At 36.3% G+C, this 72,089-nt stretch overlaps 1 protein-coding gene and 1 non-coding gene across 5 annotated transcripts; both read right to left on the bottom strand.

Moving 5' to 3' along the window:
• Positions 1-47,338: 47,338 nt before the first annotated feature.
• LOC114299449 (uncharacterized) lies at positions 47,339-51,950 on the bottom strand. 4 transcript variants are annotated; one of them, XR_014344460.1, is made up of 6 exons: positions 51,679-51,950; positions 51,363-51,565; positions 50,334-50,414; positions 50,189-50,259; positions 48,672-48,701; positions 47,489-47,605 (listed from the first exon to the last, which is right to left on the bottom strand). It is a non-coding gene; the product is annotated as an uncharacterized LOC114299449 (transcript). The 4 variants fall into 4 exon arrangements; XR_014344458.1 differs by lacking the exon at positions 48,672-48,701 and having other exon boundaries at positions 47,339-47,605; XR_014344461.1 differs by lacking the exons at positions 47,489-47,605; positions 48,672-48,701 and adding an exon at positions 48,186-48,330.
• An 11,447-nt stretch (positions 51,951-63,397) lies between these two features.
• On the bottom strand, positions 63,398-66,768 carry LOC114275774 (uncharacterized). Its single transcript, XM_082895362.1, has 7 exons — positions 66,643-66,768; positions 66,427-66,533; positions 66,041-66,302; positions 65,483-65,629; positions 64,403-64,493; positions 63,806-63,858; positions 63,398-63,702 (listed from the first exon to the last, which is right to left on the bottom strand). The coding sequence occupies exons 1-7, from the start codon at positions 66,766-66,768 to the stop codon at positions 63,667-63,669; spliced, it is 822 nt and encodes a 273-aa protein (XP_082751488.1). The 3' UTR covers positions 63,398-63,666.
• Between the last annotated feature and the right edge of the window lie 5,321 nt (positions 66,769-72,089).

Below are 72,089 nucleotides of genomic sequence, written 5' to 3'. Positions count from 1 at the left end.
TTAAGAGTATTGAATATATCTTAGGTTGTAAAACATGGTTTATGTTTTGATTTAATGGAAGTATTTTGAAACTTGCCTCACAATGGAAGTTTAATGTAACATTGCATATGTTGGATGTATTGTAGAAATGGAAATATATCATGAATACTGAATATGATATAGAATTGTGGAATGTAGTATTGAAACTTGTGGAATTTCAGGGAATGCATAACTATAATGCATGTTGTGGAAAATGTTGTAAACTGCCTCTTGAAAAGAGATAAGATGACCGGTAATGGGTCGAGTTGTTAAAATTCGCATTGTGATAATGTTGGGAATTGAGAAAATCTTGTTTTTGAAAAAAAAAAACTTGTATTTAATTTCGGGGACGAAATTCTTTAAGGGGGGGGAGGTTATAGCAATCTCGGTTGTCCCTTTACTGTTCTGTTGTATTCCGGACTCGGTTCCGTGGAGTTGGTAGTTGTATCTATCTTGTTGTCGTCCTTTAATTCCATTTGTTTGAGTTTTAGGATGTGTTGGGCATGTTTCGAATAGGTGGGTTGAACCTTGGTCTAAAATCTTGTTGCCAAGTTTTTGGTCGTTCCGCTTGAGCGGGCCTTGTTGCGCTCGAGCGGAGATTGCACACTCCCAGTATTTCATGTCCCTGCAAAACTTCTGCAGGTATGATTTTTGCGCTCGAGCGGGTTTTTTTACGCTCGAGCGGTTGCGCTCGAGCGGGTACTCTGGCGCTCGAGCGGGTAGTACTTTTTGGTATAAATTATGGGAGGGGGAAATCCATGCTCGAGCGGACTGGTTTTCGCGCTCGAGTGGATGTACTTTATTCTTCTGTGTTGGCGCTCGAGCGGGCCTTCTTACGCTCGAGCATACCTAGTTTTTTTGTTCTTGACGCTCGAGCGTTGTGTTCTCCGCTCGAGCGGGAATGTCATATATCAGTTGGCAGCTGGGCATTTTAAAATCACTTTTTACATTCTCTCTCTCTCTCTCTTACTTTCTAAAAAGATATTTTGAGAGCTCCTCTCTCTAGAAACTCCCTTCTCTCTAGGGTTTGATCTAGTTAGAGTGTCTCACTATCCTCCGGCCTTTGTAAAAAGTGTGTGGATCGTCGAGGGCTCCATTTTGATCCCTGGATCTTTGAGTTTGGAGCATTTTAGTTTTCTTCAACTTTCCCGTTTGAGCTCTAACTTCGAGGTAGGGATATCCTACTCTTTCTCATGAGTTTTGTCTTTAAATTTTAGCATTTTGATGAGTTGGGGGTTGTTGCGAAATTTTGAGAAAGTTTGGGTCTTTGTGTAATTTTACAAAAGTTGGGGTTTTGTTTATATAAATGTATATGCATGTTTGGCATAGAGAAATGAGATTAATATTGGATTATTGGTGAAAATGGAACCTTAGGGTTGTGATGTTAATTATCAGAAATGCTCTAATTACATTGATAAATTAATTGGTATAATTAATTTGAAGAAAAGAGGAATTAAGTTGAGAATGTTGGAATTGGATGTGTATGGGATTAAAGGGTGTAGTAGATTCGTTCATCGCTCACCTAGTTGAAATGTTGATTATATATCCATTTGGTGCATTTATTTTCAGTATAGAAATAACTTTTTTGGGCTATCGGTGGAGGATAGTCTTGATTGTTGTAGACACTGCATGATGATTAGGCAAACTAAAACTAATCGATTGAGTATGCTATTGAATATAGCGACTGGAATAATACGATAATTCTATGTATTGAGTGATTGTATATGATCTATGTTTATATACATGTGTAGTGTGGTAGGAGATAGGGGATATACTCCACGGTTTAGGGGAAGATAGGGGATGGATCTCTAAATCAGATTTTGTGTGACATTGATACAATGCTACAATGTGTATCAAGTGTTGATTATGGAAGTGTTTGAATTGATTTGATATAGCACTAAAATGTATATCGTTATCAATTGTAAAGTATAGAAGTGATTCTATGTTATGTTGATACAGCACCGAAATGTGTATCTTTCGCAAAGTGTGGGAATGATTTATGTGTTATTGATACAGCATTAAAATGTGTATCCCTCATGAATTTTGAAAGTGTTTTAAAGATGAATCTAAACCTCATTAAGTTATTTGGCTAGGTGTTGAGCCTTGTTTTCAAACTCAAAGTTGGAAAGGACATGGGAAATGAAATGTAACATGGACTTAATGTCACGGAATCGAAATGTGATATAAGTGGATGTATCTGTGTTGACCATCTATCAATTGCTAATCTTTTAGTCATTGTTCATGGCTGGTTTAGTGTATTTCTACTGGGCTGTGGCTCACCCTTTATGGGACATCATTTTCAGGTACAGGTAGCATGCCACCTCTAAGGACATAGCTTGGGAGGCTAGAGGCAGACAGATTGCTTTGTTATTTGCTTTCTTTTGATGTATTACATGTAAATTCAAGCCAATGGCTTAATATGTATTGAGTTAGCACTCTTCTTTTTGTAACCAAGTGTTAACTTGGAAAGCTGTAAGCTCGTAGGGCATTTGCTTTTGTTGTTAACATGTAATACTTTTGTAAGGAACTACTCTGATGAATAGAAGAATATTTATCTTTTATACCAATACATGTCTAAGTTGATGGGTTTTAATGTTATTATTTTGAGGGCGTTACGGATATGAATATGGAAATGATGGACCTAAGGTTGTTTAGTATAAATATGCACATAGATATGAACATGGAAATGATGGACCTAAGGTTGTTCTGTATTATGATTGGGCCCGAGGCCGTTCTGTAATATCATTGGACAAGTATTTTGGACCCGAGGTCGTTCTGTATGAATGAGAACTTGGACCTGAGGTCGTTTTGCCCCTTTAATACACCTTGAACATGATGGATTTAACTTGAAGTTGTTCTGACTTGGATTGGTATGTATTATGCATAAATATGAATTCCTTAATTAAGAATCTCATTCATATAACCTCTTTACTTTGGTATTATTCACTGGACGTTAGCTCACTCTTTATTTGTATATATGTAGGTTTAGGTGAGTAATTGGAGGATCAACATTATAGTTTGCCTAGGAGTCTGCCTCTTTGTCAAATCACCCAAGAGTGCCTCTATGTAGAGGCTTTGTTCTGGTTTGTTTTGTCAAGCTTGGGATAATCTTTGTACATGGTTAGAAGTCCTTCATGTAGTGTGTGAGGTATGATATAAAGTATGTCTTCGTACATGTATATATGAAAGTGTGTTAAGAATGTTTTAATTACTACAGTTGATCATGTACGCACAGCTCGATGGACATCATCATTTTTGTTTTGCTTCCGCTTCAGGGCCTGATAAAATTAAATATTTTGAAATTTTGTCTTTGAGGCCATAGGTAATCTACGGATTACTGGCCGGTTACGATGCTAAACCTATAGGGGCAGGTTTGGGTCGTGACACTTTCAGTGCGAGTGGGTCCCATAAGATCCATATGAACCAATTCAAGAGGACGTTTGGTTATGAAGCTATTCACCTTTTTATGAGGGGCACGTGTTTGCTTTCCAAGTTGACATGTTCCACACACATGGTTTATATTCTGACCCAGTTTAGGGACTCCTCTCACAAGCTCTTTGTTGGCTATCTTAGTTAGGTCTTTGAAATTCATGTGACCTAATCTTTGAGGCCACAGATCAATATTACTTATAATGGCTAAGTGGCAAGTGGGATCATTAGTGGTAACAATCTCATAGCAGTTATCAGATGTGCGAACCCCATGCATGACAGTATTTTCCTTTTTATCTAAAATTTTTTATTTATTTTTTGAAAAAAATACTTCATGATGGGAATCACACATTTGACTGATGCTTAAAAGATTTGCTTTAAGGCCATCAACAAGTAAGTCATTTTTGAGCTTGGGAAGACCAGCCACACTTATAGAGCTCTTACCAATGACTCTAGAAGTGCCACCATCTCCAAAGATAACGATTCCTCCTTCATATTTTTCAAGGGAGGTGAAGTAGGATTTGTCACCTGATATGTGACGAGAGCACCCACTATCAAAGTACCATATGTGTGAGTCACGTGCTTTTAGAGCAGTGTGAATAGCAAAACAAGTCAAGTCACCCTTTTTCACCCATATCTTTTTGGTCTTAACAAAATCAGGACTGACAGTCTTGGTAAGTGTCTTAGCGTTGTGAACATCCTTATGAATCTTGGTGTTCCTTCTAGACATGTAAGGTTGTCTCCTAACCCAAAAAGTATTAGAATTTCTACCCTTTTGAGACACCTTACCAAACAACTCAAAGCAATAAGGACAAATGTGGCCATACCTACCACAATGATGGCAAACAAAAATAGGTTTTACCTCCATTTTGTTGATCTTACCCCTGTTCGGCAGATAAAGGGAGAGATCACCCTGTTACACCTTCAGCTTTCCCTTTGTTTGAGTCTTCAGGTCATGTGATGTAGAGGCCTGTCCCTTGTGAACTGTCACATTACCATAGCCTAAACCACTTTTGTCACAACCCATATGTTGAGAGCCAAGGATGTCTTCTAACGTCTTGGAACCTTTGTTTGACATGGCAATTGTGGCTCTAGCATCTCTGAGTTCTTCATCTTTTTGACTAACCATCTCTTCCAGTGTGGCTTGTGACATCTCAAGGTTTTCAATCTTCTCTTCATATGTGGTATATATTTTCAGAAATTCATTCCTTTTGGTCTCACAAGATAGAAGTTTTCCCACATAGGTCTTGCCTGTCATTAGAGATCTTGATGACATTCTGCTTTGCTGTTGCAATTCCTCTTTTTAGCTTGACATTCTCGCTTTCACATGCTTTGAGCTTGAGAGTGAGTTTGTCATTGATCTTGGACAAATTCAGAGATTCATCGTAAATCTTTTCTTAAGCTTGTTGTAGATCATCACCATCAATCTCATCATTGTCTTTTGATGTTTCATCATCTTCTTTTTGCTCCTGTTTCTCCTGGACCTCATCCAATCGAACAACTAAGGTAGGAAAGGTGATAGATGGTGGTGAAGATGACTCTCCTCTTTCATGAAATTGACTCAGAATGTCCCATGCATCTTTGGCCTTTATGCAGTGAGCAACCTGTTGTTGTTCATCGTCATAAATTGTTTCACGTATGGTAGTCAGAACTCTCTGATTGCTCGGATTGTCAGGGCTTGTAACATCCTCTTCAATGGCTTGCCAACCCTCAGGATCGTTAGCTCTTAGAAATGTCTTCATTTTGATCTTCCAGAACAAGTAATTACTCCCATCAAAGGTAGGAACACGATGTAGATTCTGACCACGAGCAAATTCCACTGGCTTTGGAAGAGGTTGAGTGATAGTAGACCAGAATGCCATGTAAGTACTACCTCTGTCTTCACCGGATTTGGTTTCTTCGGGTCTTGCTCTGACCCACTTTCATCATTCCAAGTCACTGTATGGACTTTCTTCCGGTTCTTTTTCAATGGACATTCAAGAGAAATATGTCCAAACCCTTGACATTCGTAACACTTTACGCCTTGCCCCTTCACAGTCATCTTTTCAGTTTTTGGAGCAATTTTTGGTGAAAATGTTTTGGGTTTTTCATTACTCTTATCTTTTGAACTAGGGTCCTTGAAATTAGGCTTCTTTTTCTTTAAATTTTTTTTGAACTGTTTAGTAAACATAGCCGTCATCTCAGACTCTAGATCAAACTCAACCTCAGGGGTTTTTGCAGTCTCATTAGCACTAGTGAAAGCCACACTATCCTTTTGTTTTTTCTTAGAAATCTGGTGGGCTTCATAAGTCTGCAAGTTTCCAACCACTGATCATGCTTGAGGGTATCAACATCTTGAGCCTCTTCAATAGCTGTAGCTTTTGATTGGAACCTCTCGGGTAAAGACATCAAAAATTTTCCAACAACCTTTAGCTTCAGGGATTTTTTCACTGAGTGTGAAACAGGAATTCACGATGTTACTTAGTTTGGCATAAAAATGATCAAATGTCTCATCATCACGCATAAAAAGAGTTTCAAAAGCGGAGGTGAGATGTTAAAGTTTTGATCTTTTAATAGAAGTAAAACCCTCGTGAATAGTTTCAAGAATATCCCAAGCTTCTTTTGCTACCTCACAAGTACAAATACGATGAAACTCTTTTGGTGTGACGAAGCAAAAGAAGGAGTTGAGAGCCTTACTATTCCAACTCGAATTTTGATAACCAAAGGCATCCCATTTATCAAGAGCTTTAGGAATATCAACACCATCAATGGTGACAATAGGTTCACTCCACCCATAGATTACACAGTACTAAACTTTCTCATCGATTGATTTTAAAAACGTTCTCATACGAGCTTTCCAAAAAGAATAGTTTGTACCATCAAGTAATGGAGGTCTATGGCTCGAGTTACCTTCATGAATTGAATCCATATCACCAATCACACAAAATCACACTCCTATAGTTTTGATAAAAACAAAGAGTAACCCGCTCTGATAACAATTGAAAAACCTAAGTGATTTGTGATTAGATCAAGATTTAATTGTACTAATTCCCAATCAATCAAAACAAACAATCTAAATCATCAAACACGTACGAAAGTGATTTAGATTGTTGTTTTAGAAACAATAAATTGACACAAACGATTTTAACGTGGAAAAAATCACAATTGGAGCACCTCCAATTGTGATACAAAAACCATGGGCCAAATGCCACAAATCAATCCACTACTGAAGAAACAAAGATTATAAATATACCGAACAAATTACCAAAACGCTGTCAGTTTGTCTTCCACAATCTGTATATCTTTCACCGCAACCTTTCTCTCGAAATTGATCAGATTGATGTTGAATCCACAACATCCATTACCGAATCAACAACTGCGCACAGCATCAAACTCATTCGACTCCTCTGCGCTTGATTCTTCGGATTCCACCGAAAAAGAACACTCTTAAAGAAGAACAACCAAACTCCTTGATGTATGCTTATCAAAACATGAGTTCAATACTCAATCAAACATCAAGGAAACCAGCAAAACAGCCCTAAAAGAAAACCCTAAAACCCTTAAAGAAGATCTAAAAAATGTACCCTAGATTTGGAGCAACTTGCACTTTTATAGCTGCTGAAATCGCGAAGTCCGCTCGAGCGTAGGAATGGACGCTCGAGTGGGGAAGATAAAACATGTGTTCCAAACTAAGGTTCACGATCGAGCGAAAGTTCTTACGCTCGAGCATACAATCACACCATGCAATATTTTTTCAGTCAAGCCAAAGTACTGCGATGGTGGAAACTCTGCTCGAGCGCCACGTTCCCTGCTCGAGCGAGAAGACCAAAAACAAAAGAAAATTACAACTCAATGAAATCCAAGTTTGTTCACGGAATTGACAATAAGTAAGGTCCTAACAACGCGTATGGGTAACCCCCCCAGGCAATGTTACAGGTGTGAGCCCTTTGGGATATCTAAATTTTCCAAAGGAAGAGAGTTACAGATGTTTCAATGATGGTTTTGGGCCAAAACTATGGACTAAGTTGGTTATGAAAAATTACCATGCGCACCGCCTGCTCAGACCATCCAAATTTTCCAAAGGAAAGGAGTTATGGATGTTTCAAGGATGGGCTTGGACCAAGACCATGGACCAAGTTGGTTATGCCAAAATTGCCACGTGTGCACCGCCTGCCCGGGCCAGGTCTGTGGATCTTGGTGCTTCACTAGTTTGAGCTTGGACTGAGTTGGTTGCCCACCAATCTTGTTTTTTTTCTAACCTAGGTTAAATTATGGTGGTTGTTGCTTATTCAACACGTGTGCTATAATATTTGAGATTTATGGTGGTTTAATCCACTAGTTGCGCAAAATTGAATTTTGTATTCATGCCTAGCCTTGAAGGTTGGGGCTCCTCCCTTGTGTATAAATAGAGGCCATCTTCACTTGTTTCAATACTAAAAATATTCCAAATTATTCTTGTCTTTCGCTGTCTCCAAAATTCTTCCAGTGTGAGAGAGTACTGCCTATGTTTTTGTTCGTCGGACTGCTTAGAAGGTGCCCCTGCAGTAGTTATCAATCGTTGTTGTATCCTAGGAAACAAACGTCGACGATCTTCTAACACCCACTGGCGAGGTGGCGAATCTATTATAAAAAAAATTGTGCGATACAAATTTTCCTGTTTATTTTTATTCATTTGTTTAAATTTCATAATTGTTTTCTAGTTTCATAATCTTGTTCTTAAGGCTACAATTTCCAGTTTCTATAATTTTATTTCTTAAATCCGAATATGATTTCCATTGTTTAATTCTTATTTTATAGAACATAAAGCGGTCATGCCCTCAACGTCTCACAAATTCATCATTTTCTTTGCGTTACGAGAAGACGATTTCACCATTTGATTTGGGAAAAAATTATCAAATTTGTCATCTTCTTTGCACTACTTAGAGGACATTCCACTATTCAATTTAGAACGAGAATGTCAAGCCCTTGAATCAACTCATTGAAGAGTAGAACCAGATGATCATTCTTTTGTACAAGAATATCTAATGTAGGCAAGCGCATCGAAAAGAAGAGAAAATAACAAAATCAAATCACCAACAAATCCGAACTAGGGATACCCTCTCTACGAATGAATAATATTGAGAAAACTCTCTATTTTTATTAATCAAACATCAACAATATTGCACTAAGGCTTACATCTTTATTTATACTAAAATAATTTTTGCTAATCAAGAAATCTAAAAAACAACTTGTTAACATTTTATTTGGCTCTCCATCAAAGTTGTCAACGGTTGATGTGTTTTGGACCCATGTTAGTAATGGTGATATTATTTCTTCAATCTTTGAAAATTCTTTTTCGGAATTCATGTTTGAGAAAGTTAATTTGAAGTACAAGATTGATGCGGACAGGTTTAGATGTACAAACTTACTTGAAGCAATGGAAATTCGAGGCCTAATGTTTTCAAGTGAGGGAGAATGATGCAGATTGAAATTTAAAAATTATATATTTTATTTTATTATCTTAGTAAATGATTAGGATTATTATTTAAGACTAGGATCTTTTAATTGCTTTTTATTTATTTAAGTTTCCTACTTCGTTTATTTTTTTATTATACAAGAATAGGATTGTTTGATCACAAGAATTATTTTCATTTCTTGAAAGAAACATCATGACTGTGGTACTCATTGAGTAAAATGAATTCAAAGTCATATGTACCCTTGGTGACATTGGTATCAATTCGAGACTCTAAATTTAGACTACTAAAGTCTATCGTGTTCTGAATTTCAACCATTTCGTTTTGAACAATTTGAACCAGGTCTTCATCATTACTATCCTCTCTAATTAGTAGAAAATCATCTACTTCTTTTGGATACTCGTCAAACTTTGGAGGCAAATCCCAATTAATTTGTGATTCCAAAAACGAAGTATTTATGTCCGATAATATCTCATCGAACTCTTCCTCAATCATGCTAGATATTTTATGGATCACAATACCTTCTAGATCAATTTCAATTTCATCTTTAATATCATTGATAAAATCTCCCACGTCTCCCTCAACTAAAATTTCTTCTATGGCTTCTTCATTCTCCTGATCATTATCATGATCCCAATTACTAGTTACAAATTTGGAACTTGACAAAAAATTAGTCGGTACGTAATTTCTTTCCCTCAAAGTTGAAAAGAAACCGTATCTTGAAGAGATTGTGGAAACTCAATTTTTTCTAATTCATGATATAAATATATTTGTAAGGCAAAAAGTAAATCAACATCTTGGCCTTTAATTTTTCCATGTCACAATCTTTGGCTTACCTTGTCTACTTCTAGTCAACTTGACTTACTGTCACGAAACCTGGTAGCCATTAAAGGGACCCATTTAGAGTCGAGAACCTCCTTATTCTCCAAGACTTCATCGACTGTAGCCACCTAGTCCAAGAATTCCTTTGGTGCCAGACCTCCTTGAAACTCAAGCATGTTGATATTAAGCCCGGACTCCCACCAACAACAATCATGGTTAGGTAACATGACTCCTCGTCCTCTAACCCTTCCTGGATAATCCATGAATGGGCTGTTGGAAATACCGTCTTCCAAACTAGTATCCTATTCTGCAGCACGTTGATTTGGTTGACAGCTGTGAGGGGGGTTTCCAACAGTCATGGCATCAAAACTATCACGACTCGAACCCACCCCTATGGGTTAAGGCCATAACCGACCATTAATCACGAGATTACCTACGACCTCAAACCAATTAAGACAAAATTCATCAGAGTAAAGGGGCCAAACAGAAGCAAATTTAAAACTTTGTCCATAGAGCCGTGCTTATATGCACACCATAACATTCCATACATACATATGTTAATAACTCACAGCAAAAAGTATAGTAACATAAAGTTCTATACAGACAGGATCATTCGAGTCTAAGTCAACCCATCAAAACTATATACACAAAGTCCTCGCCAACATGACAAGATAAAACGGAATGACAAAAAGGCGAAGATGAGTCTCGTGCGTGAGACACAAGGGCTGACTCTCCAAAACTTTGGTTGTTCCACACAGGCTTCACTGAGGCTGGGTCTGGACCTCTCTTGGCTCACCTACAAATACATGAATGAGCGTGAGTGAAAGCCTAGTGAATAATATCAATTAAAGAGTTACATTGGAACAATATACATCAGACGGCCTTGGGCCCAATTCGTATTTCTATCTAGTATATACAGATATATGTATCAAGTGACTGCGATTCCAAACACATTATACGGCCTCGGGCCCAATTTATTCTACCATTCATGTCAAACTGGCCTCTGGCCCATTCACACTTTCGTGTCAAATTGGCCTTTGGCCCATTCATTCTTTCGTGTCAAACTGGCCTTTGGCCCATTCACACTTTCGTGTCAAACTGGCCTTCGGCCCATTTATACTTTCGTAACAAATTGGCCTTTGGCCCATTCAGATTTTCATTCATGGCAAAACGGCCTTTGGCCCATTCATTCATGTCAAAACGGCCTCTGGCCCATTCAATCATATCAGACTGGCCTTTGGCCCATTTATACTTTCGTATCAAACTGGCCTTCGGCCCATGTATACTTTCGGCATAGCAAACATTTGTCCACAATTCAAATTAATAGACTTACAATAAGATAAGCAATTGGACAATTAGCACATTTCAGATATCTTTATTAAGATACTACTCATAGTGATCGGCTTGTGGATTTGCCCTGGAGCTTGACCCTACACATCACATAACACATACGGGTCACAAATGATTCAATCCGTTCTTTAAGTCACATATTCTTCTTTAGGCTTCATTCTTATCTCTTTAACTCAATTACGATGCTCAATGAATGCCTAAGAGTGCTTAGAAGTAAAAGAGAACGGAAAACGAAACACAGAATGCACATACAAAATTTCAGAAAACAGGGTCCTCGCTCGAGTGTGGACTTGCCCGCTCATGCGGACCCATGAGGTCTGCAAAGGTGCTGGCTGTGTCATTTTTATGCTCGAGCGTGAACTCGGACGCTCGAGCGGAAGTTCATCCTACATAGTTCCCCGCTCGAGCATGAACTTCCCCGCTCGAGCGGGCGCCATGCCTGTAAGAACATACTGGGAGCCTGAAATCCCCGCTCGAGCGGCGGTTCCCCCGCTCGAGCGGACATAAAAAATTCTGGGTTTTCCAGAATGGTTCTTGAGCTCGAATTCAACCTTCTAACCAACATTTCTTGCATGCCATGGCTCAAATTTCATATATAAATATACAAACATGATACCAACACCATATCATAACACAATGAAGCTCCATTTCTTGAATTACTTACATGCATGCCTCAAATTAACCCAAACCCATCACCAATACATCAAATTCAAACATGCAAAGCTCATACCTCCATGATCTACTCTTGCATGTGAGAAATATTCATTCATATCAACTTAATTTAATCTCCACAAATCCTAGTTGAATCTTGAGTTCAACCTTCAAATTCCCAAACCTTGAGCCAAGATTACACAATTCTCTCCCTTTCTCTCTCTATGCCCAGCCCTCTCTCTCCCTCAAGGCACAAAATCTGATTTTTGAGCTCAAGTCTCATAATTAAGCGTAGAGTGCCTCTTTACATAAGTTCCCACTAGCACCAATTTAATAATAATAAATAATTGGGCACTAATTCGTCAATTTAATCAATTTAATCTGGTCCGAATCAATTTTTCAATTAAACTTCACCGTAGGCTCTAAAAATTATGCCAATCACATTGGCATAATCAAGTTCGGGTTCCGTGGCCGATAAGGCCTTCAATTTAAATTCCAAAGCAGATAATCAAATAGATATTCCTACGGTGAATAGATAGAAATTCAAAACCACATATATTCATATAAATGGCACACAAAATCATATCAAACACATAATCATATTCAAAATAATGACCAATTAACATAATACGGAACATGGGTATCACAGTCTTCCCCCCTTTAGGAAGTTTGGTCCTCCAAACTTATTTCACCTTTAGTCGAAACAATTCGGAACACTTTTCATTCAACGGTTCCAATCCTTCTTGATAGTCATTCACTTAGTCTCAAAATCAAGCAACACTCTATTCTCAATCAGTCAGAGACTTACCTTTTCCGCCATACAAGGCTTGTATATTGCCATGCCGAAACTGGAGTGTGAGCTGTTGTTGCATGCAATGTTTGCCGACGATAGATAGATCTTTCCAACTTCCCTGAAAAATCTAATGCATATCTTTGGAGCATTCCTCCCAAAAATCTAAAAAGTTCTTTCTGATCATACATCAATTTGCGGACGGAAAACAGCGCCGAATCATAATTCAATCCCCCATTGCCTCTTGAAGGCTTGTCAAAATTTAATCACATTTTAAAATTTTTGTCTAAACAATAGATACTGGGACCCCATGCAAACGAGCAATCTTATCGATGTAAACAGTGGCTAGTCTACAAGCATCATACAAAATTTTATAGGGAGAAATGAGCGAACTTAGTAATTCTACCTACAATAGCCCAAACGGGACTTATACCTTGGGTGCTCAAGGTAGCCCCACAATGAAATTCGTAGCAACATATTCCTATTTCCATTCCAAAATAGAGAGAGGTTGAAGTAGTTCCGCCACTATCTGATATTCGACTTCGACCTGTTGGCACCGAAAAATATTTAGACACACATTCACCAATTGCCCTCTTCAGGGTAGGTCACCAACATATTTATTTCAAATGTCAGCTAACTTTATCACAGAAGTTCGGTCTATTCCCTTGTCACAAAAGTTCAATTCATTCTTTAATAATTCCGTAATTCATAATCCGATTCGGTATTTAGTCCAGTGACTCATCACAGTTATCCAAGGTCAATCAAAAGTCTTCAGGAGCATAAAGTGGATCTAGACACTGATTTTCGAGTCGACAAAGATAACGACGAAGCAATCAATCACACGACATACATAACTCACATATCCCCATAGTACTAATTGTAAGGCACAATAACACCAATGCAGTCGACTTCTAACATAATACACGTGTCCTCAATTCATTCAACAGTTTACAGTTTGGAATTCGGTTCAATATTCAATTCCCTGTTCCATCGAGTCTTCCTACATTATCTGATAGTCGTCAAAAGCATAAGGCAATTCATATATTAATTCCCATGGCGTCAAAGATATTATCAGAAACAGTTAATCACATGTTGAACACAATTTACACATCCTCAGAACCCCAATTGCATAATATAATGGCACTGAGTAGTTATTTACACAAGGCGTACAAAATTCACACACTTTCGGATAATCAGGATTTTTCAAAGCTTCTTGGATGTTAATAACATCTCCATAATACCAAAGGATGACATTCCGGACAGAATAAAGGAATAATCATCTCAGAATCAAAGCACACCCATTCACGATCGTCGATGGCCGACTCGAGATCGATTAGACAAACCCACCCGTACAAAACCGTCGGTGGCAAAAGAGATTTCTCAACAAAGGTACTGCATAGGCTTAACATCCCCTAGCACGAAAGGACGTCTCAAGAATGTCATCAAAACAAACACAATACCACTTACTATAACCTGATTTCCCAAAATCCGATAACACTGAAGCGAACACATGAAACATATTCTGATTAGTCGAGGATAAATATTCAGTACGGTTCACAATCAAATCAATCTGTTGTCATCGGTTTCCATAGCGTTAAACAAGCAAGAATATGACAACACACCAGCATTGTTCCTTAAGACATCCAATCACTGGATTTGCACAATTTAGTTCATCTATAACACATATGTCCTCAATAGTTGAAGGTTGGTTCTCAATGGTGTTCATGGTTAGATCAATCTGTTGATAGCCCACAAAAGGTCTTTCAAATAAGTCAAGTATTTCAAATGGATTCAAGTTTTGGGTCTATCAGTTTTTCTGCCAAGAATAATCTGGCTATTTATTTATAAACAATTCTTAATCCCCTTTAACAAAATCAAATTAGATAGAGGGTCTTATCGGTCGATCCAAGCAAAGGTCTCATCAGATTAAATCAAATAAAGGTTCCATCAAATTATATCCAATGAGGGTTCTATCAGGTCAAATCAGACAAAGGTTCTATCGGATCGAATCAGATAAAAGTTTTCTCAAATGGGGTACATTTGGTTCTGTAAGGCTCACTTCGTTTGTTTAGGCACATGGCTGATAGTTTCACAACTGTCTTAAGTTTATCAGTTCTCAAGGTCATATCAGAATCATTCATCACAACTGTTCATATCAAAATATTTCAAGTCATGTACAATATGGCATTGTCCACATGAATTCAGGTGTAGTTACATATGCATGCAGTTGTTCATATCAGGGGGTACGTATCATAATCAATATAGCAGTTCCCAAATAAGTCTTATATGCAAGTACATGGTGCACAGTAACACATTAAACAAAGTTCCTCGGTTGTACATAAGATAAGGTCTGTTATGCAAAAGTTCTAAATCAGTAACAAAAGCATAGGTTTGCGAGTCGAGCTCAGTATAATCACATAGTCCAGTCAACTTTCTACCAATCAAAATGCATGATCTCACAATTTATAGAGTTCATTATTTGGGGTGCTCAATTCGGTCACACAATCACAAAGTCATAATTCCAGTGATTTAGTCATTGAAGACAGTAGTATAACAAATCACCCTAAGCATAGGTTTGGACATATATGCGCATGTACAAAGTCAATCGATGTCCCAATACGTATTTCACAACTTTCCCCAATTGAGCATATACACTCAATGAACACGGTCTCGATCTTGTGGGTCTAACCAATCTAGATACACATGCAGCAGATACGAAAGAATATGCCGATCCGAATAAAATAATATCCCAAGCAAAAATGTACACATGTACTAATTCAGAACCAATCAACACATAGGCATTCGTTTATAAACAGTATAGATACTTGGGATAACGGTTGTAGTATTCTGAGTGCTTTCCGGGACGAGTGCAATTACTCTATCTTGATTAGCAATTCCTACCATTGGCACGAATTTGACTGAGGCAAAAGATTTATTCACATTTGTTCAGTTCGGGGACAGTTCCTTCCCATATGGTCCATTTTACCACATCTATAACGAGCCCCAGAAATTCGATAACAAACTCCTCGGTGTTTCTTACACTGGTGGTGGCAAAGATTCTTGCCATAGCGGCAACTGACGTTGTTGTCTTAAGATCTCTGCCATTCTTGTACTATTCTTTCCAGTCTATCAAGTTGGGTTGTGGAAGAGCCTTTCAACTCGTATGCCCTTAATTTATCCATACTCTACACAAACTCTTATTAAACCTTGTCAAATACTGGGATGCCCAATACGAAAATAAACACAGATACACATGGGTACATTCGCACATAGGCACATTGTTATATTCTCATTTTGTGTATCGTCCAGACACAATTAATCACATACGTAACAGATGATTGCATACTTATCAGATATCGCATGCTGAACAATTACTAAGTAATTATATACTCAAATCATGTTCATATTTCACATAGACACCTATTTGCAGAATCGAATGCACATATGCAATTTTTCATGATTCATATGTTCATGTAAGTGCATTATAACAAAACAAACTTGTTGTACTCATTAGTGCAACATTTCGTATCTCATATAATCATATGTTCTCTCCATTTGATTAAACTTGCATTATACTTTATACAAAAGATTCACAGGTATGCATATACTAAAGAGCATACATATTCAAATAATTTTCAATGAAAGTGAATCACAACTTATAACACATAATCTTTCACATTAAACATTTAAGCGTATTCTTGATGCTTCCAAGTTCATAGTTATCACATGAATGCATCCTAGATCTTTTCTAGACACTTATTGCTCTTTTGGACAAGTGTGTGAGTTATTAACTCGTGCTCTGATACCACTCTGTCACGACCCGAACCCGCCCCTATGGGTTAAGGCCATAACCGGCCAGTAATCACGAGATTACCTACGACCTCAAACCAATTAAGACAAAACTCATCAGAGTAAAGGGGCCAAACAGAAGCAAATTTAAAACTTTGTCCATGGAGCCGTGCTTATATGCACACCATAACATTCCATACATACATTTGTTAATAACTCACAGCAAAAAAGTATAGTAACATAAAGTTCTATACAGACAGGATCATTCGAGTCTAAGTCAACCCATCAAAACTATATACACAAAGTCCTCGCCAACATGACAAGATAAAACGGAATGACAAAAAGGTGAAGATGAGTCTCGTGCGTAAGACACAAGGGTTGACTCTCCAAAACTTTGGTTGTTCCACACAGGCTTCACTGAGGCTGAGTCTGGACCTCTCTTGGCTCACTTACAAATACATGAATGAGTGTGAACGAAAGCCCAGTGAATAATATCAATTAAAGAGTTACATTGGAACAATATACATCAGACAGCCTTGGGCCCAATTCGTATTTCTATCTAGTATATACAGATATATGTATCAAGTGACTGCGGTTCCAAACACATTATACGGCCTCGGGCCCAATTTATTCTACCATTCATGTCAAACTGACCTCTGGCCCATTCACACTTTCGTGTCAAACTGGCCTTTAGCCCATTCATTCTTTCGTGTCAAATTGGCTTCTGGCCCATTCACACTTTCGTGTCAAACTGGCCTCTGGCCCATTCACACTTTCATGTCAAGCTGGCCTTCGACCCATTTATACTTTCATAACAAACTAGCCTTTGGCCCATTCAAATTTTCATTCATGACAAAACGGCCTCTGGCCCATTCATTCATGTCAAAACGGCCTCTGGCCCATTCAATCATGTCAGACTGGCCTTTGGCCCATTTATACTTTCGTATCAAACTGGCCTTCGGCCCATGTATACTTTCGTATCAAACTGGCCTTCAGCCCATGTATACTTTCAGCATAGCAAACATTTGTTCACAATTCAAATTAACAGACTTATAATAAGATAAGCAATTGGACAATTAGCACATTTCAGATATCTTTATTAAAATACTACTCACAGTGATCGGCTTGTGGATTTGCCCTGGAGCTTGACCCTACACATCACATAACATATACGGGTCATAAATGATTCAATCCGTTCTTTAATTCACATATTCCTCTTTAAGCTTCATTGTTATCTCTTTAACTCAATTACGATGCTCAATGTATGCCTAAGAGTGCTTAGAAGTTAGGGCTGAGCAAGGAATCCGTGAAATCCGTAATCCGATCCAGTCCAGTCCAATCCGATAGGTTTGGATTGGTTTTTTGAATCCGTGGTTCGGTTCCGGATTGAATAATTAAAAATCCGTAGTTCACGGATTGGTTCCGGATTGAATCCCATGGTTCCGGATTGGAACCGATCCGAACCGTATACAAATAGTCTATATTTTTATTATACATCCTCCCCCATAGTAGCTTTTCCTATTCTATGTAAAATCTAAACTCAAACCTAAAATCGTATAATATCTTCTTTTATTACTTTTGTTTGTTAGTTTTAAGTTTTAATTTGCAATGGTCTAAATACTTATGGTGAAACCAGTTTTCTTATGGTTGTTTAAATTCTAGAACAGTATGTCGTTATTATAGAAAAACATGTTGCTATTATGGAACTAATATAGCGCTATGTTTATATTTTTATGAAATTCAAGTGTTATATATATATTTTTGTTATTTAATTATGTGAATCCTTGTTTTCTAAACCGATCCAATCCGTATTTAAGTGAAAGAGAACGGAAAACGAAACACAGAATGCACATATAAAATTTCAGAAAACAAGGTCCCCGCTCGAGCGTGGACTTCCCCGCTCGAACGGACCCATGAGGTCTACAAAAGTACTGGTTGTATCATTTTTACGCTCGAGCGTGAACTCGGACGCTCGAGCCGAAGTTCATCCTACATAACTCCCCGCTCGAGCGGGCACCATGCCTGCAAGAAAATACTGGGAACTCGAAATCCCCGCTCGAGCGGTGGTTCCCCCGCTCGAGCAGACATAAAAAATTCTGGGTTTTCCAGAATGGTTCTTGAGCTCGAATTCAACCTTCTAACCAACATTTCTTGCATGCCATGGCTCAAATTTTACATATAAATATACCAACATGATACCAACACCAAATCATAACACAATGAAGCTCCATTTCTTGAATTACTTACATGCATGCCTCAAATTAACCCAAACCCATCACCAATACATCAAATTCAAACATGCAAAGCTCATACCTCCATGATCTACACTTGCATGTATCAACTTAATTGGTGAAGAGATGATCAAATATATGGATTTCAAACAAGATTCAACATAGATTATACACATTGTGTTCAAATATGAAAATTCATAGTAATTTCCTACATGCATGCATCTATTGACTTCAAATTCAACACATACAACTCAATCTCCTCATAAACAATTTAATCCATGTTCTTGACCATTATTCAAACTTGAATTCACAAAATTACATTTTAAAATCCATGAATTACTTACCTAGAGGCTTTAATCTCCACAAATCCTAGTTGAGTCTTGAGTTCAACCTTCAAATTCCCAAACCTTGAGCCAAGATTACACAATTCTCTCCCTTTCGCTCTCTATGCCCAGCCCTCTCTCTCCCTCAAGGCACAAAATCTGATTTTTGAGCTCAAGTCTCACAATTAAGTGTATAGTGCCTCTTTACATAAGTTCCCACTAGCACCAATTTAATAATAATAAATAATTGGGTACTAATTCGTCAATTTAATCAATTTAATCTGGTCCGAATCAATTTTTCAATTAAACTTCACCGTAGGCTCTAAAAATTATGCCAATCACAATGGCATAATCAATTTCGGGTTCTGTGGCCGATAATGCCTTCAATTTAAATTCCAAAGCAGATAATCAAATAGATATTCCTACGGTGAATAGATAGAAATTCAAAACCACATATATTCATATAAATGGCACACAAAATCATATCAAACACATAATCATATTCAAAATAAGGACCAATTAACATAATACGGAACAGGGTTATCACAAAAACGTTCCAAGAAGGAGTCGAAATGATTCTCTAGACGCTGAAACCATGCTCTGATATCGACTAATGCAGGGAAGCATATTGAAAGGAAGAACAAACAACAAGATCGAACTACGAACAAATTCGAACTAGAGATACCCTCTCTACGAACGAATAATATTGACAAAACTCTCTATTTTTATTAATCAAATATCAACTGTATTGCCCTAAGGCTTACATCTTTATTTATACTAAAATAATTCTTGCCAATCAAGAAATTTGAAAAAAAGGAAAAGATATATTCTTGCTAGTCAAGAATATTTAAAAAGGAAAATATAATATTAAGAAATGAAAATAATTCTTGTGATCCTATTCCTATAGAATAAGAAAATAAACGAAGTAGGAAACTTAAATAAATTAAAAAAAATTAAAAAATCCTAGTCTTAAATAATAACCCTAATCAAATACTAAAATAACAAAATAAAATATAAAATTTTTAAATTTCAATCTGCATCGATATCCCATTGATTGTAATCACGTTATTTAAATTAATAAATTTATATTTGTCACTCTATCTTTCTGTCTTTATTTTGCAGACAAAAAATTTGTGTGTACAAATTTTGGCACCCCTAGTGAATCCCTGCCTCTCATCTCTTTTCTTTGCAAATCAACTTTGAAGTTAGCACTTATTATTCAACATGTTATGGGAAAAGAATAGTGCTTCTATCATGACACCAAACAAGCTAGCGGGCTTCTCAATCTTAGTGAGGGCGAAGGAGAGCGTTTCTTCTATGATTGAACTAGTGTCAACACATCCAACCATGTCTTAAGAGTCTATAACAAGGCTCTACGTCTTCAACTCCTAAAAGTCTACAAGCTATGCATGAAAGGACATTGGATTCTTTTAGTTTTTATGATTACGACGTTGGCCGATCATGATGGTGCAATCATCTTCTCTTGAAGAACAAATTACTGCATTGGCCAAAGCTATTGAGATGCTAGCAAAGTGTGATCAAGAACAAGAGACTCAATAATTTCCAAAGCTTTCAAACAAGCTTGAGAAAGAATCAAGTTGTGGCGCAGTAAACCTTATAGGATCTATGTCGTTGCAAGAAATTCTTGAAACCTGACAAAATCAAACATTTCAAATAAAAATATTCAAGTATCTGCTAATAGATTGATTTATGTTGAATAATTGAAAGACCTCATCATGGGGCAATTGTTGAAAATGACAAGCACAAATCTCAAGTTTTTCAATCCTATACCAAGCCATACATGGAGAAAATAGAAAGGGTGAGTTGGATCTACATTTTGAAATTTGGGGTCAAAATGTACTTTTTTTTAGTTTTTTCCATTTAAATGTGACGATAGGGAGCAAATTGATCATGATTTAAATAGGTAAAGGGGTAAATTGATAATATCAAAAATTCGGGTGCGAAATTGATTAGAGAGGTATAATTTTGGGAGGAAAAATAAAATTTCCTCATTATATTTTAACTGCTGGTACAAATTTAGCAGGGTAGCCCCCAACTCCTCTCTCTACCCCTGATTATAGGGACACAAAAATGTTGCAGATATGTAGATATGTTTAGTTAAGTTTTTGGAAATTGGTTTTAATAAAATTTTTATATAATTTTCTCTTTTTGGAATAAAAGTAAAATTTTAAATTTACAAATACATTTTCTTGAAACAAATTTTTAATTTTACAAAAAATAGTAATTTGTATATATATTTTTATTTAAACTCAGCCAAACAGAAGTGTACTTGGGCATGGAATATGGAAATGGTCCAAAACAGTTTAACAATTTGAATTTAACTAGCATTCAATCTGTGATATGCACAAAAATTGGAAGAAAAAAAAAATTTGAAAGTGTCTTTAGACTTAAAATAATATAGACTTTTAGCATTTTATATTTAATTCTTGAATACAATGAATGACATAATGATTTTTTTGTAAATTATTATCTAATAGGAAAATTTTGATATATATATATACATAGGACAATTCTATTATGCACACACCATATCATATACACCATTAGTTATGCCATTTTTTTCTTTAGTTATGACATTATTTTGATATTTTGGTTATGATTTTTTTTTTTTTTTTGTGTTTGGTTATGACTTCTTTTTTTTTTTAATCTTTTTTTAATTATGACTCATAAAGTATGAACTTATACCATTTTCTCTCATAGTTAAAAGGTGCATATGGTACACACCCCAGTGTACACCATAGTCTTTCCCATATATATATATATATATATATATACTAGCATATCACTCATGCTATACACGGGATTATTGATAAATTTATTTTTAAATTAATTAAAATTAATTTAAAATAAATAAATAAATAAATAATATTAAGTAAGTTTTAATTATTATTTTTTTATAACAAAAAGTGTGTTTGAAATTAGCTTTTTAAGTCACTTTTTGAATTTTTACCAAAAAAAAAAAGTTAATGTATTTAGGAATGAGTTTTTTAATTGTATGGGAAAATACAAATATTTTTGTTTGTTACTTAAATTTTCCGTTTTACCCTTCCAAAGGTGTAAAGACCTATGCACTCACTCACAAGAATTGTTTGGACTTTTCAAAGATTTTTGAACTTTTTTTTTTTTATTACATGCCAAACACATTTTAGCACTCTTTAATTTCTTGACCTTTTAATCAAAAAGATGATATCCCAAACATAGCATGAGTTACACAATTTTTATTTTATTTTATTTTTTGTTGTTATTAATGTTTTGTCCTAAGTAATGTATAACAAATAGATATATAATAATTCAATTGATAAAATTAAAACAAATTAATTTTCTTAAATTACAAAAGTTATACTTTCGGTTAAGCATAATTACATTATCAATGAAATTCGTAATTATAATTCTTCATATCACAGGTTGTCAAATGATATAACAATCTTATCTTCTTCTTTTTTTGTCATCCTCTCTCCCACTCATCTTCTATCTCTCTTTATTTGTAAGGCGATGTGGCAAAAAAATTGAAATGAAATGTTTAAATTTTTATATTTATTTCAGTAAGTATATTAAGAAAAATATTCTCATATTAGTAAAATTTGATTTGTCAATTGATATAGTATGTGTAATGCGTCGATATTTATATCATGCTATTTATTAACAACCCATTATTTTTATTCAATTTCAGGACATTCATATAAACAATAAATAAACATAAACAAATCTATAAACTGAAATCTGACACATTCTCATAGATCTCTTTTCAAGTTCATTGTAATAATTTACCACACATTGTAATATTAAAATACACATAAAAAATTTCCATAAGGGCTTACACCTTTCTAGACTAAGAGTCTTGATTTCAACAAATAAAATCCTAACTTGACAAATAGGCTTGGTAGCTGTAGGCAAACAACATCAAAAAGAAGCTTCAGTGCTCTATGTTGAACTCCATCCGCATTTCAACAATATCAAGGTTCATCTTCATCTCTTGGAATTTTAGGAAATATACTTAACATAACCAAATATGATTAATATATGTATGATCAATATAATTATGCTATGCAATGTTATGCCATGTTTATGACTTAACTCCGTTTGGAAACTGAATTCTGAAACACTTGATTTGTAACCCATGTTGACTCAACTCATTAACCATCATCATAATCAAGAACTTTCATTTTGTAACAAACTCCACGTAAGATACCTCAAAATACTTCCAATATTTACTGGCCACCAAGCTCAGTAGGGCAAGTGGGTACCTCTTACTTTTTGAAAACCTCCACATTTACCGACCACCAAGCACGGAGTGGCAATTGGACACCCATCAATCATTTCAACATTTCCCCCACATTTATCGGCGCGTAACATAGAAGGGCAATTGGGCACTTTTACCAAAATTCTAATAACATCCCCACATTTTCCAGCCACCGAGCATGGAAGGGCAATTAGGCACCTCAACACACACACACAATGCATTTCTGAATCCACATACACGTCTTTAAATAATTCAATACTTAGCCCAACACTATGGGAATGCAATGCAATGCATGAGTTTCCAAACATTCCTCTTTATTCTAAATTTTTTTTTAATTACACAAGAATTCAACAAATAAAAATAAATGAACTAGTCTCATTTTCAAGACTCCAAGTCCTACTCTTTACCAACCATCATCCCATGCAAAACGTTACCTTACACCCTTCCAACACTCCAAGTGTTCACACAATCCAACATCTTTTAAATCACCAATAATATTGTCATAGATAATAAATTTGTCCAACACACTTATCAACAAGTAAAATCAAGTTCGTTTTCAACATAAGGTACTAATTACTTCAGACCCTCTTTTAATTTAAAACTCCCAAATATAGGGTTTTCAGGAAAATAAGGGTTTTTTCTCATTTCTTTGTTATATTTTGAAATCATCAAGTATTATCCATCAATGTGCCAAAACATTCTAAATATTTCAAAGGTTTGAGTGAAAACCCCAATTTTTGAGTACATACATCTTTTAATCAAATATTTCAAACTCAAATCAACCCATACTTCCTTAATACCACATAATCAAACAAAATCATAAATGATTTATGTTAAGAGAACTCCCTACATCAAGGATGAGAGCTAACAAGGAAGACCCAAGCAAAAACTTTCACGAAATCGCAATCCAATCGGTCAAGAGAAATATCTCCACTCCTTCTTCACTAATCTTGCATGATCTAAGGTGAATCCTTGGTGTAACAAGGTGAAATCAAGGATTTTGTGGCTAGGGTTTTCGGACAAGAAGAGGAGAGGGAGAGAAAATGAGTAAAAAGTGGATTTTATACTGGTTGACCCCGAACAGACCGCTTGAGTGAACTTTCCTTCGCTTTAGCGAAGTACCAAAATACAAAGAGACCGCTCAAGCTAATTTTCCATCACTCGAGCGATAAACGCAAGGTCTTAGAAGTTTTGCAGAGCTACAGTGAAAATACTGGGAGCTCGAATTCTATGCTCAAGCGACCATTTCTTCGCTCAAGCGGTCTCGCTTGCAAACTTGCAAGATACTAGAAGCTACAAATCTCCACTCGAGTGGTCATCCAAAAACAGCTGTTACAGTATGATAAATTTAAATTGATCATAAAATGTAAAGGTATTTTTAATTTTTTTAAAAATTTTATGAGATGATCGAGCTACTTAAGCCATGTTAGATTTATGTCAATCAACACAAATTAAAGAGTCACTTTACCAATTTGTTGATGTAAATATTTTTTAAATTGGTAAACACGCATCATTAGTAATTTTTCTTTTCATAATAAAATGAACATATTTATGTATATTTAATAGATTTGCAAAAATAGATTATATTTAATAGTTTTTTTTAATAGTGTTGTAATTATGGCCGTAACTTCACTTTAATCTAGACAATTGTAGATATTTTTATAATATTTTTAAACAAAATTAAACAAAAATCAATTCAAACAAAATATCACTTCAATTCAAACCAAATTAAACAGATATTTGTTTATGTAAATATTTTTTGAATTGATATTTTTAAACAAAATCAATTGCAGATAAAAATATTAAAGTGAAATTATAAAAATATTAAAGAAAAAATTATTAAGTACTTTTCAACTAATGCTCTATACCAATTGTCAATTAAGACATATCATGATGTCACAAATTTAAATAAATAAATAAAAGAAAGAAAGAAAAAAAAAAGAGTAGTGATATTCTAGTAAAATAATATTTGTAACACCCCAAAATAAATGCAACAAACCCATCTCATGAACGGTGGTATAAGTGAAACGACATACTTTCATTATTCAGAAGTTAATATACATTCATAACAAAATGGAAGTTACACAAATAGTCATATGCTTGAATGTCTTACATCTTTCCAAGCCACTGCTTGGGCACAACAAAGGTGAGTCATAAGCTGAATACAAATAAAGCCCTAAGCTTGTATAAATATGAAATACAAAATATAAGAAAAATAAACAATATGAGCCTTCAGCTCCACAGTTCTCCCAAGCTAAGCCCTTGGCTGAGGCATATCATCAACACCTGAAAATGGTTTTGCCATATAGGGTGAGCCAAAGCCCAGTAGAAATAATCCAATACAACATATGAAACTTAACAAAGATATAAGGGTAATATAAAATTACAATGCCATTGATAAATCGTTTCATAATTCTTTTGCAAACCATGCAGTACCGACTGTATTATTTCAATTCATGACATCAGTTCCATTTCATTTCAGGCAACCAAACTGAGAATACAAATCAATAGGCCTCTAACTAGTACCACCATCCTACAATCACTTCTATTTGCTATTTTATGGATCTTTCATCCACAGGAATCGGCACCCATATATATATACATACACGCGGTTTTCGAGACTTTCACCCTGGACACGCAGGCCAACTTAATTCAATGGAGTACATCCCCTATCTTCTCCCAAACATGGAGTACATCACATTTCTCGTCCCAAAAATCATACATATGTAATGTATTTAAAGACATAATCATATTCAATGACAATGGATGAGAAATTAATTTCAATTTACCTAATCCTCATGCAATTTCTACAACAATCATAGTTATCCTCCACTAATAGCCCAAAATAGATATACAATCTCCAAAACAGATAAACTATCCAAATTTTCACAGATGAGAGACAACAAGTACCAACTTCACCCTTTATATAAACATCTACCCAATTTTACATTCCCCATACCAAATCCATTATTTATACAAAATAATTATTTGAAACATTTTAGGGCAAAATTCCATTTCCTCCAAAATCCAATCCATGTGTCAAAATCAACAAATTTTATTACACCACAACCCCATATTCACTCCTATAACCATTTTCAATACATCCATTTGTAAACCCCTCTTTTGATTTTAAACTAAAATCCTAGGTTTGCTCAAAATCCTCCAAAAATCACAATAGTGTTTATACAAAACAAATAACTAAGTTAAAAGTCATATAGAAGCATAGAAAATCCCTACCTTAAAGCTAGAAGACCAAAGGAAAAAATGGAGAGACATCAAGAATGCCAAAACTCAACTCTACTCGGATGGAAATGAAGCCCTTGAGATGCTCTACCTTTTTAACAAAGGCACACGGGTAAAGAAACCACTAAATCTAGGTAAAAATGTATATATATATATATATATATATAGAGAGAGAGAGAGAGAGAAACTCTAGATCTAGGGTTTTTAGAAAGTTTAGAGAGAGAATGAAAATGAAAAAAAAGATTTAAAAGGTCACTTTTACGAACTGATATACACACAGTCCGCTTGATGATGTAAAAGGTCACTTTTATGAACTGATATACACACAGTCCGCTCAAGCGCAAGAAGTGACACTCGAATGTCAAACACAACAAGTTGTTCCGTTCGAGCGCAAGAAATGACGCTCGAGCATAGAATAATACACTCTCCCAGTAGTTTTGCAAACAATAGACCAATGCTTGAGCACAAGAAAGGTCGTTCGAGTAGAGACCGCTCGAGCGCAGAAAGCCCCGCTCAAGCGTAGAATACACTCTCCCAGTGGTTTGGTAGACCTGCAAAATTACCGAGAGTTCACAAAGCCCGCTCAAGTGCAAGAAGTGATGCTTGAGCGTAGGAGTAAAATTGTAGGCAACAAAAGTTCAAAAACCAAGCAACCAACCTGTTCCAAAACGCAACCGTTACAAACCAATAGCCAAACTCAAGGAAGTATAAGGGAAATAAGACATGAACAACAATACAGAGCCATGAAACCCGAGTCCAAAATATCAAATGGGTAGGGTTTAAAACCAGAATTACTATAATCTCCCCCCTTAAGGAATTTCGTCAATGAAATTTCAAATCAAGTTTTAAAAATATGTTTAAACCAATTGCAATAATGATAATCAATCCATTCTCTCACCATAACCTATTCTCCAGTCATCCATTCTCATCAACTCAATACTTAAGCTCCAACATTGAAAGTACAATCCGCATTTTTTGAAACATATACAATGTTTATATTAAACCCATGTTTCCAAAACATATACAACATATACAATGTTTCCATATTCTCAAACATATACAATGTTTTCATATTTCATTAACATAACAAAATGCTGGGAATCTCTAGGTACGTGTTTGCCAGTAGACTATAAAAGTACTACCAATGCCACTTTACCGGCCCACTAACCGAAAATAAAGCATCCTAACCGCACGGAGTTATAGACTTTCACCAAGGACATAGCTTAGGAGGACTTGGAGCTGCGGGCTTCTTTTTGTTTATCTGTTATAATTATTTTTGTACAAGCCTTGGGCTTAAATTGTATTAAGTTAAACTCACTTTTGTGTAACCAAGCATGGACTTGGAAAGATGTAGATATTGGGGCATAACTTATCTGTATAGCCTTTTATTTCATTTCGCTCACATGTGGCATATGCTATAGATTTAGGATTTAAGATTTATGAATGTATACCTGCATTGTCACCTTTGGTACATTGAACATATGTTAATAAAAGGTTATTATTCAACATGTGGTGATTTCCTTTGAATGTTTGTGAGTTGGGTTATTGTTATTATTTTGAGGCGTTACAACTTGGTATCAGAGCTACCAGGTTTGAATACTTTGGGATCGTGGGATGTGGCTTCTACCATAATGGGTTTATCTTGCTAGATAGTATTAGAAATAGACTTGGTATGCTATGTGATAACATACTTATGCGACTAAATGAGTATGAGATTTAATTTCTAAGATATTGATTGGGTCTACGAGTTTCTAAAAGTCCTGTTAGAAGAGCACTTGATCATTGATATTTCTAACTGGAACTCTAGCAATGTCACGAGATGATCATTATCTAGAAAGAAAGTTCGTTTGTGTTTATGTGATTTGGTGCTTATGTATAGTGAATTATTTGTTGTCCACCATATTAGGACGTGAGTAAATTAGCTTTGGCACATTTATAAATGTGCTAATCGACTATGTTGCCTTTATTAGGATGTCAGGACGTGGACATGGTGGTGGTAGGCATGATAGGCCGAGGAAGCAGGAGGTGCCATTATCGGATGATATTTTGGCGCAGGAGAAGGGAGTTGGTCAGGCCAATGTTACTGCCATGGGCACTTTGGCCTGCGAATTGGCTGGAACTTTACGGGAATCTATGGACATTCTCAGGGCTAAGAATTAAGTCCATGCCCATGTTGCCGAGATAGGGTCGTCCTTTCTAAAGCGAGAGTTTTTCCGGTCGAATCTAGATGGGTTTTCGGGGGATCCTAAAGAGCCACTGAAGGCAGATGAGTGGCTTGAGCAGATGGTGAATATATTCGAGATACTTGGCATCGAGGACGACGATTTGAGAGTGACCTTGGCATCCTTCTAGCTGAAGGGAGATGTGGGTCAATTATGAAAGCATGCACAAGGGCGCATTAAGATGACTTGGAAGGCCTTTGTCTACACTTTCTAGGATAAGTTTTTGCCTCCCACTACTAGGAAGAAATTGAAAGATTAGTTTCTGAATCTTAAGCAGTTGAGCACACCTGTAGCCAAGTTTAAGGTATCTTTTACTAGCCTCTCTAGGTTTGCATCAGAGCTTATGGCGACAGAGGAACGCCGTCGCGTGGACTTTGAGAAGAAGTTGAGGACTGGGCTCCTTTTTAAGGTGGTCGGGTCTATGATTAGGGATTACGGTCGCCTTGTGGAGGTTGCGACTCACATTAAAACTGTGATCTAGGCGGAAGAGGAGTAGAAAAGGAGCTCCATGCAGAGGTCCTAAGATGTTCAGGGGAACACTAGGGATAACAAAAGGCAGAGGGGTTCTAACCCATAGTAGTCCCAAGCAGCACAGTTTAGATCCACCTTTCCAGTACCAAGTTCAAGTCCGGAGAAGGATAACTAAGGAGGGTTCATTTGCTTCAAGTGTGGCCAGTTGGGCTACAAGTCATTAATTTGCCCGTAAAGAAGAGGAGGGTAACAATCTGCATCGTCTTCAGCTCGTCCTCAGAGCTAGAGTCAAGGGAGAGGGCAGCCGCCTACCTGTTATTAGTGTGGACAGTCAGTGCACTTGAGGAGATTTTTCCCTCAGTCTGGTGGCACACTTGGTGAGTCTGGTTTGAGACAGACACAGAGCCATCAGCCTACCCTTTTAGGTTAGGCCTCAATGGCCAATCGGGGAGCCTCTTTGGCTCAATTAATGTATCAGACTTTTACTCTGAGGGGTGAGCAGGTAGAGCAGACACTACTATATATAAGACTTTTAGGGGCCAACTATTTTGGTCCCTAAAATCATTATTTTGGTATCAGAGCCAAGTTATGTTGTATTCTGTAACTAACTGAATCATTATTTCTGTGTCTACTCATTCTCTTGTGTTGAAAATTGTTTGCGGTCTTAATCTGTCCCAATTTTATTCATGTCTTTCCACTTTGCTATTAGCCACCCATCCTTCGTCCCAAGTCCTAGGTAAGTCCTTTGGTTAGGCAGTATTGGATCTTAGGGGTTTTCCCGAACTGGGTATGTGTAAACACATAGTATGTGAAAACATGATAAAATTAGACAATGTATTAAGATCACTGTAAACTAATTCAAGATAAAATGAGTTGATTATTTAGAAGTAATTCTTCAGTCAGTTCTAGGTCAACAACTTTGCCTTCTATACCTAATCAAGGTTTAGTAATCAATGAAGAAGATGTAGAAATACAAAACGATAAAATTGATTTAAGTTGGAATATACCACGATTACCAATTAAAGAAATTTATAAAACTACTTTTATACAAAATACATTTAATGTTAATCTTCATGTTAAAACTTTAGAACAAGTCTATGCTTTAGAAAAACCTAGAGAAACATGTCAATTATTTGATGCTAATACTATTAAATGACATTTAAAAATTGGTCATAATTTTATTCATTTAGGATTAATTCAGGTTGGAATCAAACCATTAACACAACAAGGTAAAAATACTTTTGTTTTACTATGCTTAAGAAATGCTCGTTTTATTGATTATAATGATAGCTTAATGGGTATTGTGGAAACTAGTCTTCACAAAGGACTCATCTATTTTAATTGTTTTCCTAATTTAACTCTTAGTCTTAGAGACCCTCATATACTAGATGCTTTAACTCTAAATATTCAATTACATGGCTCATTTACAAATATGAAAGAAAAGGCTCATAATATTGCTTTAATTTATCGTGTTCATTACAAATGTATTAAAACCAATTTGAATGTTCAAGCCTTACATAAAAGTCCTAAAGACAAAACCTTACTAATTCAAAGTAGTAATAATGATACTAATATAAATATTTCTCAAATGATTGAATGGAAAAATATTACTCTCCCCGACCAATGGATTACAGTTAATGAAAATTACAAACATAATCAACGACAATCTACTTGTCAAGATATTCAAGATATTCAACAATTTATTGATGGATCTGTTAGGATTAAATTTAATCGATCTCAATCTTCTCGTCATAGTATTTCTAGTATACCTACTGATGTTGAAACTAAAGATGAGATATTTAATACACCTTTATTCCGAAAAAATAGTGCAATTCATCTTGGTCAAAATTCCTATAGTAAAATGAAAGGAGTTGATAATTCAACAACTTCCCAAATTAGTAAACCTGTTTATTCTACTCACACACATCTACATGAAGAAGATACTGAGTCTCAAGACTCTCCCACTCAAACTGATTTCGAAGTACTACCTCCAATAAATCCTCAATTAATGACAATTAGTACACCTTTTGCTCCTAATCTTGATAAATTACATATTGAATTTAAATCAAAAGAAAATAGAACTAAACGACATGCTTATCGCTCTAAATATGATTCTCATCAACAATCTCGAATTACCCGCAAATGGTATGATTTTGTAACACCCTCAAAATAATAACATTAAAACCCATTAACTTAGACATGCATTGGTATAAAAGATAAATGTTCTTCTATTCATCAGAGTAGTTCCTTACAAAAGTATTACATGTTAACAACAAAAGCAAATGCCCTACGGGCTTACAGCTTTCCAAGTTAACACTTGGTTACAAAAAGGAGAGTATTAACTCAATACATATTAAGTCCTTGGCTTGAATTTACATGTAATACATCAAAAGAAAGTAAACAAAACAATCTGTTTGCCTCTAGCCTCCCAAGCTATGTCCTTGGAGGTGGCATGCTACCTGTACCTGAAAATGATGTCCCATAAAGGGTGAGCCACAGCCCAGTAGAAATACACTAAACTAGCCATGAACAATGACTAAAAGATTAGCAGTTGATAGATGGCCAACACAGATACATCCAAATATATCACATTTCGATTTCATAACATAAGGTCCATGTTACATTTCATTTCTCATTTCTTTTCCAACTTTGAGTTTGAAAACAAGGTTCAACACCTAGCCAAATAACTTAATGAGGTTTAGACTCATCTTTAAAACACTTTCAAAATTCATGAGGGATACACATTTTAATGCTGCATGAATAACACTTAAACCATTCCCACACTTTGCGAAAGATACACATTTTGGTGCTGTATCAACATAACATAGAATCACTTCTATACTTTACAATTGATAACGATATACATTTTAGTGCTATATCAAATCAATTCAAACACTTCCATAATCAACACTTGATACACATTGTAGTGCTGTATCAATGTCATACAAAATCCGGTTTAGAGGTCCATCCCCTATCTTCCCCTAAACTGTGGAGTACATCCCCTATCTCCTCCCACACAACACATGTATATAAACATAGATCATATACAATCAATCAATACATAGAATTAATGTATTATTCCAGTCGCTATATTCAATAGCATACTCAATCGATTAGTTTTAGTTTGCCTAATCATCATGCAGTGTCTACAACAAGCAAGACTATCCTCCACCGATAACCCAAAGCAGTTATTTCTATACTGAAAATAAATGCACCAAATGGATATATAATCAACATTTCAACTAGGTGAGCGATGAACGAATCAAACTACACCCTTTAATCCCATACACATCCAATTCCAACATTCTCAACTTAATTCCTCTTTTCTTCAAATTAATTATACCAATTAATTCATCAATGTAATTAGAGCATTTCCCATAATTAACATCACAACTCTAAAGTTCCATTTCTACCAATAGACCAATATTGATCTCATTTCTCTATGCCAAACATGCATATAAGTTTATATAAACAAAACCCCAACTTTTGTAAAATTACACAAAGGCCCAAACTTTCTCAAAATTACCCAACAACCCCCAACTCATCAAAATGCTAAAATTTGAAGATAAAAATCATGAGAAGGAGTAGGATATCCCTACCTCGTAGTTAGAGCTCAAATGGGGAAATTGAAGAAAACCAAAATGCTCCAAACTAAAAGATTCACGGATCAAAATGGAGCTCTCGACGATCCACACCCTTTTTACAAAGGCCGGAGGATAGAAGGACACTCTAACTAGATCAACCCTAGAGAAAAGGGAGTTTCTAGTGAGAGGAGCTCTCAAAATAGCTTTTTAGAAAGTAAGAGAGAGAGAGAGAGAGAGAGAGAGAGAGAGAGAATGTAAAAAGTGATTTTAAAAAGCCCAGCTGTCGACTGATATACGACATTCCCGCTCGAGCGGAGAACACAACGCTCAAGTGTCAAGAACAAAAAACTAGGTACGCTCGAGCGCAAAAAGGCCCACTCAAGGGCCAACACACAAGAATAAAGTACATCCGCTCGAGCGCGAAAACCAGTCCGCTCGAGGGTAGATTTCCCCCTCCCAGAACTTTCACAAAAAAGTACTACCCGCTCGAGCGCCAAAGCACCCGCTCGAGCGCTACCGCTCGAGCGTAAAGAAACCCGCTCGAGCGTAAAAATCACACCTGTAGAAGTTTTGCAGGGACACGAAAAACTGGGAGTGTGCAATCTCCGCTCGAGCGCAACAAGGCCCGCTCGATCGGAACGACCAAAAACCTGACAACAAGATTTCAGACCAAGGTTCAACCCACCTGTTCGAAACATGCCCAACACATCCTAGAACTCAAACAAATAGAATTAAAGGATGACAACAAGATAGATACAACTACCAACTCCACGGAACCGAGTCCGGAATACAACAGAACAGTAAAGGGACAACCGGGATCGCTATAACCTCCCCCCCTTAAAAAATTTTGTCCCCGAAATTAAATACGATTTTTTTTTTCAAAAACAAGATTTTCTCAATTCCCAACATTATCATAATGCGAATTTTTAACAACTCGACCCATTACCGGTCATCTCATCTCTTTTCAAGAGGCAGTTTACAATATTTTCCATAACATGCATTATAGTTATGCATTCCCTGAAATTCCACAAATTTCAATACTACATTCCACAATTCTATATCATATTCAGTATTCATGATATATTTCCATTTCTACAATACATCCAACATATGCAATGTTACATTAAACTTCCATTTTTGGGGCAAGTTTCAAAATACATCTATTAAATCAAAACATAAACCATGTTTTACAACCTAAGATATATTCAATACTCTTAAGGTTCAACACCACAACAAAATATACAATACATGCTCAACCCTCCATAAATAGATCCGGATATCTCTCTCGAACCTCCAACTCACGTTCCCAAGTGGCTTCCTCCACTTCGTGATGTTTCCACAAGACTTTTACCAAGGGAATGGTTTTGCCTCGCAAGACTTGATCCCTCCTATCCAAGACCCGAACTGGTCTCTCCTCATACGAGGCATCCTCATCTACCTCCAAGTCGGTCCAATCTAACACATGGGACGGATCCAGCTCATACTTCCGAAGCATACTCACATGAAATACGTCATGCACTCCGAACAACTACGGTGGTAAAGCTAAACGATAAGCGACCTCCCCAATCCTCTCAAGGACCTCAAAGGGACCGATAAACTGAGGGGATAACTTCCCACTCTTCCCAAACCTCATCAAACCTCGCCTAGGTGATATTTTCAAGAAGACATGATCACCTACCTCAAACGCCAAAGGCCTCCTCCTACGGTCGGCATAACTCTTTTGGCGACTCTGGGCTGTAACAAGCCTCCAACGAATAAGCTCAACTTTCTCCGTCGTCTCCCTAACCAACTCCGAACCCAACAAAGGTGCATCACCCATCTCGGCCCAACACACTGGAGACCTACACGGTCGGCCATACAAGGCCTTAAACGGTGCCATACCGATGCTAGACTGAGAACTGTTGTTGTAGGCAAACTCCACCAAGGGCAAGTGCCTCTCCCACGTCCCACTAAAGTCAAGGACACAACCTTGAAGCATATCCTCAAGGATCTGAATAGGACGCTCGGACTGCCCGTCAGTCTGAGGATGATAAGCCGTACTAAAGGTCAACTTAGTGTCCAATGCACTCTGTAAACTCTGCCACAATCTAGCAGTAAAACGAGGATCTCTATCTGAGACGATCGTCACTGGGACCCCGTGCAATCTCACTATGTCCTGAATATACAAGTCGGCGAGATGATCTACCGAATCTCTCACGCGCATAGGAATGAAGTGCGCCGACTTAGTCAACCGGTCTATAACCACCCAAATGGCATCACTACCCCACTGAGTCCTCGGAAGACCTACAACGAAGTCCATAGTGACATGCTCCCACTTCCACTCGGCAATAGGCAAGGGTTGCAGCAAACCCGCTGGCCTCTGATGCTCGGTCTTCACTTGCTGGCAAGTAAGGCACTTCGATATGAAAACAGCCACATCTCTCTTCATATCCCGCCACCAAAACTGGCGACCCAAATCCCGATACATCTTAGTGCCTCCCGAATGCACCGCAAGGCGTGAATGATGGAACTCTCGGAGTACTTCCTCTCGGCAAGACTCCGGCACAAACAAACGGTCTCGGTATCTCACACTCTGGTCGAGATACACCGTCAAACCCTTCTCAACTTTCCCACTGGAGATCTTCTCTCGGAAGGACTCTACCTCAGGGTCACCTCTCTGTGCCTCTAATACTCAGGTCACAAGTGTAGGTTGTGCAACAACAGAAAACAAGGCTGCAGCCTCAACAGATTCGCCCAGTAGCAAATCGAACTCGCCAAGTGCACCCAACATCTCCCATTCATGGATGACTATACAAGCCACATCACTAATGGATTTCCTACTAAGGGCATCGGCCACAACATTGGCCTTCCCCGGGTGATAGTGCAACTCAAAATCATAGTCCTCAATGAACTCCATCCATCTCCTCTGCCTCAAATTCAAATCCCTCTGTGTAAACAGATACTTCAAACTCTTGTGGTCCGAGAACACCTTGAACCTCTCACCATAAAGGTAGTGCCTCCAAATTTTCAAGGCAAAGATCACTGCTGCTAGCTCTAGGCCATGTGTAGGGTAATTCTTCTCGTGTATTTTCAACTGACGTGAGCCATAAGCTACTACTTTCCCCTCTTGCATCAACACACAACCTAAACCCTCTCGTGAGGCAACACAATAAACTGCATAACCCAACCCTCTCTCCGGAATAATCAAGACCAGAGCGGTGGTCAATCTAACCTTCAACTCTTGGAACGACTTTTCGCAAGTCTCACTCCACACAAATTTGACCCATTTTCGCGTCAATCTAGTCAACGGCGAAGCTAGCCTGGAGAAATCTTTCACAAACCGACGGTAATACCCAACTAATTCCAGAAAACTACGGATCTCAAGCACACTCTTAGGTTGTGTCCAATCTTGCACTGCCTCTACCTTGGATGTATCAACAGACACCCCTTCCCCGGATACCACATGGCCTAAGAATTTGACCTCTCCTAGCCAGAACTCACACTTCCCAAACTTGGCATACAGCCTATGGGCTCTAAGCAACTCAAGCACCACTCTCAAGTGTTCCTCGTGCTCCTCCTCAGAAGGCGAATAGATAAGAATGTCGTCCACAAAAACGACTACAAATCGATCCAAGAATTCTCGGAAGATCCGGTTCATCAAGTCCATAAAGACTGTCGGTGCATTGGTAAGCCCGAATGGCATCACCAGAAACTCATAATGGCCATACCGCGTACGGAATGCCGTCTTAGGAATATCCTCCTCCCTGACCCTCAACTGGTGGTAACCCGATCTCAAGTCTATCTTAGAGAAACAACGGGAACCCTTCAACTGGTCAAACATATCATCTATACGGGGTATAGGGTACTTATTCTTGACCGTAGCCCGATTCAACTTCCGGTAGTCCATACATAGTCTCAAGGCACCATCTTTCTTTTTAGCAAAGAGGGCCGGTGCTCCCCACGGTGAAACACTAGGGCGAACAAAACCCTTATCTAGCAATTCCTGCATCTGAATCTTCAACTCACTCAACTCGGTTGGGGCAAAACGATAAGGTGCCATAGAAATCGGCGCTGTGTCGGGCACTAAATCAATAGAGAACTCTATCTCTCGGTGAGGTGGCAAACTAACGAGATCCTCGGGAAAAACATCCGAATACTCACAAACCACCCTCGGCAATACAATCTGGGTCTCATCACACTCACCACTCAAAAAGCTAGCAAGTAGACCACTAAGCTCACTCTACCCTCGCGGATCATACAATGGTGGCAATACACTACCAACCCGATCCCCCAAGAAATGGAAACACTCCCCGCTCAAGGTACAAACAGTGACCCTCTGGCGGTAGCAATCAATAACAGCCCGGTATGACGATAGCCAGTCCATACCCAAAATAACATCAAAACCCTTCATGGGCATGACAACAAAAGGAAAATGAAGCCTATGATCGGCGACCTCTATATCACAACCTCTAACACCTTGTTTCTAGGTCAACTCACCACCAACAGGCGATACTACACATATAGGAGATGCTAACTGTGCCAACTCCAATTCCAAAACAGTGACCCTCTGGCAGTAGCAATCAATAACAGCCCGGTATGACGATAGCCAGTCCATACCCAAAATAACATCAAAACCCTTCATGGGCATGACAACAAAAGGAAAATGAAGCCTATGATCGGCGACCTCTATATCACAACCTCTAACACCTTGTTTCTAGATCAACTCACCACCAACAGGCGATACTACACATATAGGAGATGCTAACTATGCCAACTCCAATTCCAAAACAGATGCAAATGCAGTAGATACAAAAGAATGAGATGCACTCGTATCAATCAATACACTAGCAACCGAGTTGCAAAACAGAAAGGTACCACTCACTACGGATGGAGCCGGTACTAGGTCCTGCGCGGTAACAGCATACACGCGCCCTGTAGGCCCCTGATCCAACTGCTCACCCCTTGGAGCATACGACTACTGCACAGACTGGAACGACGAAGCCCCCTGATTGGCCCTCGAGGCCTGCACAAACTGAGATGGCTGAAAACCCTGCGTTTGCCAAGAACCAGGCGTGCCCGAAGTGGCACTCAACTGTGGGCAAAACCTCTTCAGGTGCCCAGGCTGACCACACTGATAACAAGACAAGGGCTGGCCCCTACCCTGACTCTGGATCGGCGGTCTAGCTGAAGATGAAGCAGCTCTCTGACTTCCTCCCCTCTGTGGGCAAACTGAAGCCTTGTGGCCCAACTGACCACACTTGTAACAGGTGAATTCCCCCTGATTACCTCTCCCCGAGCCTGTACTCGGCACTGGAAAGGTCGACCTAGTAACACCACCCTGAGACTGCTGAGGGTTAGCACCCCTCTGTCTCCTGCCATCACCCTGACCATCTTGGCTCCTCTTGGAGCCTCTCTGTCCCTCCTCTTCCTGCATCATGATCCTCATATGGGCTGCAACATCAACCAAGCGCCCATAATCTCGGATCATCGAACCTCCAACCCTTATCTTGAGGCCACGCCTCAACCTCTTCTCGAACTCAATACAACGGCGTTCCTCGGACGCCACAAGTTCAGGTGCGAACCTGGACAAGCTAGTGAAAGCAGCCTCATACTCGGCTACTGAAGAACTCAACTGCAAAGGCTGACAGAACTGGTCTCCCAGCTTCTCTCTGACTGCTAGAGACAAATACTTCTTCTGAAAAGCCTCCACAAAAGCCTCCCAAGTGCCAGCAATATGGCCCCTCATGTATTTCCACTACTGACCCGCACCCCCTTTAAGTTGGAAGGATGCCAAGGTCACTTTCAACACTCCGTCCTCGATGCCAAGCATCTCGAACGTCTTACTCATTTGCTCGAACCACTCATCAGCCTTTAGTGGCTCCTTCGGATCCCAAATAAACTCATCCGGGTTAGACCAGAAGAACTCCCTTTTCAAGAAGGAAGGCCCTGCCTCAACAACCTGGGCCTGAACTGGAGCCTGAACCGGATTCTCAGCTCAGAAAATACCCACAGACTCCCTCAAAGCATCGGCTATCCCTCGGGCTAAAGCGCCCATAGCCTCCTGACCTGCTGCCTCGGCCACATTGGCCTCGCCAACCCCCTCCTGCTGTGTCGGAATATCATTCGGTAAAGGCATCTCCTGCCTACCACGTCTACCACGTCCTCGACCTGACATCCTAATAAAGGTAATGAAGAACGTCAGCACATTCATAAGTGTGCCAAAACTAAACACTCGCGTCCTAATACATGGACAACGGTAATTCACTCCACGTAAGCACATAAACACATAAGCCCTTCCGAATTTCATTTCCGGATAATGATAGTCCCGAGGCGTTACTAGAGTTCCGGTTAGAAACAGCATTGATCAAGTGCTTTTTCAACAAGACTCACAGAAACCCAAGGATCCAATCAACATCCTAGAAACTAAATCCCATACCCAAGTAGTCACATAAACATGTTATCAAATAAACACATAATGTCACACATAAGTCTCCAACAAGCGAGACAAACCCATTGTGATACTAATCACTTCCCACGTACCCAAAGTATTCAAACCCGGTACGCTCTGATACCAAGTTGTAACACCCTCAAAATAATAACATTAAAACCTATGAACTTAGACATGCATTGGTATAAAAGATAAATATTCTTCTATTCATCAGAGTAGTTCCTTACAAAAGTATTACATGTTAACAACAAAAGCAAATGCCCTACGGGCTTACAGCTTTCCAAGTTAACACTTGGTTACAAAAAGGAGAGTACAAACTCAATACATATTAAGCCCTTGGCTTGAATTTACATGTAATACATCAAAAGAAAGTAAACAAAACAATCTGTCTGCCTCTAGCGTCCCAAGCTATGTCCTTGGAGGTGGCATGCTACCTGTACCTGAAAATGATGTCCCATAAAGGGTGAGCCACAGCCCAGTAGAAATACACTAAACCAGCCATGAACAATGACTAAAAGATTATCAGTTGATAGATGGCCAACACAGATACATCCACATATATCACATTTCGATTTCATAACATAAGGTCCATGTTACATTTCATTTCTCATTTCTTTTCCAACTTGGAGTTTGAAAACAAGGTTCAATACCTAGCCAAATAACTTAATGAGGTTTAGACTCATCTTTAAAACACTTTCAAAATTCATGAGGGATACATATTTTAATGCTGCATCAATAACACTTAAACCATTCCCACACTTTGCGAAAGATACACATTTTGGTGCTGTATCAACATAACATAGAATCACTTCTATACTTTACAAATGATAACGATATACATTTTAGTGCTATATCAAATCAATTCAAACACTTCCATAATCAACACTTGATACACATTGTAGTGCTGTATCAATGTTACACAAAATCCGATTTTGAGGTCCATCCCCTATCTCCTCCCACACAACACATGTATATAAACATAGATCATATACAATCAATCAATACATAGAATTAATGTATTATTCCAGTCGCTATATTCAATAGCATACTCAATCAATTAGTTTTAGTTTGCCTAATCATCATGCAGTGTCTGCAACAAGCAAGACTATCCTCCCCCGATTGCCCAAAGCAGTTATTTCTATACTGAAAATAAATGCACCAAATGGATATATAATCAACATTTCAACTAGGTGAGCGATGAACGAATCAAACTACACCCTTTAATCCCATACACATCCAATTCCAACATTCTCAACTTAATTCCTCTTTTCTTCAAATTAATTATACCAATTAATTCATCAATGTAATTAGAGCATTTCCCATAATTAACATCACAACTCTAAAGTTCCATTTCTACCAATAGACCAATATTGATCTCATTTCTCTATGCCAAACATGCATATAAGTTTATATAAACAAAACCCCAACTTTTGTAAAATTACACAAAGGCCCAAACTTTCTCAAAATTACCCAACAACCCCCAACTCATCAAAATGCTAAAATTTAAAGACAAAACTCATGAGAAGGAGTAGGATATCCCTACCTCGTAGTTAGAGCTCAAATGGGCAAATTAAAGAAAACCAAAATGCTCCAAAATCAAAGATTCACGGATCAAAATGGAGCCCTCGACAATCCACACCCTTTTTACAAAGGCCGGAGGATAGAGGGACACTCTAACTAGATCAAACCCTAGAGAGAAAGGAGTTTCTAGAGAGAGGAGCTCTCAAAATAGCTTTTTAGAAAGTAAGAGAGAGAGAGAGAGAATGTAAAAAGTGATTTTAAAAAGCCCAACTGCCGACTGATATACGACATTCCCGCTCGAGCGGAGAACACAACACTCGAGCGTCAAGAACAAAAAACTAGGTACGCTCGAGCGCAAGAAGGCCCGCTCGAGCGCCAACACACAAGAATAAAGTACATCCGCTCGAGCGCGAAAACCAGTCCGCTCGAGCGTAGATTTCCCCCTCCCAAAACTTACCCCAAAAAGTACTACCCGCTCGAGGGCCAAAGCACCTGCTCGAGCGCTACCGCTCGAGCGTAAAGAAACCCGCTCGAGCGTAAAAATCACACCCGCAAAAGTTTTGTAGGGACACGAAAAACTGGGAGTGTGCAATCTCCGCTCGAGCGCAACAAGGCCCGCTCGAGCGCAACCACCAAAAACCTGACAACAAGATTTCAGACTAAGGTTCAACCCACCTGTTCGAAACATGCCCAACACATCCTAGAACTCAAACAAATGGAATTAAAGGATGACAACAAGATAGATACAACTACCAACTCCACGGAACCGAGTCCGGAATACAACAGAACAGTAAAGGGACAACCGGGATCGCTATAGATTTTATGATTGAATATAATACTGAAGTTTCTTTCTTTTAATACTTAGCAAATTATTACAAAAAAGTAAACACAATCACAAAACATAAATGGAAAACTTCTCCTAATACTACTGTTAGTTCTAGTCATCCTCCTTTATCTACCATAATCATTGAACACTAAGGATCTGAAGTCCCAGCCTCTCCTTTTAAGTTGCCTGGTACTGACCCTGAAATCAAAACAGTTATTGAACAAAATAATTATACTAATCAATGTTTAAAAACTATTGGTAAACAATTAGATAAGATAGAAACCAATTTAGAAGATTATTCGGCTAACACTACTTCAGCTAAACAATCTTTAGATCAAGCTTTGCTTAATTTACCTAGTAACCGTTCCAAAAGAACTAGTTTAGTAACTCACGATAATTCTACTGTTAAAGCTATTGAACAATTATTTACTAAATTAACTACTACTAAGAAAGTCTCTCCCTCTATTGAAAAAGGTCTTACTGTATTAAATCAACAACAACCTACTTTAGAAAATGTTTCTACTCACTCTGAAACTGATACAACTGACAATGAAATTAATCTATTAACTCAAGAATTTCAATCCACTAATCTTATAAACTTCATTATCCTAAACCTAATCCTACATCTCTTACAAAAAATTAGTATTCTCGACCTACTCCTCCTGATCTCCAATATGAAGAAACTAATCTTAATAATCAATTCTCTGTGTTTGCTAAAAAATTATACGAATGGAATATTGATGGTCTTAGTGAAGATCAAATACTTCAAAAATTAAATCATTTATCTATGGTGTCAAATAGCTATCTTAGTAACTACCCTGATTATTCTCAACCTAAAACTGTTTCCTTAATCACCTCTGGTTTTACCGGTATGCTCAAATCTTGGTGGGAAAAATACCTTACTGACGATCAAAGAGAATCAATTTTACATGCTAATCAAAAAGATGAAAATGATTTACCAATCTTTGATGAAACTATTGGTTATTATAAACCTGATGGAATTAACACATTAATCTATACTATAGTCAGACATTTCATAGGAACTCCTACTAATATATATTTTCGCATACATGATCAACTTAGTAACCTTACTTGTCCAACATTAAGTGATTTTCGATGATATAAAGATGTATTTACCTCTAGAGTTATGTTAAGAGAAGAATGTATTAAATCTTTTTGGAAAGAAAAATTCATTAATGGCTTACCTAGTCTTTTTGCTCACAAAATTAGAGATGTTCTTAGTCAACCTACTAGTGTTATTGAATATGATAATTTAACTTATGGTGATATAATTAGCACTATTCAAAAAGAAGGATTAAGAATGTGTATTGATCTTAAACTTAGTCACAAAGTTGCTAAAGATAAACATAAAGCTAAATATGAATTAGGTAATTTCTGTGAACAATACGGTTTACCTTCTGTAGCACATTCTCGACATAGAAAACAGAAGCATACTAAACATAAATCCTCTTACAAATATTCTAATAAATACAAAAAGAATTATTCACCTTCTAAATCCAATGATAAATTTTATACTAAACCCAAAAAGAAATATTATAAAAAATCACATTGAAAATCTAAATCTAATAAAGATATTACTTGTTACAATTGTGGTAAAAAAAGGTTATTATTCTAATAAATGTAAAGAAAAACAAAAATTAAAAGATAAGGTTAATCAACTTCAAATCAATGATGAATCAAAAAATCAATTATTTGAAATCTTTCAATTAAACCAATCTGCTAGTAATTCCTCATCTGATAATCTTACAACTCCATCTGATTGCCATTCACCAAGTGAAGATTCTGATAACAATATTAAATTAGGATGTAATGATGTTTGTTGTAAACCAGTTAAACAAATCACAGTTCTTACTAAACAAAATCAAGAAGAAACTGCTCTTATTGAATTAATTAGCTGTTTCGAATATCCAGAATTAAAACAAAAATATACTAATAAATTAAAATCCTTATTAACTAATAAAGATACAAAACCTAAGTTTGATAAACCAATTATTAGTTTATCCAAAACCTTAGAAAGATTTAAAATTAAACAAAAAGAATTTACACTACAAGATTTACAATATGAAATCTATCAGATTAAACAAAATATTAAAGAATTACAAAGTAAAGATAGAGCATTAGAAGATGAAATTATTACATTAAAACTTAATAAAAGTTTAGAAAATTTCCAAGACAACAATGCTAAATTTCCTAATGAATCTGAACATGAATCTGATGATCATACTAACCCTGATAATCTCTTGTTTGATAATCGATCACATCAATCTCAATCTCATAATCTTGATGATAAACGATTAAATCTTATTAATAAAATTCATATTCAAAAATTGTATTCAAAAGTTAAATTAGTTATTGATGATTTTGAATTAAATATTATTGCTTTAATTGATACTGGTGCTGATCTTAATTGTATTCAAGAAGGATTACTCCCTACTAAATATTATGAAAAATGTCGTGAAAAATTAACTTCTGCTAATGGTAGTAAAATGCATATTAAACATAAATTACCCAAAGTTCATATATGTCAAAATAATGTTTGTTTTAAAACCTCCTTTGTTTTAGTCAAAAATATGACTGATAAAGTTATTTTAGGTACACTATTTATATTTTTATTATATCCATTTACCACCTCTAGTGATGGAATAACTACTCATGTTTTAGGTCAACCTATTACTTTTAAATTTTTATCTCCACCTGAAATGCTAGAATTAAATCAATTAAAAAACTGTTCTATTTCTCAATCTATTAATCGATTAACTTGTCAGTTACGTTTTCTCAAAGAAGAAGTCAATTATAAACGCATTGAACAACAATTAACTGATCCTGTTGTTATATCTCAAATTGAAGAATTTAAATTAAAATTAGAAACAACTGTTTGTTCTACTTTACCAATTGCCTTTTGGCATAGAAAAAAACATGTAGTCACTTTACCATACATTAAGAATTTTAATGAAAGACAAATTCCTACTAAATCTCGACCTATTCAAATGAATCATGAATTAGTTGAAATGTGTAAAAAAGAAATCAATGAACTATTAAAAAATCGAATTTTTAGTCCTAGTAAATCACCATGGTCTTATCCTGCTTTTTATGTTAATAAAAATGCTAAATTAGAACGAGGTGTCCCTCGCTTAGTCATCAATTATAAACCATTAAATAAAGTTTTAGAACGGATTCGATATCCTATTCCTAATAAAAAAGACTTAATCAAAAGACTTAGTCAAGCTGTTATTTTTAGTAAATTTGATTTAGAAAGTGGTTTTTGGCAAATACAGATTCATCCTAAAGATAGATATAAAACTGCATTTACTACACCTTTTGGTCACTATGATTGGAATGTCATGCCGTTTGGATTAAAAAATGCTCCTAGTAAATTTCAAAATATAATGAATGATATTTTTAATCCATTTAGTCATTTTTCCATCGTTTACATTGATGATATACTTATTTTCTCTAAATCCATTCATGAACACTGGAAACACTTTATTGCATTCTTTTATACTATTAAGAGTCATGGTCTGGTTATTTCTGCTCCTAAGATTAAATTATTTCAAACCAAAGTCCGATTTTTAGGATATGATATTCACCAAAATACTATTCTACCTATTAGTCGATCCATTGAGTTTGCGTCTAAGTTTCCTGATGAAATTTTAGATAAAACCCAATTACAACGCTTTTTAGGATCACTTAATTACATTGCTGAATTTTACAAAGACCTTAGGAAAACTTGTCAACTCTTGTTTTATAGGTTAAAAGACAATCCTCCTCCTTGGTCTCCTACTCATACTGCTATTGTTAAACAAGTTAAACACTGTGTCAAGTCTCTTCCTTGTCTTGGTATTCCTATTGAGAATTCATTCAAAATTATTCAAACTGATGCCTCTGATATTGGCTATGGTGGCATCCTTCTTCCGAAAATTACTCCTCAGTCATCTGAACAAATTGTTCGTTATCATTCTGGTGTCTGGAATAAAGCACAAAAGAATTATAGTACTATTAAACAAGAAATTTTATCTACTGTTTTATGTATTAGTAAATTTCAAGATGATATTTAAAATCAAAATTTTTTACTTCGTGTTGATTGTAAATCTGGTAAGTATGTTTTAGAAAAAGATGTTCAAAATCTTGCTAGTAAGCAAATTTTGCCCGATGGCAATCTATATTAAGTATTTTTTATTTTGACATTGAATATATTCCTGGTTGTCAAAATTCTATTCCTGATTTTCTTACCAGAGAATTTTTACAGGGTGAATAATAATGCCTATTTCCTCTATTTCATCCCATAAACAGAAAATTAAACATTACAAATCCCTGATTAAGCATACTGCTCGTCGCCTTGCCTTTCTCAAATCAACCCATTTACCTACTAAAAGAACCTAGTACATACAATTTCATCGGATTAAAGCTCAGAAACAACAACTTGCTCATTATATTAACTGTTTACATGAACATACTGATCAATTAGATATCCTCAGTGGATGCTAATTTATCTCCTCTATTTCATAGATGTCTTGTCCACGGCTTGCTTCCAAAGCCTTGGTTCCATCTAGTCAACCGTTTGTTCCTCCTCCGTTGGAGTTAGTCACCAAATACCATCCTGCTAAATTGGTTAACCGTTACCAAATTCTTGGTAACATTCCTAAACCTAGTTATACATCTGCTTTGGCTAATGATCCTTTTGCTTCATCTGGTCAAGCCGTTACTCCATACCCTCCTAATCCTATTAAATCAGCCCCGATCTAATTATGTTAAATCCACCACTACTAATCTCTTTTTCAAAGAACCTAGTCACCCAAAGAGTCATATTGTTCATGATCTGGTTAAATCTTATTTCCCTCCTGGATGGCATTTTATTCCTCTTCATCTAGAAAAAACAATTACTTTCTATAAAGACATCCTGTTCAACCATCAGTCCATTGTGATTAAACCCATTTATGATCGCACTTACACAAGTAAAATTGTGTACCATTCACTCTATATTCACAATTTTGTTTCTCTGGTTGATTGGGGTTCTCCTTACCAACTACAAGATTTGTCGGGTCATTCAATTCAATATAATTACTATGATTACATTGATTCTTGGTTCAAAGTCCTCTTTTATCAAAATGAGTCAAACAGTCACTCTTGGTTTCTTCAGTTTGATCAAAAGTTCAAATCCGAGTTACCTACCTGGTTTCTGCGATGGTGGACTCAGTATGGCGCCATTTCAGAAATCTTCCCATTTGTAATTATGGACCAAGTCAATTACTTCTCCATTGTTTTCTCATTCACTCCTCGACAAAGGAAATTCCCGCCATTGCTTATTTTTATATCCAAATACAAAATCCCTTGGATATTCAAATGGCAATATGGTATTTCTGATGATGTTATTTACTGTCAACACATGGTTAAATGGTGGGATAATTTCAAAATTCCACGCATCATTGAAATTGTTCAAACTGAATTCCCAATCAGCATACATGCTCCAACTCCTGCTATGGTTAAAGCTTAGTAGATCCCAGCTGCTCCATTAACACAAGGAAGTCAACTTCCTCCAGTCAATCTTGGAAGCCCAGCATCCAGTTCTTCCAAGCCCAAGTCATCCAAGTCAAAGATTAAGTCCAAGTCAGCAAAGCCCATCACTGATCAGCCCAAATCAAAGGAAAAATCCAAGTCCAAGGTTAAGTCCAAATCCAAGTCAAGTCAGATTCGGATAATAGTGATTCAGAAGAAAGTTCAGACAGTTCAAACTCTTCCGAAGGTTCAACTACTCAAAATCCATATGGACCCGAATTTCAAGATGCTCAGGATCCATATGCCTAGTCACTTGTTCAACTTATCAACATTGGATTCTATATAGCTATAATTATTAGCTTCAATCAATACTCATTTTTTGAGAAAAGCTGCTGATATATATATATATATTGATTCCCTCAGTCACATAGCGATGAATAGTAAAAAAGTCAACTTTACTGTTCACTATTCATCAAAAAGTCAACATTACTATTCCTCATTCATCATGATTCATCCAACCGACAAATTCAGCACAGTAAAAAGCAGCCATCAACTTTAGTCACCCACCGAAAGCAACAGACAGCGCAACAGACAGCTCCCATGTGCTCCTGATGCTCCTTTCAAGTTAGAATCATTCACTCACAAGGCTAACAGTAGTCACTCACAAGGCTAACAGTAGTCTCTTTTGATTATAAAAGGGCCTATTCAGTCAAGAATAAAGCAGAGTTAGGAAAAATTGAGAGCATTCCTTCCTCGAGAAAATAGTTGTATTTGTAATTTTATATTTTCAAAAATTATTTTCAAGTTATGTATTTTGAAGAACTGCTTGCTTCATTCCAGTAAACAATTGTAAGTTTTAATGTTTTAAATATTAAGTTTTATTTAAGTTATTTACTCTTTTGTGCTTTATTCCAGCCTAACATCGCTAAAAGTGCATCCAGAAAAGTCAAAATTGATTTTTAGCAACCAATTTTCAAAAATGTTGCTAAAAGTGACAATTAGCGACCAAATTTTTACTGTCACAAAATGTTTGATTTTGCAGAACTAAACATTTCGTCGCTAATACTTCATCACAAAATGTCCCAATTTGGTTGCGAAATACAAAATAGTGACATTTTTAACAACAATTATTTTTAGTCACTAAAGCATAAATGACCCTGCCATATACTTTCGTCACTAAAAGTCAGTTTAAAAAACATTTCACAACCCTTTAATTTGATAGCTACAAATTCACAAAAAATAAATTTATCATCCAACCATAAAATTAAAAAGAATAAAAAATAAAATAAAAATTGACATTCACACATCAAAGCATTCTATTCCCAAACCATAATGAGTACATAGAAAGTAAAATTTTACAAAAATTTAAACAAACTAAATTACACCTTTAGAAATGGATATATATCTTTTATCCACTAATTCAGTCCTATAAAGCAAAAGTAAAACAATAACATCAATTAAATCATTGTGATAAAAGTTAAAGAACAAGGAGCAAAAACTAATACAAAAACATCGTTGTGGAATTTATAAGAAGCATGCATCCATAAGCTTAATCAAATCAGAAACAAAGCAAATATTAATCTAACCTAGTACAAATATAGGCTAAAAGGAAAGAAGCAAGAAGCACAAAATTGATCTCTCTATGCATCAAAAGAAGCACAACCCAAATCAAAGAGAAGACCAAATATAACCCCAAAAGACAAGAAAATTGATTAAATGGCGAAGAAAAAAATAGAAATAAATTAGAGGTGTTTCTAACTTAATTACCTGGGTTGCCTCAATCTCTAATTCTTGCTTCTGAATGTTGAAGAATAGTGGATGCAGCATGCATAGGAAGAATAAATCTGATTTGTCAAAGAATGACTTGTGGATTTCATGTAACATAAGTATTTCTAGGTTTTTGTTGAAAAGTGTAAGAGAATTTTTGAACAATTTCTTTATTTTCATTTTTTTGATCACATTTATGATGTAAATATTCAGAGTCATTCTTAGATAAATGATAAGCATTGCCAAGTAAAGTAAGCCAACTTGTCAAATAAAGGATAAATGTTTATGAGATATAAATAGAAAATAAAAATAGATTAAAATAAAGGATTCATGATGCATAATCTCTATACACTTTTTGTGCAGCCAGTAGCAATACATGTAGCTGGAAATTTTTCTAACTACCATGATATATAAAAGCAATTAATGTTTGCAATTACTCTAAAAAGGGGTAGAAAGAAATTCCTTATACATTCCAACTGATTCACAAATGAGCATAGGGACCAACTTATGGGAAAAGTAACCCAACTTAAGGGCAATAGTGGCATGAAGCTCTTATCAGAATTATAAGTAAGAGAGAGAGAGAGAGAGAGTAACAAGATCTAACATTTAGAGTATGGTCTGGGCCTTAAATACAAATATGTGACCAGCTCAAAATAATAGAAGTTAACCACTCTGGAAGCAAATGAAAGTGTCAAAAAGGCCTTCTTTGAAACATAATTAAAACACATTACATAGACAAATAATGTAGAAATTGATACAAAGGCAATGCACAAAATAACAAGGACCAACACATGCAGAAAACAAATTCAAAGAGACAAACACATTCATAATCCAATAGAATGAAAGTTCTGCACATGCTTGTTTGAACTCCCCCCCCCCTCCCCCAAAAAAAAAAAAAAAACCTCATTCAAAATCTACAAATGATGTAATCATACCAAAATGAGAAACAAAAACATAAAATTCATTAGTGTTGCTATTATTACCCAATTCTGGCTGGATATTTCTTAAAGTATGTCTTGCATATACTAAAATAAATAAACATAACAAGTCAGCAAACAAAAAATAGTACCATCATCAAACAAGCACTAAAAACTTACAGGATTAGTTAGAGACCAAATATAGAATGGGAGCTCTTTTCCATTTACAAATCCTACAACCTTTTCTCTCTCCCACAAGTTACAAACCCCATTAATATGCAAGTTTTCAATAACCTAAAATCATAAGAAACCTAATTGTAGCATTTTGGGCTTTTCCTTGTACTGCCCAGCATTATCCAAAGGAGAAGAGAACATACAATATGCATAAAGGTTTCCATGAGGTTCCAATATGATTTAGAAGACAAAAGATAACTTTTATGCCACTAAATAATTTAAGCCAGAATGATGTGGGGAGAAAATGCAGGTACCCTCATTTCATATTTATCTGAAATTCTTCCTTTTATATTCTATGGAATTTTCAAAATATATTATTAATTAAATATTGTCTTGCGGACTACATAAAAGAAAACTGGAGATTACCTTCATGTAAAAGGACACCTCAAAAGGACCTTGGCTTCATATTTATTTTGCTTCTTTAGTCTATACTTCTCCTGCAGCACACAAGAATTCAACATATATTTCACATAGACATTATCCTATACTCAAGCACCTAGGAGAACCTCACTTGTGAGAATGATGTTTTCTTCTCAAAAGTTGCATTGTTAGCAATGAAAGTTTGGACTATTTCATCCCTTATGCACCCTGTCTGCATCAAAGCTATACATTAGCCAAAAAAAATTATACAGAAACATCCAAAAAATACAAATGATGGCTAATAGCCACATAGCATAACAATAAATTTAGAGACAAATATTTATTTCTGGTTGGCACAAATGAATGGGCTAATTTTACATCAAAAGTCAAAAAATTATTTGGATTGGTAAATCATTTATAATTTGTTTGTCCAATTTGAATATAATACCCCAATCAAAATGGAAGAATTATTCCAGCAACTCAAGCACTAAAGATTCTCTTCCTATCAGAATTACCAACAAAAAGATGTGACAAGATGTAGGATATAACTAGGCACCTATTTCAAGAGAACATTGGTAGAACGAATGAGCTTGTTGCATTTTTGTAGACAAATAAAGAACTTAAACATAATGAGAGCCCTATTCCATTCACTTCTTATATGATTAATTGGTGTAGTATTGACTAGAAATCTAATAATATTTTCACAACAGATAAACTAACATTATTAAATCTAATATGCATTTCCACACCAACAAAAGCCATGTATTTCCAATGGAAAGCCAAACCAACGAAACTCATGCATTTCCAATCTTAAGAAATCGCTATTAGTAGGGGCCCACTATGTGTGACCTCCTCATCATTAAATTAAACATAGATAACACACAATATTCTCTATGGACCAAATCCAAAGAAGTTGCAACTCCAAATGTTTGTACAAAGTATATTATTGACAATAACATACTAAAGTAATTTTAAACATATGGCGTGGAAACATAAAAATGCATGAAATAAATAAAACACCAAACACAATTCATGTATTGCAATATAACATTAGTAAATTGCTTTTAAAATAAATGTTTATGACTGGAATTTATTTGATAAAAACAACAAAATCTGATTTTTTTTATACAGAAATTGAGAGTAAAATTAATGAAAAATCAGAAAAAGTTAGATCATATACTTGAGATGCCATCTTGAAGTCTGAATTGGTCATTTACTGAGGGATTCAAGAGGCCAATTCAGCAAGGTTTACGTTTACGGAGGTATTCAAGAGGCCGATTCAGCAAGTTTTATGGAAGAAGATGGAGTCAGATGCAGAAATCGAGACCCTGCTAATCTCCTTGTACCGATTCATCTTCTCTTCCAGTTCACAGATCCAAACACCTACACATTAAAAAATATTTCAAAACCAATCTGCTATAGACATACATATATATGCCATATATATATATATATATATATATTAGAGAGAGAGAGAGAGAGAGGCTTGAGCAAACTGGTGCAGAAACGAATAGGGAGAGAGGATAGATCTGTGTTGGAGTATGAGATCGATCATGAAGATAAGATCGATTGAAGCTGAAGATCTTAGATCTCCATTGGAGTCCTAGACGATTGAAGCTGAAGATCTTAGATCTCCATTGGAGCCCTAGACAGAGAGAAAAGAGAACAGATCGAGAGCATGCATTTGACAAATTAGGGCGAGAGGATGAGATTTTATTTGCCTATTACTGAGACGACCAAAATATTTGGTCTCCAAGAGTCTTCACACATTAGCAACCAAATTAAGTGGTCTCCAGCTCTTAATCATATCAAACACGGGGATCAATTGGTCAAATGAAAGTGTAACTTTTTTTCCCCCTGGTAACACATATCATAAAGGAATACGGTGTGTTTGTATTACTTTCTCTTAAAATTTATTTTTGTCCCTAAATGATGGCTTTTAGAGACCAAATTCAATTGGTCTCTAAATATTAGTCTCTAAATCACTATTTTCTTTAAGTGAGAGATCCATAGGGCATGTGTATGCTGTTACTACACCAGATCTATTACTAGCATCTTCTGTAGTGAGAGGTAACTTTTGTTATACAACTCTATTGTCAATGTGTTGATTGATACTGGTGCATCTCATTCTTTTATTTCGTCTGCATTTGCATCAGCATTAGGGCTAGAAGTGGCTCGGTTAGCATCTCCGCTCAGGATAGAGTCACCTGTCGGTCGTAAGGTTGTCTTGGACCGGGGATGTCGAGGTTGTGAGATAGAAGTTTCCAGTCGCCGACTTCCTTTTACTTTCGTGTTGTTAGACATGTCGGGGGTTTCGATGTCATCTTAGGCATAGATTGGTTGTCTTCATACCGTGCCATTATAGATTGTTACCATCAAAGAGTTATGGTGTGCACCTCGAGTGGTGACTATTTTTATTTCCTAAGGGACCAAGCTGATAGAGTTTTATCGCCAGTGTATGATTCACATGGTTGGGGCGAGCTCAATTGCCTCTTTTTAACTTTCTTGATTAAAGAGAGTGATGTGGTCCGAGTTGATTTGCCAAGGGTAGTTTGTAAATATCTAGACATTTTTTTCCAAAGTCCTTACTAGTTTGCCACCTCACCAGGAGATTGAATTCTTTATTGACTTAGTGCCCGACACGACACTGATTTCCATGGCTCTGTATAGTTTGCACCTACTGAATTAGGTGAGTTGAAGATTCAACTCTAAAAACTGTTAGATAAGGGCTTTATCTGCCCTAGTACATCATCTTGCGAAGCACTGACTTTCTTTGCTAAGAAGAAATATGGCACATTGCAACTGTGCATCGATTACCGAAAGTTGAACCAGGTAATTATTAAGAACAAGTACCCATTACCTCAAATAGATGATTTGTTTGACCAATTGAAGGGGTCTCGTTGCTTTTCTAAGATTGATTTAAGATCGGGTTATCACCAGTTGAGGGTGAAGGGTGAGGATATTCAGAAAATAGCATTTCGTACGCAGTATGGCCATTATAAGTTCTTAGTGATGCCTTTTGGGTTAACCAACACATCGGCATGGTTTATGGATTTGATGAATCGAATCTTCCATGAGTTCTTAGACCGTTTTGTGATTGTCTTTGTTGACAACATCCTGATCTACTCACCCTCAGAGGAGGAAGACATGGAACACTTACGAATCGTACTTGAGTTACTTACAGCACACCATTTATATGCTAAGTTTAGGAAGTAAGAATTCTGGCTAAAAGAAATGAAGTTCTTAGGGCATGTGGTATCTGAGGAAGGGGTGATCGTAGACTCTTTTAAGATAGAGGCAGTGCAAGCTTAGGAACAACTTAAGAATGCCTTTGAGATTCAGAGTTTATTGGGCTTAGCCGGGTATTACCGACATTTTGTGAAAGACTTCTCTAGATTGGCCTCATCATTGACTAGATTGACGAGGAAGGAAACTAAGTTTGTGTGGCGTAAGACTTGCGAAAAATCGTTTCAAGAGCTTAAGGTTAGACTTACCAATGCTCCAGTATTGATTATTCCGTAGAGGGGTTTGGGCTATTTGATTTATTGTGATGCATCTCGGGAAGGTTTGGGTTGTGTATTGATACAAAAGGGGAAAGTGGTAACTTATGGATCACGCTAGTTAAAAACACAAAAGAGAAATTATCCTACTCACAACCTCGAGCTAGCGGTGATGATCTTTGCCTAAAAGATTTGGAGGCATTACCTTTATGGGGAGAGGTTTGAAGTGTTTTCCGATCACAAGAGTTTGAAATATATGTCTTCACAGAAAGATTTGAACCAGAGGTAGAGGAGGTGGATGAATTTTCTAGAGGACTAAGATTTTGAGTTACACTATCATCCGAGGAAGGCCAATGTAGTGGCCGATGCATTGAGTAGGAAATCCATAAGTAGTGTAGCTAGTGTTGCCATCTAGGAATGGGAAATGCTGGGCATTATTGGCGAGTTTGACTTGCATCTTGGCAAGTCTGTTGAGTCAGCCATTTTGTTCACCTAAGTTGCACAACCTACCCTAGTGAGCCGAGTTATAGAAGCATAGCGGGGTGATCTAGAAGTAGAGGCCATTCGAGGAAAGATATCTAGTAAGAAAGTAAAGAAGGGCTTGAACGTGTATTCTGACTCAAGTGTGAGATATCTTGACCGTCTTTTCATTCTAGAATCTTATAGGGAAGAGGTACTCCGAGAATTCCACCATTCATGCCTTGCGGTATACCTGGAAGGCACAAAGATGTACCACGACCTTAATCGCCAGTTTTGGTGGAGAGAGATAAAAAGAGACGTGGCCTTATTTTTTTCGAGGTGCCTTACTTGTCAACAAGTGAAAGCCAAGCATCAATGACTAGGGAGTTTGTTGCAACCCTTACGTATAGCCGAGTGGAAGTGGAAGCATGTGACGATGGATTTTGTTGTGGGTCTTCTGAGGACTCAACGAGGTAATGATGCCGTGTGGGTGATAGTTGACCGGTTAACTAAGTCAGCACACTTTGTACCTATGCGCACGATTGACTCAGTAGATTACCTTGCCGGCCTTTATGTTAAGGACATAGTTCGGCTTCATGGGGTCCTTGTGACTATTGTTTCGGATAGAGATCCACGTTTCACGGCTTGGTTGTGGCAAAGCCTACAGAATGCCTTGGGCACTAAGTTGACTTTTAACACTGCCTATCATTCTCAGACTAACGGGTAGTCCGAAAGAACCATTCAGATCTTAGCAGATATGCTCTAAGGTTGTGTTCTTGACTTTAAGGGATCGTGGGAGAAGCATTTACCTTTAGTGGAGTTTGCTTATAATAACAACTTTCAGGCAAGTATTAGTATGGCACCTTTTGAGGCCTTGAATGGCCACCTGTGTAGATCTCTAGTGTGTTTGGTCGAGGTGGGTGATGCACCTATGTTGGGTCCTAAATTAGTCTGGGAAATGACAGAGAAGGTTACGCTTATTCGTAAGAGGTTGGTTTCGACTCAAAGTCGCTAGAAGAGTTATGCCTACCGTACAAGGAGACCATTATCTTTTGAGGTAGGAGATCACGTTTTCCTAAGAATATCACCGAGACGGGATTTTATGAGAGTTGGGAAGAGTGGGAAGTTGTCTCCTAGATTTATTGGGCCTTTTGAGATTCTAGAGCAGATTGGGGAGGTAGCTTATCATTTGGTTTATTGCCCAAACTTTTCAAGGTTTATGACATATTTTATATTTGTATGCTCAAGAAGTAGGAGCCCAATCCTTCACACGTGTTGGATTAGACGGAGTTAGAGGTAAATGAGGATGCCTTGTACCAAGAGAGACATGTTCAAGTGTTAGATACTCGGAACCAAGTCTTGAGGGGCAAGACCATTCCATTGGTTAAGGTGTTGTGGCGACACCATAGGGTTGAGGAGGCGACTTGGGAGCATGAGGTAGAAGTCTGTGAGAAGCATCCAGACCAAGTTGTTAATGTTTGAAATCTGTATTGAAAATCTTACTCATGTTGTATTATGTGAACATTTTAAATGTTTTGGGAATGTAAATTGTACTATTGTGTACTGAATGATTGTGTATTATCGTTTTATTCTTGTTGGTGATCAATGGAATTGAGTCACGGTGGTTATTGGTTTGGTTTAAATTTCGAGGACGAAATTCCTTAAGGAGGGGAGATATAACAATTCCGGTTTAAACCCAATCCATTTCGTGCTTTTGAATCCAGGAATCCATATCTATGACTATTGTTCATTTCATTTTCATTTTTTGATAGTGAGTTTGGTTGTTTAGAAGTTATTGTTGCTGTTGGAACATGTTGGGAGTTAGTTTTTCAAAAGAATTGTTGCCCAGATTTGGCTTGTTTGCTCGAGTGGTCATTATTGTACTCGAGTGGTCTTTGAGATCTCCCAATATTTCGCTAGTCTGCAAAACTTCTGGAGTATGTTGTTCTTCACTCAAGCTATCTTTCTTGCGTTCGAGTAGTCTGCTTCAGTCTGCAAAACTTCCAAAAGGGTGTCATTGTGCACTCGAGCAGTTACTTTGGTCGCTCGCGTGGTGTCACTTATTGTGTTTGGGCGCTCGAGCAGTGTTTTGGTCGCTTGAGCGATCTGCGTGTATATCAGTTCAAAAAAGTGACTTTTTGGATCACTTTTTCATTTCTCTCTCTCTAAACATTTCAAAAACCCTAGATCTACACTCTCTCTCTCTCTAGTTCTTCCATTAAAGCTCCAAATACACCATCATCCGTTGATTTCTTCACCCTAGCCCTTTGGGGAAAAAGGTAGAGCACGTTGATGGCTTCGTTCTGATCGATTTTTCGACTCTATCAAAGTTTCATCTTGCTTCATCTTGTTTTCTTATTTTGAGGTAGGGATTTCTTCAACCTTTGACATGATTTGTAGCTTAGTTATTTGTCTATTTGAAAAGCCTAATGATTTGCGTGTTTTGCGTTAAACCTAGGGTTTGGAATTGAAATATAAAAGAGGGGTTTTCAAATGGAATCATGGAAAAGGTGGTGGCGATGTGTTTATAGTTAGAAACATGTTGAAATGAGGAATTTCCTTACTTGAAATGGTTTTTGAAAGTAAAAAGGGGCTTTGTTATAAAACCATTGATTTTGGTTTATGATGGAAAATTGGAAAATGATGATTAATTTTGAAAGACTATGGATGTTGATGATGATAGCAGAGTTAGATATGTAATATCACTCCCATCTTGGAAATGATGAAATGTTATTGTTATTGGAAATTATCTATTGATTAGAAATATCTATTTTGGGCTATCAGTGGAGGATAGCTTTGATTATTGTAGAAATTGCACGAGGATTAGGTGAATTGAAACTAATTTCTTATACATATTGCATTGAGCATTGTTACATATTTAAACATTGAAAATGAATTGTTTTGAGAAAAATGGGTAAATTTTTTGGTAAATCTGGTTAGGAGGTGTAGATGTGGTTAATTAGGTTGGCATTTGTGTCCTTGGTGAAAGTCCTGAACTCCGCACGGTTATGATGCCTTCCTTCCGGTTAGTAGGTTAGTAAAGTGGCATTGGTAGTACTTTTATAGTCTACTGGTAGACACGTACCTAGAGATTCTCAATGTTTTGTATCTACTGCCCTGTTTTATGATATTAAAAGATTATTTTCATGAATTAATGTAAAATCTGGCATTGCATTGTTTTGAGACGGAAAATGTGAAACGTTTGACAATTGGCATACATGTGCATTCACCTTATGACTTCGTTAAGATTCATATATTGCGTTAGAGTATCTCTACTGGGCTTTGGCTCACCCTATGTGAAAAACAACTTTTTGGTGCATATGATATGCCTCCACCAAGGACATAGCTTGGGAGGACTTGGAGCTACGAGCTTTAATTTGTTTATCTGGTGTAATTATTTTTGTACAAGCCTTGGACGTAAATTGTATTGAGTTAAACTCACTTTTGTATAACCAAGCTTGGACTTGGAAAGATATAGCCATTAAGGCATTAACTTATCTGTATAGCCTTTTATTTCATTTCGCTCACATGTAGCATATGCTATTGATTCAGGATTTAGGATTTATGAATGTATACCAACATATGTTAATAAAAGGTTATTATTCAGCATGTGATGATTTCCTTTGAATGTTTATGAGTTGGGTTATTGTTATTATTTCAGAGCGTTACATAAAGGATGAAAGTGTGATTTTAAAAAATGCAAAAGACTAACTAACCTCCAATTGTCTCATAAAGATAGAAAAAATAATGAGTTGAATTATTGCATTAATGTAATATTTATAGGATGGTGATGACATGAATGACTTAGAGAATGTGTAATATATGACGGCTAAGCTTTTGGGGTAGGAGAAAGAATTGGTTCGAGAAAGAGTGCACACGAAGGATCTTCGTCATCGTTCTTTTTCCAAATCATAAATCATGAAAAAAAATATTTTTAAATTACTTTTAAACTTAAAAATTTACAAATTTAGCATGGGAAACGGCCAAATCAGTTTATTTAATTTATTTATAAGGAAACAACCAAATCAGTTTTCCAAATTAATTATAAGGAAATAAAATCAATCAACTAAAAAAATTTAAACAAATTTGAATTGATTTTTCTTTATTTAAATTTATTTCAAGGAAGGAAGGGTTTTAGGTAGAGATTTTAGAAGATGGACAAATAAAATGGAAGATCAACAAACCGTGTTTCTATATTTGATTTTCGAAATGATCATTTTTTAGGCAATGATCTTAGGAGATAAGCTTGAAATTTTTTTATTTATTTATTTTTTAATTCAAAGATTATGTGAGACATATGAATAATTTATTATTTTTTAAAATTGAAAAAATAATAAATTGAAGTTGGGCATGCGGAGGCCTTAGAGGCATTCTCATCACTTAATATCAAATTTACCGATATTCATAATATTATCACACCTAAGGGCACACCCACCTAATTTTGCACACCCTCTCTCCTTCTCATTTTGATGATAGTCCATCTCCTGTTGAAAAGAACGCCGATGTTCATTGCATTAATAAACACCATTGCCTCAGTGAAGAACATTGCATCGACGATCCATCATTGAAATTCCTGTCATATAACAATTCTGGTTTAGACCTGACCCGTTTAATGTTTTGGATCTGGGATTTCTTGTCTTGAATGGTTGTTCATGTCCTTATTCATCTTATTCCTTAATGAACTTGGTTGTTTAAGCAGCGTTGTTGCGTTTGGAATAGGTTGGGAGTTTTTTTTTTTTTTTTTCCAAAAGAGTTGTTGTCCAAATTTTGGCCTATCCGCTCGAGCGGTCTTTACTGCGCTTGAGCGGTCTACTCTATCTGCAAAACTTCTGGGAGGGTTTCATTGTGCACTTGAGCGGTAACTTTGTTACTCGAGCTGGTCGCTTATTGTGTCTGGTCGCTCAAGCTATATTTTGGTTGCTCAAGTGGTCTGCGCGTATGTCAGTTCATAAAAGTCAATATTTGGATCACTTTTTGATTTCTCTCTCTCTCTAAACATTTAAAAACCTTAGTCCTTCTCTCTCTCTCTCTCTCTCTCTCTCTCTCTCTAGTTTTTGGTTTCTAGCCCCAAATACTTCTAATCCATTGATCTCGACACCATTGTCTTTTGGAGAAAACGTAAAGCATGTCGAGGGCTTTCATTTAATCTGAGCGAATTGTTGTTTCTTCGCCGGTGATTTCTAGGTTGTCTTCTCTTCGCTTCAAGAGGTAGGGATTTCTTACTCCTTTTCAATACTTCGTTTATAGATAGATACTTGGTAGATTTTTAGTGTATAAAATCATGTGTATTAGGAATTTTTCAAAAATCATGAAAGAGGGATCTAGGGTTTGATACTTCGAAGTTGAAATTGTTAAATTGGTAGTTGTTTTGGTTAATTGGAAGGTAGTTTTAGATGTTTATGTGGAGAGGGGGAAAACCCCTAATTTAATATTATTAGCTTAATAAATTGAGAAGGGCTAAAGTTGAATAATGATTATGTTTTGTTTGATGTGGCTTGTGTAAGGGTATTAATTGTTAAATAAGGGAGGTAACCATAATAATGGGACAAATTGGGATCGATTATGTTGAGTGGAGTTGGGTTGTGGCCTTGACATCATGGATAAGGTTTTTAATTAAAGGTGGAAAATGGATTTTTTTAAAACGATTGGAGTATTACAAATTGGAAAATGAGGAAATTGGTTTTGGAAAGAAAATAGAATTATAACCCTTCATAAATTAAGAATGAGCTTCAGATTGTAATTTGAAATCGTTAAATATTATTATTGTTGGACTCTCATGGTCACATGAGAATTGGATTATTGTATCACAAGTATTTAATACATATGCTTAGAAGGTTTTGTCCTTGGTCATTAGTGGAGGATGACATTATGATGTTGAATAGATTGTGTGTATGTAGTACACTTGAATTATTTATGCTTATTGTATATTGTGATGGTTGGAAATGTACACACGCTGAGAATGAGAGATACCATTACCTTCCAGCTAGCGCCTGGAGAACTTTGCAGAGGTACCATTCCCTTCCAGTAGGTGACTGGTAAATTGGCTTGTGTTATTGAAAGGTGTATCCTTGGCTTACCGTGCTTAAGGCAGGTAGAGCATTGTTTAGTTTATCGTTAACATCTTTAGGGACCAAATAATGAAAAATTTGCAAACCTCCACCGGATCAAATACACATTTTGTTCACGCTCCATTCACTTTTACAAATCCATGATGTAAGCTCCATTGCAGATCTTCGCTCTATCCATCACAGATGTTCTCTCTCTATCACAGATCTTCACCTCAACTCAAATTTGAGATCTACAAGCTTCAATCCACAATAAATCTCTCTTCTTCAAATTTGTTGCAGATTTGGCGAGTCTCTCTCTCTCAATCTCTCTCTGCTTATACATACATACATATATAGATATATATATTTGTAGATATATGAAGAACACAATAATTAGTTCACGTCTTGTTCGATTGGACAGATTAAAATTACTATATATTACATATTATTATCGATGGATCTCTCATTATCATCTTGTATGAAATCTAGGGTTTTTTTCGCTTTCTACATCTCAGTCTCTTGTTCTTCTTCTCTGTCTATCTGATTTGATTATCTCTCTTCATTTGAGTGATTTGAGAATCTGAAGAGAATCTGGATTTGTATTTGTTTTCAATATTTTGTGATTTAATTCAACTTTAGAATTGATTTGATTTGTATTTGATTGTTTTGTATTCAAGTTCATTCCAGAAATGATGTTTATCAATGTACGGGCTTTTAGATTTCTTTGAGTTCAATTTGGATTTGACTTATTTGGATCTGGAGGTAAAGTTTTACGTCACTGTTCCATGGTTTCTATCAATCCATACTTTGCTATTGCTTGCTACTTCATATCACCTAATTAAGAGTGATTGCGTAATTAGGTACAAACTGTACAAGTGAAAGCCATACTACATTAGGCGAAATAATTTTATTATGAAATTAATTTTGTACAGTGTTTGAGCTTTTGGATCTGTGGTTTCGTAGAACAACCTCTACTGTTGCAAAATTCTATCTTTCCCTCCCCTCTCTTGGTTTGCTTCAGTACTAGAAACAATTAATGGTGTTACAGGTTGTGGCTGGAAAGCAATGATTTGATGAAGTAATATATCTCCACTGTGTTCTTGTTGTCATTATCTTTTTTTTTCCCAATTGTTGTAGTTGGCTAATGTCTGAATTTAATGTTTTAGAGTGATTTGAAGTGTCAATTTTACTTTGTGATTACGAAAACGATATGAAACAGGTAGGCAATAGATGGCAAGATATTATTCACTTTTTATTTTTTGTTTTTTGTCTTTATATTAAGCATAATTAATTTGTTGCAAGCTAAATGTCTTTAAATTAATGAGCAGATGACAAACCAAACTAAAGAGGAATTTGTGCACATTCTTCATCGCCAAAGCAATGAATTCTCTCAGGGGAGCTCAAAATATAGAGGAGTGACCTTGCACAAATGTGGTCGATGGAAGGCTCAAATGGGACAATTCCTTGGGAAGAAGTGAGTAAGCCCTTAAACTCAAAATTGTTACTAATTACTTAGATGATCTTATTGTTGGATGTAAATATTAGAAATTACAAACCTGGTATATGGTGTTAGGAACTCTGATTTGGCTTTTGAGAACTTACCATTGTGCTTTTACTCATGCTGAATAAAAATATAGGATCGTAATTTCAAAGTAGAAATGCTTAGGGACCCCTTTTATCTATGAGATTAGGATGTTTGCTTGCAGGTTCATGCATCTTGGGTTATTCAACAATGAAGTAGAAGCTGCAAGGTCCTTGTGTTCTCTACTGTAGCATCATCAGGATTCACTATTTTGAATTTGGTTAGCTCAGTGATAACTTGTAATCAAGTTTGAGAAGACCTATCATTACAAGAAATTAGTATTTTAGAGACTAATATTTAAGGACTAGTTGAATTAGACCTGATCAATATAAGATTGACATAACTAGTTTAGAAGGACAACGTTATGACCATTTTGTTGATCCCAACGGTTATAACTGTTATTGTATCATGATTGTAGACACCTCATTTTGACCGCCCTTAAGACTTGAGCACCCCACGTTGAACACTCGATGATGAAATGTTACGTTGTCCAATTGTTCAATTTCTTCAGCAAAAGGCTTCAGCTTTTGAGTTTTAGAGCCTAAACCTTACACCCCATTTGGACCAAAACCTAATTTTTTCTAACCTGACCGCTCAGAGACTTACTGGCCAATAAGTGGCCGGCAGGCCATTTTTGGTTGGCCGACCGTCCCCCTCCATGGCTGGCCGACCATGTTTAGCACATCAGATATTTTGCTTGCTGCCAGCTATCCCCATGTGCATGCCTTGCACCAGCTGGCTTGTTATAGATATTTCCAACGTGAGAAGGCTTTCTTCTATAAATACATGACCCCTCCCCCTCATGGTTTGGGGTTAGCAAAATTTTCCCAAGAGCCTATAGCTTGCCAAACACTCTTCTTCTCTCTCTTGCAATATACATACTGTAACGCCCTAAAAATTAACCCATTATATATACCAATGACATGCATTATTTAAAGAAAACACTTCAATAATTCATTATAATATTCATCAGAGTCTTACTAAACAAAAGCATTACATGTAACACACTACAAAAAAATTGACTTTTTGCGACGGTAAAATACCGTCGCTAATACTCTTAATGCCGTCGCTAATACTTTTTGCGACGGCAAAATGACTTTTTGCGACGGCAAGAGGGGGGTCGCAACTGCAGGGGTTGTAAAAGAGTTTTTGCGACGGTAAGTGCCGTCGCTAATGTTTTGCGACGGCATTTTTTGCCTTTTTGTGACGGCACTGTGCAGTCGCTAATAACGTTTGAAATTTCTTGACTTTTTTGCGACGGCCCTATTTTACCGTCGCTAAAAATGTTATTTGAGACGGCAAAAAATACCGTCGCTAATAGTCTTTTTTTAAAAAAAAAACACTACTTTTTGCGACGATATGGTGCCGTCGCAGAAAATATAAAAAATATGAAATTTTCTATTTTTTGCGACAGTGTAATGCCGTCGCAAAAAATATTAAAAAATAATAAAATTTCTATTTTAAATAATAAAATTTCTATTTTTTGCGACAGTATAATATCGTCGCAAAAAGTAAAACCTGTAACAAAATTAATAAAAATATTAAAATTTTCTATTTTTTCCAACGGTGGTGCCGTCTCTCTCTAAAAGCTGATTATTTACATTCTATTCACAAAAACATCATAACAGAAAATAAAAATAAAAATTTAAATTGATCAAACCATCAAATTCAATATTTTACAAAGAACAATTAAACTGTACATGTTCATAAAAGCATATTTAAATTATAAAATTCACCCAAATCCTAAAAAAAAATAAAATAATAAAATAAAATCTAAAATTCACCAATCAGCACATTGGATATTTAAATACTCTTACAAAAATTAAAAAATTTCAAACAAGATCTCAATTTTGAGCCTATTTCAAAAATCAAGCTCTAAATTCCTTACTTCTAGAATCAGATCTTCCCCTCGGCAAAATTTATCCTTTTGACCTACAAATAAATAGATAACAGTTGCAAATTATAATCTTTTGGAGAAACCAACTATTTAAACACCAGTAATGAAGACAATGAAGACTGTGGAAAAAACACTTACGTTGTCATCAGGAATAACTGCATATCTCTCAATTGGAGAAACCAAAGCTTTCCCTGCTCACAAAAAATAATAATAATAATAATAATAATAATAATAATAATAATAATAATAATGGAATTCAATGTAGTCCAAAATAGTGTAATAAACTCTTATTGTAATATACCTGGGGAATTTTTTTATGTCTGATGGGAGTGGGAAGGGTTGGACTTAAAGGGTTCCTACCTGTCTTGGATTGTAGAATACACAAATTTATTTTGTAGGAACTCACATGCAGAGGGTCCATCATAAAGAATTGTGAGAAGAATACTAATATGTGATTACAATTAACTCTATATATGGTAGTTAATCAGGTGTAACGAAAAAAATTTTACGAAAAAATAAAAAAAACAGGGTGTCCACTAAAAATTAAATTTTTTTTTTATTTTCTTTATTTTTTGTGCAATAATTTATGATCTATGGTTGTTAGGAAAGATGAGAGGGAGACGATATAAATACTTTAGAGCTCTAATATTGGAGTTCTAATAGCTCTAATGGAAAGAAATGCCTATGAATACAGAAATCATGACCCACAACTATATCCATGACCCACAACTATACCTTTTGCCTCGTCTGGTGCCAGCAAAGAAATGCCTATGAATACAGAAATCATTCCTAATATGAACATTGTTATCCTTAGAGCACCAAATACCTGCTTAAGCAACAGTCAATAGTCTGCCAATGTGTGTGAATTCAAGAGAAGCAAGATTGGACATATGCAAATTTTAAAAATATTCATCAAAAATAAAAAATTCAATTTCTAAAAAATTAAAACCAAATACGGTATATAATTTCTTCCCCAGGAAATTAGGAACAATAAAATAACTAGATAATGTTCATTCAATGCTATGAAGAAATTTGATTGAAATGAACAGGCAACTGAAAAATTTATGAAAATCCATGCACCATAATGTTGCTCTGCATATTTGTGGGTCCCTTGGCCAGCCAGCCAGCAAACCTTGTGGTGTGTGTGGCCCTCTTACCACTCATAATTGATGACCAGTTGAGCTATGAATTCCATCTCAAAAAGGAAAGTCAAGATTCAAGATTCAAGAATAGTGTGTTCAAAATATTGCCCCATCAGTGAATTCATAATTATGGACCCAATTTGGATCTTCTGCTTCAAAATTTTCTATTTCTTTGTTTTAAAATATTCGTAGTTATAATAATTATACTTTACTCCCTTATTTGAAAAATACATTACCTTCTTACTAAAAATATATATATACATAATTTTCGTATAATTCAGAGTAAAACGTAAAAGTAACCAATTATGTTCTATTTGACAGCAAGTGCACCGCACCAAATTGAGCATGTGCACCAAAATAAACTACTAAAATTATATTTGTACCCTTTTTATTTTTCATCTTTTCTTCTTCTTTCTATTTATTTATTTGTTTTGTTTTGTTTTCGTTTCTACTCTCTTCTACCTTCACCCTTTTACTATTAACAACAGTGCCGGAACCATTTTTTTTTTAACCATTGCACATGGTCTGCTATTGTCATATTTTAGAACATTTTAAAATTTCCTAGTGCTATATAAGCCAATCATTACTCCGAAATTTTATTTTATTTTTAATTGGAAAAATCTCCCAAATCTACCAACTTAGATGTTTCATGCTAGGAAGCACAATCAAGTACCTGGATAGATGGATTTGCTGTCAGAAGAAGAGAAATGCCTAAACCATCAAATGCCCCACTCCAAGTGTTTTCTGAAACGGATTTCCAGAGTCCTTTAGATTTCCCAAATTCACTTGTTTGCATCCTTGATGATGCTGTATTCAAAGGCTGAACAACAATATCAGAAATTAGAATGTTTAAAAAAAAATCCTTTACTTTATTATTCTAAGCATTCAAAGAGACTTCATCATTACAATTATACATTCAAATTTAAGATTAACTTTAAATTATAATTAGAAGTCATTAAACAATATCCAATCAATTTTCATCATCATTATTTTTGTTATGATTCCCTGTTCTATTAAATATTCATCATGACTCCCCTCATGAACAATTTAGCCTAGACAAAGTGGCTATTATACTTTAATCAAACAAGGATATCATGAACTTAAGTTATAGATTAAGTGATCAGCCAAAATCAATGTGATATGAAACACCCAGTATGGGTGTTTTATTGTAATTAACAGGAAGAAAATTTATTACTGATCAGTAATATAACAAGCCAAAATATGACCTCACCTGCGTCACCACAATCATACAAGCCCCAGCAGCCGCAGCAAGAACCAAATTAGCTTTCGTTCCAATAGATTTTGATCCACTTCTCTTTAAGTATAGCTTCTTAAAGAAGCTGTATCCATAGAAGTAGATAAACGAAAAAATAACAGACTGCAGGTTCTTTGTCCCAAGGCCCTGGTACAGTGAGAGAACTTGATGGTTAGATATTGCTTCCCAAAACATACCAATGTCAACTGCTATTAAAGATTTGTGTACGATGAACCATCTTCTTCAAAGACCCAATTACAGCAGAAACGGACTACATTTCTCTATGGGTTTTGCAGAATAAACAAGAAAGCACATAATTCTCAGACAAATTCATAGAGGAAAGAAACAGGGTTGAAATGTACCTGTACAGAACCCCTCCATTAACCGAATCACAGTACCGCTTCATCCATTGCATAAACTCCAGATTATCCAAGGGCCTTCCTTTCACTAATTTGTTCACCTCAATGTGCTGTACCCACATTACACAAGCAATCAAAATAATAATAATAATAATTAAATTAAAGATATGAAACCCTAGTATAAAAACAAAGAGAAATTGGGGGTGAACAAAATGAAACCTTGGTAATCTTCATTTTGTTAAAGACATCTTGAAGAACTTTGTAGTTCTGAATCATCTTGTACTCGTTCTTGGCATCGAAGTTGACTTTGTGCATTGGCACGATTCCGGGATGAGCCGCATCCATCAACTGGCAGTGAACCGCACCGGAACATGCCTGAAATCAACATATCCAAACCAAACAGTAGTTCATTTTACAAAAATAAACCATAAAAAATGAAAAGATTAGGGTTTTGGAAGAGAGAGAGAGAGAGAGAGAGAGAGAGAGAGACGTACCTATTTGTGAGAGTTTAAGAAGGCCGTGGATTTGGTAGCGGAAGAAGGAAGGGGCGGATGAGAAACGTATGGGTTCGGCGAGAACCCGATTGGGGATTTTGGTTGAACAAATTGGGGATTTGGGGGGGAGGGGGAGGGGGAGGGGGGAGCGGGAATGGAAAACAAGAAACAGATTGGGGATTTTGGGTTTTTGGGGAGGGGGGAGCGGGAATGGAAAGAGGGAGGGCGGGAACCGGGCGGGAATGAAAAGAGGGGGGGGAGGTTGGAAATTTGTTTGGATTTTTTTTTTCATTACAAATAAATATTTAAATAATAAAATGTTTTTTTTTTTTTTTTGCAGCAGAGGATGCCATTGCTTAAAAAAATTATTTTTTATTAAAATAATTTTTTTATAGTTAATGAATTTTTATTTTTATTTTTTCATTTTGTAAGGTTGAAAATTTATTTGTTTCATATTTATTTTAATGAATAAAAAATTATTATTATTTTTTTATTTGGTAGAAGTAGGGATAATATTTTCCATTCAAATAAAGTTAATTTTTTGTGGTCAATGTGGCATGTGCAGTGGTAGTAGTGGTAATAATGGAATGGCATTTGCAGTAGTGGTGAATGTGGTAGAGAAGATGGGTGGTGAGAGAGAGATGAGTGAGAGACAGATAGAGAAGAGAGATAGAGAGAGAGAAAGAGAGACAGACAGATAGACATAGACAAAGTGATGAGTGAGAGAGAGACAAAGTGGTCGCTAAAAGTGCATTTTCTTGTAGTGGAGAGCTCGGTAAATAGAGAAGAGATGAGGGAGAGAGTGAGCAAGGTGAACACAATGGAGAGAGAGACAAGCAGACAGACAGACACATAGAGAGAAAGAGAGAGAGAGAGAAGAGCGAAAGACAGACAAACAGACATAGAGAGAGAGAAAGAGAGAGAGAGAAGAGTGATAAGTGAGAGAGAGACAAAGAGAGAAAGAGATATAGAGAAAGATATAGGGAGACAGAGAGAGAAACAGATAGAGAGAGACATATAGAAAAATAAGAGAAACAATAGATGAGTGAGGGATAGATAGAGTGAGAGAGAAAGAGAGCAAAAAAAGATGATCGAGAGAAAGACATAGAAAAAGAGAGAGACGGAGAGAGAAAAAAGATGAGCGAGATAGACGGATAGAGAGATAGAGAGAAGATAAATGAGCAAGAGAGAAGAGAGATAGAGAGAGGAGAGAGATAGAGAGATGAAAGAGATAGAGAGAAGAGAGATGAGCGAGAGACAAAGAGAGAGAGAGAAAGAGAAAGAGACAAAGACAAAGACTGACAGACAGAGAAGAGTGATGAGTGAAAGAGAGAAGAGAGATAATGTTTTGTGGTAGAGAAGAGGAACCGACAGTAGTGGTGAAGGTGGTGGATAAGAGATGATGGTGGTGGTGGTGGTGGTGGTGATGACAAAGGAGATTAATGGTAAATTTGTGGTAGTAGTAGAGTAGATGGAGTAGCAGGAGTGAAAGAGAGGTAAAGGTAGTAGTGGTAGTGGTAGTAGTGAAGTGGTGGCGATGGTAGTAGTAATGGTAGTCGTAGAGGTGAAATGGCGACCGTGGTGGTAGTGGTGGTAGTGAAATGGCGTTTGCAGTAGTGGTGAAGGTGGTAGAGGAGATGAGTGGTGAGAGAGAGAGATGAGTGAGAGGCACACACAGAGAGAGAGAGAAAAGAGATGAGAGAAGAGATAGATGAATGAAAGACATAGAGAGAGAGAAAGACAAATAGACAGACAGAGAGAGGAGAGTGATGAATGAGAGAGAGAAAGAAAATAGAGAGAAAAAGATAAAAAAATTAGTGAAAAGATATAGACAAATAGAAAGACAGAAAGAGAAAAAAAAAAGAGCGAAAAGAGATAAACGAGAGAGAGACAGGAAGAGATGAGCGAGAGAGAAAAAAAAAGAAAGAGACAGAGAGACAGAGAGAGAAGATAAATGAAAGAGATAGAGAGAAGAGAGATGGACGAGAGACACAGAGAAAAAGAGAGACAGACAGACAGACAGACAGAGAAGAGTGATGAGTAAGAGAGAGAAAGAGAAGAGAGACAAAGACACAGAGAGAAAGAGAGAGACGAACAGACAGAGAAGAGTGATGAGTGAGAGAGAGACAGAGAAGAGAGACAGAGATACATAGAGAAAGGGAGAGATAGACAGACAGAGAAGAGTGATGAGTAAGAGAGGAAAAGAGAAGAGAGACAGAGACAGAGAGATAGGAAGATGAAAAAATGGGTGAAAAGAGAAATGTTCAAAAGAGTAAGACGACGTCATTTATAGTGGATCGATAAATCGAGAAGGAGCTCGATAAATAGAGAAGATGGGAGTAAGAGAGTGAGCAAGGCAAACATAGTGAGGGAGAAATAGACAAATAGACAAGTAGAGAGAGAGAGAAGAGTGACGAGTGAGAGAGAGACAGGGAGAGAGAGATAGACAGAAAAAGAGATAGACAGAGAAAAAGAGAGAGAGAGAGAGAGATAGAAATAGAGATAGAGGAAAAGATAGAAAAAGAGAGAGAAACAACAGATGAGCGAGAGATAGACAAAAAGAGAGAGAAATAGAGCGAAAAGAGATGAGCGAGAGAGACACAGAAAAAGAGAAAGACAGAGAGAGAAGAGAAATGGACGAGAAAGATAGAAAGATAAGAGAGAGAGAGAGAAAAGAAATGAGAGAGATAGAGAGAAGAGAGATGAGCGAGAGAGACAGAGAGAGAAAACAGATGAGAGAGATAGAGAGAAGAGAGATAGGCGAGAGACACAGAGAGAAAATGAGAGAGAGAAACAGACAGACAGAGAAAAAAGAGTGATGAGTGAAAGAGATAAAGAGAAGAGAGAGAGATAGAGACAGAGAGACATGAAGATGAAAAAATGAATGAAAAGAGAAATGTTATATCAAAAGAGTAAGAAGACATTGTTTTTTTAAATTTTTTTTGCGACAGAAAAAAGTACTAGAATTTATTCAAACCATTTTGTGACTGTATATATATGAAACTGTCTCAAAACAACAATCACTATGCTAGGTTAGAGTTTTCCAAAAACTCTTTTGAGAAAATTATACTTTCTTGTGTTTCCGTGTTATATTGTTTTTACTGAATTTTTTTAATATTTTAAGTATTTTTTTTTAATTTTTAGACACACCTAATATAAATACACCTAAAAATTTTAAAAATTGTAAAAAAAATCTTTTAAAAATTCACTAAATACCAAAAATACAATAATTCAATACTTTTTTTTTGTATTTTTATGTATTTATTAATTTTTAAAAATATTTTTTCATAATTTTTTTTTTAGATACATCTAAGGTGCATCTAAAAAAAATATTCAAAATTTTAAAAATATTCACTAAAAATTAACAAAAAACAGGAAAGTCACTTTTTGCGACGGCAGAATATGCCGTCTCAAAAAAGTAGAGTATTTGCGACGGCACGAAATGTCGTCTCAAAAAAGCAGAGCATTTGCGACGGCACAATTTGCCGTCTCAAAAAAGTAGAGTATTTGCGACGGCAGAAAATACCGTCGCAAATGCTCTTATTTTTTGAGACGGCAAATTGTGCCGTCTCAAATGCTCTGCTTTTTTGAGACGGCAAATGGTGCCGTCGCAAATATTCTGCTTTTTTGAGACGGCATTTTTTGCCGTCGCAAAAAGTGACTTTTTGAGACGGCAAGTGTGCCGTCGCAAATAGTCCCGTCTCATATACCCACTTTTCTTGTAGTGACATCAAATTAAATGCCCTAACGGCTTACATCTTTCCAAGCCAACACTTGGACACAAAAGTATGAGTTCTAACTCAAATATAAATAAAGCCCTAGGCTTGAGTGTTTATATGTACTAACAATGAAAAACAAATAACTAGAAATAGTCTTCAAAATCTAAGTCCTTCCAAGCTAAGTCCTTGGAGGTAGCTTATCACCTGAACCTGAAAATGATGTTCCCATAAAGGGTGAGCCACAGCCCAGTAGAAATATACTAAACCACATATAAGCAATGAATAAAGCAATAGCATTCAACAGATGGTTAACCAAGATAATCAATTACTTCATTTTACAGTCTCATGACACTATTGTCTAAGACACGTTTTACTTTCCAACTTTATCAATATGGCTCAGAACCTGGCCAAACTTACAACAGTGAATTATATATATCATATTCACATTCTTCCAATGTCAACAAACAAATGAGACTCAAGCTCAAATCAAGACACTTCATACTTCCAGATTGATACACATTTTAGTGCTGTATCAATAAAAACACTTCTATATAAATAAGCACACATAAAAGTGATGCTAATGGAGTCCATCCCCTATCTCCTCCCAAGCAAAATCCGGTTTAGAGGTCCATCCCCTATCTTCCCCTAAACCGTGGAGTACATCCCCTATCTCCTCCCACACAAAACAATGTATGTAAACACATAACATATGCAACACACAATCAATACACATAATGTCTGTATTAATTCAACAGTCAAAATTGATGATTTAATCAATGATTAGTTTCAGTTATCCCTAATCCTCATGTAGTGTCTACAACAATCACAGCTATCCTCCACCGATAGCCCAAAACAGTTATTTCTAGACTGAAAATAAATATATCAACAATTCAATTGGTGAGTGATTTAAATTATCCAACTACACCTCTTAATCAATAAATTCCTCAATTCCATGAATTTAACCATATTTCCCCAATTTCCTTTAATTAATTATACAAATTAACTTATTAATGCCACTAGGGTTTTTCCCAAAATTACCAAAGTATCCCCGACATATCAAAATACCAAAACTTAGAACAAAACTTATAGAATGGAGTAGGAAATCCCTACCTCGAAGAAATAGCCCCAAAAGAAAAGATGGAGATGAAGACCCAAACTCCAAAATGCTCCAAACTACCAACAACTCAGATTAAATGGAAACCCTCGACCCACTCTATCTTTTTAATAAAGGATCTAAGGTAGAAACTCACTCTAAGTAGATCAATCCTAAGAGAGAAGGTGTGTAGAGGGAGAGAGAACTCGTACTTAGGGTTTTGGAATCTGAAAGTGGATGAAAAACTGATCTGAAACACGCTGCTGCCTATTTAAACCTGACAGGATCGCTCGAGCGAAGACTTGGTCGCTCGAGCGACCAGACATAGAAAATCTACGCTCGAGCCAAGGAGGCCTTGCT

Source organism: Camellia sinensis, chromosome 11, assembly GCF_055761805.1.
Source record: "Camellia sinensis isolate YWXY chromosome 11, ASM5576180v1, whole genome shotgun sequence".
In the NCBI taxonomy this organism is placed as follows: domain Eukaryota; kingdom Viridiplantae; phylum Streptophyta; class Magnoliopsida; order Ericales; family Theaceae; genus Camellia; species Camellia sinensis.
The sequence above is the reverse complement of the archived record's forward strand: the minus strand, read 5'-3'. Positions and strand labels throughout refer to the sequence as shown.

Coding starts and splice junctions, on each gene's coding strand:
- LOC114275774 (XM_082895362.1), bottom strand. CDS start 66,768: ATGGATGCGGCTCATCCCGGAATCGTGCCAATGCACAAAGTCAACTTC. Junction 66,534..66,642: donor ACAAAATGAAGATTACCAAG/GTTTCATTTTGT, acceptor ATGTGGGTACAG/CACATTGAGGTGAACAAATT. Junction 64,494..65,482: donor CAGCAAATCCATCTATCCAG/GTACTTGATTGT, acceptor TTGCTTAAGCAG/GTATTTGGTGCTCTAAGGAT.